Source organism: Symphalangus syndactylus, chromosome 13 (assembly GCF_028878055.3).
Source record: "Symphalangus syndactylus isolate Jambi chromosome 13, NHGRI_mSymSyn1-v2.1_pri, whole genome shotgun sequence".
Classification (NCBI taxonomy): domain Eukaryota; kingdom Metazoa; phylum Chordata; class Mammalia; order Primates; family Hylobatidae; genus Symphalangus; species Symphalangus syndactylus.
In genome coordinates, this window is record NC_072435.2 from 88,871,268 (window position 1) to 88,941,121 (window position 69,854).

General features: G+C 42.3%; 1 protein-coding gene across 6 annotated transcripts; it reads left to right on the forward strand.

The window, feature by feature from the left end:
- The first annotated feature begins 19,779 nt into the window (after nt 1–19,779).
- SOCS2 (suppressor of cytokine signaling 2) lies at nt 19,780–26,130 on the forward strand. Of its 6 annotated transcripts, none has more exons than XM_055237596.2 (3): nt 19,780–20,130; nt 22,634–22,985; nt 24,652–26,130. In XM_055237596.2, exons 2-3 carry the CDS (start codon nt 22,847–22,849, stop codon nt 25,107–25,109), a joined length of 597 nt encoding a protein of 198 aa, XP_055093571.1. In that variant the 5' UTR covers nt 19,780–20,130; nt 22,634–22,846; the 3' UTR covers nt 25,110–26,130. The 6 variants fall into 6 exon arrangements, with proteins under 6 accessions (XP_055093571.1, XP_055093570.1, XP_055093567.1 ...); XM_055237595.2 differs by lacking the exon at nt 19,780–20,130 and adding an exon at nt 20,232–20,597; XM_055237592.2 differs by lacking the exon at nt 19,780–20,130 and adding an exon at nt 20,347–21,149.
- The last annotated feature ends 43,724 nt before the right edge of the window (nt 26,131–69,854 follow it).

The window sequence follows — 69,854 nt, forward strand, 5'->3', positions numbered from 1 at the left end:
ACAAAATACGCACTCGGGAAATGTTAGCAGCAGCACTAATAGTAATAGTTATAATTATTCTTGCTGCCATCACTTCCACTTTTGTTCAGGCTGTTGTGTCTGATGACTTTCTACTGCTCCCTATTTATCCTCTGCTGTCTTCAGAAAAGGAACCAGAGAAGTATAGGGGCAGGGCAGGGCTAGGGAGGGACACCTCAGGTCAGAGCCAGTTATTGCCAAAAGCCAAATCATGAGGAGATATGTAAGGATGCTGAGATTTGCCAGAACAAACTAAAAGCTCAGATCCTCTGAAACTGGCCCTGGAGGAAGAAATCTGAGTGTGAGGAGAATATAGGCAGACCATTGCACCCCATTGTTCCCTGGAAATTGAGTGCCCAGTTTGTAAGACACATAAATATCTCTAAGGGGTAGAAAGCTCCAGGTGTTCTTCAGAGGAGGACAGATCAAGTCCTGGAGATAAAGATCCAACTCCCAAGGCCACCCCCTTCTGTCCTTTCAGGAGTGAGTGGGGAGGTACCACTTTCCCTGCAACGTTTAGACCAGGTTATGACGTTCAGAGCACAAGAACCCTGCACGGCCAGCCACAGAGGCAGGCTTCTCCCCACAGGGCTTTACCACATTCGAGACTACATGGTCTTGCTTGCTCTCCAGGGCTCACTCATCCCCTCACATGGCAGACATCCACTGTTCTCAAACTCCAGGCCAGGGGACCAAGGCCAGAGAAAGAGAACAAGCCTGAGTGCCTCTGCAGTGGGTCTTGACTGTGGAATCTTCCAGGGTGCTTAAAAAATACTGATGCCTGGGTCGCTCCCCCAGGAATTCTGATTTAATTAATTTACAGTACATTCTATGTGTCAGTGTTTTGAAAACTCAGCAGGGGTTACTACTGTGCACTTGAGGCTGGGAGCCACTGCTGTCCCGCCCACTCAGTTCTGGGATATTCTCTGAGGATCCTTCTCTGAATGGCTGACAGGCAGAGTGAACAACCCCCTCAGAGGCACCTCCATTAATCGGATGCATGAACTTGCCTTAGTAGCTATCCAGGAAGGTCTTCAGGAACCGCACTGCATTACCACAAGAGAGAGCCAGCCACTGCAGGCGAGGTGAGGATGGCCTGTGCACACAGAATTATTTTGGGAAGAAGTGGGAGGATCACCAGGTCAGCACAGGGTCGATTGTAGGGCTGTGTCTAGGGCATGTTCCCTGGAAATAAAATAGCTTCTTGGAGCTGTACTGAGAGCAGCTTTCGACCATGCTAAATTCCTATTAGTATTTTTTTAATGAACTAATTTGCTATTAATATGTATTCTTTGGTGAAACTGTCTGTTCAAATATTTTGACCATCTTTTATTTTATTATTATTATTATTTTTGAGATGGAGTCTCACTCCGTTGCCCAGGCTGGAGTGCAGTGGCGTGATCTCAGCTCACTGCAACCTCCACCTCCCAGGTTCAAGTGATTCTCCTGCCTCAGCCTCCTGAGTAGCTGGGATTACAGGCGCCCGCCACCATGCCTGGCTAATTTTGGCATTTTTATTACAGATGGGGGGTTTCGCCATGTTGGCCAGGCTGGTCTTGAACTCCTGACCTCAGGTGATTTGCCCCACCTCGGCCTCCCAGAGTGCTGAAATTAGAGGTGTGAGCCACTGTGCCTGTCTAGTTCAATTTTTAAAAAATATTTTTTATTGGCCTGGCACGGTGGCTCACACCCGTAATCCCAGCACTTTGGGAGGCCAAGGCAGGCGGATCACCTGAGGTCAGGAGTTCGAGACCAGCCTGGCCAACATGGTAAAACCCAATCTCTACTAAAAATGCAAAAATTAGCCAAGCGTGGTGGCAGGCACCTGTAATCCAAGCTACTCGGGAGGCTGAGGCAGAAGAATCACTTGAACCCAGGAGGTGGAGGTTGCAGTGAGCCGAGATTGCGCCACTGCACTCCAGCCTGGGCGACAGAGCAAGACTCCCTGTCAAAAAAAAAAAAAAAATTATTATTGAGCTGTAAAAGTTCTTTTTAAAATTAAAAAAAACTTTTTTTTTTTTTTTGTAGAGTTGGAGTCTCACCATATTGCCCAGGCTGTCCTCGAACTCCTGGGCTCAAGCAATCCTCCCACCTCGGCCTCCCAAAGTGCTAGGATTACAGGTGTGAGCCACCATGTCCAGACCAAAATTTCTTTATATGTTCTGGATACAAACTGTCAGATATAGAAGCCTTCTTCTGGCTCCAAGCAGTTGTGCTAGAGAGTGTTCACCAAAGCCTGGTATAGGCGCCCTGTGTTTATGAGCATTTGGCCCGGTCTGCCCTCTCTTCTCTGCCAGGCAGCACTGCCAGCTCAGGTACAACCTGCTCACATCAGATCAATTCCACAAACATTTACTGAACGTCTATTCCCTGACAGGATCATGCTAGGAACCAGGGGGAATGAAATAAATAGCTCTTGTTTATTAATATTCTTTGTAGAATGTTGACCTCGAGCAAGTTACTTGCTTTTCGATATTTCAGTTTCCTGATCTGTAAAATGTGACTGTGAAAGGGCCCACCCTGTAGGATTGTAGTAAAGTCTAAGTGAGTTAATACATCAAAATACTCAGTAGGATGTCTGGCATATATTAAGTACCTAATAAATGTTAGCCAATGTTGTCATTATTTTAAAAATTCTCATTATTTGTTATGGCCTGAATGTTTGTGTCCCCACCCAAATTTTTATATACATATACATATACACATATATATATATATATTTTTTTTTTTGAGACACAGTTTCACTCTGTTCCCTAGGCTGGAGTTCAGTGGCACGATCTCAGCTCACTCCAACCTCTGCCTCCCAGGTTCAGGCAATTCTCACACCTCAGCCACCTGAGTAGCTGGGATTACAGGCGTGTGCCACCACGCCTGGCTAATTTTTTGTGTGTTATTAGTAAAGATGGGGTTTCAATATGTTGGCTAGGCTGGTCTCGAACTCCTGACCTCAGTTGATCTGCCCGCCTTGGCCTCCTGAAGTGCTGGGATTACAGGTGTAAGCCACTGCACCCAGCCTCCAATGCAATATTATTAAGAGGTGGAGCCTTTTGGAACTTATTAGGCCATGAGGCAGAGCCCTCATCTATGGGATTAGTGCTCTTATGAAAGAGGCCTGAGGTAGCTTGTTCATCCCCACTGTCATATGAGTATGTGGCCAGAAGGCACCGTCTTTGAAGCAGAGTGCAGCCCTCACCAGCAACTGACTCTGCTGGTGCTTTGATCTTGGACTTCCCAGCCTCCAGAACTATGAGGAATACATTTCTGTTGTTTATAAATTGCCCAGTCTAAGGTATTTTGATATAGCAGCCTGAATGGACTAAGACATTATGACAACCGCTACCACAGTGAGACAGAACTTAGAGGGTAATGGGGAAAACAAGCAATTATAATAGAGTGGCAGGTACTAATATACCTGGAAGCAGAGGTGCCATGGGAATATTCTGGAAGGGCCCTTATACAGGATTGGGGGTTATAGAAGGTTTCCTAAAGAAAACAATGGCTTAGCTGAAAACAAGAAACGATCAAGACATTTCCAGGTGTGGGAGAGACTGTGTATTAGTCCATTTTCACGCTGCTGTTAAAGACATACTCGAGACTGGGTAAGTTACAAAGTAGAAGAGGCTTAATGGACTCACAGCTCCACGTGCCTGGGGAGGCCTCACAATCATGATGGAAGGCGAAGGCAAGAGAGAGAATGAGAGTCAAGTGAAAGGGGTTTCCCCTCATAAAACCATCAGATCTCATGAGACTTATTCACTACCATGAGAATAGTATGGGGGAAACTGCCCCCATGATTCAATTATCTCCTACTGGTCCCTCCCACAACACGTGGAAATTCTGGGAGCTACAATTCAAGATGAGATTTGGTTGGGACGCAGCCAAACCATATCAGACTGTGAGGAGGAAGAACATTCCAGGCAGAGAGACTAGCAGTGTACAGTCTTCAGGTGAGAGAGGAATGGCTTGTTGGAGAAGTTGTGGGGTGCTGAGAGGAAGAACAGACACAGCGGTGAGGTCATCCAGGCCTGATAAGCCATGATAAGGAGTTTGGACTTGATCTAAAGATTGAGAAGTCATAGATCCTGCCCTTTGAGTAGCTCCAAGTTAAACAGGAGATGTGGACATAAAACAGATCATTTACTAATTATGTCATAGTTTAATATAATGTGAGATGACAGAGGAGAGACCCCAAACCCTGACTATGGCAGAGAATCACTTCCGGAAAAAGCCAAGATGAAATGCCCAGATCAACATGGACAGGTGTCACAAGGGAACACTTCCTCTTCCCAAGCATGCCGTCTTGTCCTTCTTCCCAGAGTCTTTTGGTGTAACATCATCCTTCACCAAGTCAGAAACCTTAATGTGATCCCCCATGCTACTTTCTCCCTCATCCCTCCCTCACATTCGACCAATGGCGAAGTCCCACTGAGTTGTTGCCTCTAACTCTGTCACTCCCAATTTCCCTAGGCAAGGGCTTCAGCATCTGTTCAAGGGATACTTTCAGCAACTGCTTCTATCTATCTGGATTTGCCCTATTCCCTTTCCACACTCTGACTGCCAGAGTGTCTTCCAGCTCTTCCAACATGTCAATCCAGTCATGTCTCTCTCTTGGGCAAAACTATTTAGTTCCACAACATCTTGCTGTGTCTGAATTTCTACGCATCCATAGATCTATTGAGAGCTAAGAATGAATGTGTGTAAAATATCTTTCCCTCCTTTGGGGAACTGTAAAAGACCTCTTTTTAATCCTATTTTTAGTATTAAAGATATGTCAATATCTTTTCCTGTGTGTAATTTCACTAAACCTGAACTATTCTTTCTTGAAAAACCTGAATTAAGGTTGGAAGGTGTGTCTAGACCTTCTGGTAGTAGGGATTAAAAAATATACATATAAATATGAATTCTTAACTTCCTTATTTGTTTTCCCAGGGTGAGCACCATATAAATGCTAAATTATTGGTTAGTGGGAAGGAAGGTTATTCCGTGATGGAGTCCTCCATATACACTGACCTCTTAGCGTGAATAATGTAAGATTTCAGCATTTTCCCCCTTCTTTGTTCTTCTCTAAGGTGGTTCTTTTCTACTTTTGCTTTTGCTTTTAAGAGGCAGGTTTATTAGAGACTAATTTTAATAAAATTTACCCCTGTACAGTACATAATTCAGTAAGTATTGTTGATTGCCTACAGTCATATATCTTTGTGAAGATATAGAATACTTCCATCAACTCCAGAAATCCTCTCATGCATCTTTGCAGTTGATCTCATCCACCCCCATTTCCTGGCAATAGCTGATCCGTTTTCCAGAATGTAATATTAACGGAATCATATAAAATATAGTCTTTTGTTTCTGGTTGCTAATAGTATATTGGTTTTGAGAATAATTAATATTGTTGCATGAATCAGTAGTTTGTTTTTCTTTCATTGCTGACTATTATTCCATGGTCTGAGTGTGGTGGAATTTGTTTATCCATTTCTTTGTCGATGGACATTTGGGCTGTTTCCAGTCTTTAGCTATTATGAATAAAATTATAATTGTAATGTGAATACAGGACAGGTCTTTGTGTAGACATATGAATTCATTTCTCTTGCATAAATCCCTGAGAGTGGTATTGCTGGATTATATAGTAAATGTGTATTTAATTTTATAAAAACTGCCAAACTGTTTTAAAGTGGTTTTATCATTTTTCATTCCCACCATCAGTGTAAGAGAGTTTCAGTTACTCCACATGCTTGCCAATGTTTGATAATGACACTCCTTGTAATTTTAGACATTCTAGTGGGTGTGTGATGGTACTTTGTCATATCTTAATTTACATTCCCCAAAATTCAAATTAGCATCTTTTAATGAACAGATTTTCCATTTATATATATATTTGTTGGTGAAAGTGTCTGTTCAAATATTTTGATCATTTTTTAGTTCAATTTAAAAAATATTTTTATTTTTCAGCTGTCAAAGTTCTTTATATATTTTGGATGCAAGTTATCAGATATAGAATTTTATAAAATTTTCCTGTCTCTGGCTTTAAATTTTTTTCTTGATATTATCTTTTTGCCCAGGCATGGTAATCCCAGCACTTTGGGAGGCTGAGGTGGGTGGATCACTTGAAGTCAGGAGTTTGAGACCAGCCTGGCCAACACGGCGAAACCCCTTCTCTACTAAAAATACAAAAATTAGCTGGGTATGGTGGCACATGCCTGTAATCCCAGCTACTCTAGAGGCTGAGGCAAGAGAATTGCTTGAACTTTAGAGATGAAGGTTGCAGTGAGTGGATATTGTGACATTGCATTCCAGCTTGGTCAATAGAGTAAGACCCTGTCTTAAAAAAAAAAAAAAAAAAAGAAAGAAAGAAAGAAAAGAAAAGAAAAAAAGTTTATCTTTTTATAGCAGCTTTATTGAGATACATTCATATGACATCTTTTGAAGAGTAGAACATTTTAATTTTGATGAGGTCCAATATATCAGATTTTTCTTATATGGTTTGAGATGTTTGTGTCCTTTCTGAGAAAGCTTTGCCTAACTCAAGATCATATAATTTTATCCTATGTTTTCTCAGAAGTTTTTTTTTTTTTTTTTTTTTTTGAGACAGAGTCTCGCTCTGTTGCCCAGGCTGGAGTGCAGTGGCACAATCTCGGCTCACTGCAAGCTCCACCTCCCAGGTTCACGCCGTTCTCCTGCCTCAGCCTCTCCGAGTAGCTGGGACTACAGGCGCCACACCTGGCTAATTTTTTGTATTTTTAGTAGAGACGGGGTTTCACTGTGGTCTCGATCTCCTGACCTCGTGATCCGCCCTCCTCGGCCTCCCAAAGTGCTGGGATTACAAGCGTGAGCCACCACGCCCGGCCTTCTCAGAAGTTTTATAATTTTGACTTACATGTAGGTCTATAATCCATTTCAAGTTAATTTTTGTATATGGTATGAAGTAATGATCAAAGTTCATTTGTTTTGATGTATGAATGTCCAGTTGTTATAGCACCATTTGTTGAAGAGCTATCCTTTCTCCATTGAATTACCTTGGCACTTTTGTTGAAAATCAATTGACTCTATATTTGTGGTCTATTTCTGGACTTCCTTGTCTGTTCCTTTAGTCTATATGTCTAATTCTTACACCAGTATTGCTCTGTCTTGATTCCTGTAGCTTTAGAATAAATCTTAAAATCAAATAGCATGACTCTTACAACTTTGTTATTCTTTTTCAAAATCATCTTTAGGTCCTTTGCACTTTTATATAATTTGTTAATTTTTACCCCAAAAAATGCTGTTGAGGTTTTGTCTCGGTTATGTTGAATCTACAGACTAATTTGGGGAGAACTGACATTTTAGCAATATTGACTCTTCCAAGCCATGAGCATAGTCTGTCTCTTCATTTGTTCTACCATAATTTCTCTCAGTATTTAAAAACATTATTTCAATGTAGAGGTCTTACATCACTAAGTATTTCATGTTTTAAAAATTATTATAGGCCGGGCGCAGTGGCTCATACCTGTAATCCCAGCACTTTGGGAGGCCGAGACGGGAGGATCACAAGGTCAGGAGATCGCGACCATCTTGGCTAACATGGTGAAACCCTGTCTCTACTAAAAATACAAAAAATTAGCTGGGCGCGGTGGTGGGCGCCTGTAATCCCAGCTACTCAGGAGGCTGAGGCAGGAGAATTGTGTGAACCCAGGAGGCGGAGCTTGCAGTGAGCAGAGAGAGCGCCACTGCACTCCAGCCTGGGCGACAGAGCCAGACTCTGTCTCAAAAAAAAAAAAAAAATAAGTAAATAAATAAAATAAAAATTATTATAAATTGTGTTTTTAACATTTTAAATTTCCAATGGTTTCTCACTAGTAAATAGAAAAACCATTTTTTATATTGACTTCATATCTTGAAGCCTAACTAAATTTACATATTTTATTTTTCTAGCACAGGCTAGAACCTTAGGGGGGAAGCATTTGATCTTTTACCATTAAAAATGATGCTAACTGTAGGTTGTTTATAAATAAGATTTATCAGATTGAGGAAGTTTCTTTCTATTCCTAGTTTGCTGAAATTTTTTTATGATGAATGTATGTTGAATTTTATAGACACTTTTTTGCATGTATTAAGATAATTATATAATTGTACTATTTTAGTCCATTGATATCAAGAGTTTCACTGATTGACTTTTAATGTTGAACTAACCTTGCCTTCCTAGAATATGCCCAAGTATGTCCCTTTTAAATATTTCTGGATTCAGTTTGCTAATATTTTGTGACTATGTTCATGAGAGATTTTGGTCACTAGCATCATGATGACAGGATCAAATTCACACATAATAATATTAACCTTAAATGTAAATTGGGTAAATGTCCCAATTAAAAGACATAGAATGGCAAGCTGGATAAAGAGTCAAGACTCATCAGTATGCTGTATTCAAGAGACCCATCTCATGTGCAAAGACACACTTAGGCTTAAAATAAAGGAATGGAGGAAAATTTACCAAGCAAATGGAAAGCAGAAAAAAGCAGGGGTTGCAATCCTGGCTTCTGACAAAACAGACTTTAAACCAACAAAGATGAAACAGACAAAGAAGGGCATTACATAATGGTAAAGTGCTCAATTCAATAAGAAGAGCTAACTATCCTAAATATATATGTACCCAATACAGGAGCAACCAGATTCATACAACAAGTTCTTAGAGATGTACAAAGAGACTTAGACTCCCACACAATAATAGTGGGAGACTTTAACACCCCACTGTGAATATTAGACAGATTATCAAGATGGAAAATTTAAAATGATATTCAGAACTTGAATTTAGCTCTGTAGCAAGTGGACCTGATAGATATCTACAGAACTCTCCACCCAAAAATAACAAATATATATTCTTCTCAGTGCCACATGGTGCTTACTCAAAAATCGATCACATAATTGGAAGTAAAACACTTCTCAGCAAATGCAAAAGAACTGAAATAATAACAAACAGTCTCTCAGACCACAGTGCAATCAAATTAGCACTCAAGATTAAGAAACCCATTCAAAACCACACAACTATGTGGAAATTGAACAACCTGCTCCTGACTGACTCCTGGATAAATAATGAAATTAAGGCAGAAATCAAGAAGTTCTTTGAAACCAGTGTGAACAAAAAGACAACACACACACCAGAATCTCTGGGATGCAGCTAAAGCAGTGTTAAGAGGGAAATTCATAGCACTAAAATGCTCACAACACAAAGCTAGAAGGATCGGAAATTGAAATCCTAACATCACAACTAAAAGAACTAGAGAACTAAGAGCAAACAAAGTCCAAAGCTAGCAGAAGACAAGAAATAACCAAGATTGGAGCAGAACTGAAGGAGACAGAGACACAAAGAACCCTTCAAAAACTCCACAAATCCAAGAGCTGGGTTTTTGAGAAAATTAATAAAATAGGTAGACTGCCAGCTAGACTAATAAGGAAGAAAAGAGAGAGGAATCAAATAGACACAATAACAAATGATAAAGTGGATGTTACCACTGACCTCACAGAAATACAAACAACCATCAGAGAACACTATAAACACCTCTGTGCAAATAAACTAGAAAATCTAGAAGAAATAGATAAATTCCTGGACACATACACCCTCCCAAGACTAACCAGGAAGAAGTTGAATCCCTGAATAGACTAACAAGTTCTGAAATTGAGGCATTAATAAATAGCCTACCAACCAAAAAAAGCCCAGGACCAGATGGATTTAGAGCTGAATTCTACCAGATGTACAAAGAGGAGCTGGTAGCATTCCTTCTGAAACTATTCCAAACGATTGAAAAGGAGGGACTACTCCCTAACTCATTTCATGAGGCCAGCATCATTCTGATACCAAAACCTGGCAGAGATGCAACAAATAAAGAGAACTTCAGGCCAACATCCTTGATGAACGTTGATGCAAAAATCCTCAATAAAATAATGGCAAACCAAATCCAGCAGCACATAAAAAAACTTATCCACCACAATCAAGTTGGCTTCATCCCAGGATGCAAGGCTGGTTCAACATATGCAAATCAATAAACATAATTCATCACATAAACAGAACTAAAGGCAAAAACCACATGATTATGTCAATAGACACAGAAAAGGCTTTTGATAAAATTCAACATCCTTCATGTTAAAAACTCTCAATAAACTAGGCATTGATGGAACATACCTCAAAATAATAAGGGCCATTTATGACACACTCACAGCCAATATCATACTGAATGTACAAAAGCTGGAAGCATTCCCCTTGAAAACCTGCACAAGACAAAGATGCCCTCTCTTATCATTCCTATTCAACATAGTATTAGAAGTTCTGCCAGGGCAATCAAGCAAGAGAAAGAAATAAAAGGCATTCAAATTGAAAGAGAGGAAGTCAAACTATCTCTTTTGGCAGATCACATGATCCTATATCTAGAAAACCCCGTCATCTCAGCCCAAAAGCTTCTTAAGGTAATAAGCAACTTCAGGAGTCTCAGGATACAAAATCAACGTGCAAAAATCGCTAGCATTCCTAGACACAAACAATAGACAAGCAGAGAGCCAAATCATGAATGAACTCTCATTCACGACTACTGCAAAGAGAATAAAATACCTAGGAATACAGCTAACAAGCAAAGTGAAGGACCTCTTCAAGGAGAACTACAAACCACTGCTCAAGAAATCAGAGAGGACACAAACAAATGCAAAAATGCTCCATACTCATGGATAGGAAGAATCAATATCATGAAAATGGCCATAATGCCCAAAGTAATTTATAGATTCAATGCTATTCCCATTAAACTACCATTGACATTCTTCACAGAGTTAGAAAAAACTACTTTAAAATTCATATGGAACCAAAAAAAGAGCCCCTGTAGCCAAGACAATCCTAAGCAAAAAGAGCAAAGCTGGAAGCATAATGCTACCCAACTTTAAACTATACTACAAGGCTATGATAACCAAAACAGCATGGTACTGGTGCAAAAACAGACACATAGACCAATGGAATGGAATAGAGAACTCAGAAATAAGACTGCACATCTACGAGCACCTGATCTTCTCCAAACCTGACAAAAACAAGCAATGGGGAAAGGACTCCCTACTTAATAAATGATGCTGGGAGAACTGGCTAGCCATATGCAGAAAATGGAAACTGAACTCCTTCCTTACACCTTATACAAAATTAAGTCAAGATGGATTAAAGACTTAAATGTTAAACCCAAAACTATAAGAACTCTAGAAGAAAATCTAGACAATACCATTCAGGACATAGGCATGGGCAAAGATTTTATGACAAAAATATCAAAAGCAATTGCAACAAAAGCAAAAATTGACAAACAGGATCTAATTAAAGAGTTTCTGCACAGCAAAAGAAACTATAATCAGAGTGAAGAGAAAACCTACAGAATGGGAGAAAATTTTTGCAATCTATCCATCTCACAAAGGCCTAATATCCAGAATCTACAAGGAACTTAAACAAATTTACAAGAAAAAAAACCAAACAACTCCATTAAAAAGTGAGGAAAGGACATGAACAGACGCTTCTCAAAAGGAGATTTATGTAGCCAACAAACATATGGAAAAAAGCTCAACATCACTGATCATTAGAGAAATGCAAATCAAAACCACAATGAGACACCATCTCATGCCAGTCAGAATGGTGATTATTACAAAGTCAAGAAACAACAGATGCTGGCGAGGCTGTGGAGAAATAGGAACGCTTTTACACTGTTGGTGGGAATGTAAATTAGTTCAACCATTGTGGAAGACAGTGTGGCAATTCCTCAAAGACCTAGAACCAGAAATACCATTTGACCCAGCAATCCCATTACTGGGTCCCAAAGGAATATAAATCATTCTATTATAAAGATACATGCATGCATATGTTCACTGCAGCATTATTCACAATAGCAAAGACATGGAACCAACCCAAATGCCCATCAATGATAGATTGGATAAAGAAAATGTGGCATATATACACCATGGAATACTGTGCAGCCATAAAAGGAAAGAGATCATGACTTTTGCAGGGACACGGATGGAGCTGGAAGCCATTATCCTCAGCAAACTAACGCAGGAATAGAAAATCAAACACCACATGTTCTCACTTATAAGTGGGAGGTGAACAATGAGAAAACATGAACACAGGGAGGGGAACAACACACACTGGGGCCTGTAGGGGTGATGGGGGCAGTGGGAGCAAGAGCATCAGGAAAAATAGCTAATGCATGTGGGGCTTAATACCTAGGTGATGGGTTGATAGGTGCAGCAAGCCACCATGGCACACATTTACCTATGTAACAAACTTGCATGTCCTGCACATGTACCTCAGAACTTAAAATTTAAAAAAAATTTAAAAATGAGAGATGCTGGCTTGTACTTTTCTCTTCTGTCTTGCCTGTCTTTGGTATGACAGACTACATAATGTTGGCCTCCTGATACAAGTTGTTAAATGTTCTCACATCTCTGATTTATTTTTTTTTAAAGTTCATGTAGGGTGGATATTATTTTTCCATGAAATGTTTGGTATAATTCATCAGTGAAGGCTTCTGAACGTGAAGAGTTTATTTCGTTAATATAAATAGGGCTATAAAGTTTTTTATTGTTTGTTTATTTATTCTGAAGGTACATCAGCAATCTACTTCTTCTTGAATAAGCTTTGGTAGTGTGTGTTTTATTTTGTGGTGCTCTTTGTGTGGGATGTTGGTATATAACTATTTTCTGACTTCCCAGTGCTATAGTGATCATCTATATATTCATATCATCTTATGCTATTGTTATTTTTGTCCATTCAATGGCTGGAATCAATAGATCACAATATAATCTGTTGTCAGTGAAGATGTGGCAGGGGGAAGTTTGTGGTTGTGGCAAAGTAGAAGGCATTGTAGACCTTGGGCTAAAAATATAAGAAAGACAAGGATTTGCCCAATGGCTTTGTCAGACAAATTTGCCTCTTTTAATTAGTATGGGTTTTAAAAATGGGAGAAAAATTTAGAAAAGAGTAACTGGCTCAGAGAAACTTGTAATAAAAAAACACTCCTTCTCTGCAAGCATTGGAAAAGCCAGAGAAAAGCCAGATAAATTGGCAGGACTTATCAGCATGATGCTTTCTCTCTCTCTCTCTTTTTATTTATTTATTTTTGGTATTGTATGAGAAACAAGACTTGACTTTAGTATTTATTTTAGAATTGTTGGCACATACTGAAATGTAACTTTTTTTCGATTGAGAGTTTTTGATAACAACTCAGATAAAAAAACAATTTTCCTCAATTCTTTATCCCTGTCCTATGTTTAAATATTATAAATCACATTTGAGAATATTATAGTTATATTTGTTGGAATAGTACTCAGTGATTTGAATCACCTATTTTAAAAGCAACTTACTTGCCAAGCTACTTTCTCACTTAAAATGTTACTTTCATTTATACTAAACCCTATACTGTTTTCCTAAGGACAATTTGTTTACAAGTACAGAATAACCTACTTAATGTACTTTGGTTTAATTTACTTACATGTGAGGTAAGTATTTTTTTCTACCATCATCAAAGGGTTGCTACAAGAATAAAATCTGGCATATGCTATAATATGTTGGTGAAGAGAGATTAAAACCATAAATAAAGGCAAAGTGATAAAGGCAAACTGATATTATTATATCACATTCCTTTATGGTGGGACATGATCATTATGATTGTAAATTTAACGCGATAGGATAGCAGAAAAGGCCTATATGTGTGATCAGCTGGCCTTTCCATGTGGAATGTATGTAGAAGTTGTCCTGTGGTTTGAGGAAGCAGCTACTATTTGCAGAGTCTCCCTCATGTGGTTCTGCCACAAGCCTTGGCTAAAGGTAGCCTCACCCGTGATTGCCAGCCTGCAGGTTGGTTCACTGGGTGCTGCTGCTTCTCAGAATTCCATGACTAAGCCAGGAGTGGTGTTTGTTCTTTACTGATAGGTATTCTTCTGCCTGCTCTGCTTACCACATCATCACACCAGGCCTTGACCTTTGTGAACCTCTCTGGAAAGTCAAACATACCTAGAGGCTGACCAGGCTTAGGTCTAATAACACCATCAACTGCTCTTTGCAAGGTCATGGAAAAGAGGTTGGAGGTGATTCAAATGAGAAGGAAACTTAATAGCTCATCCAGTTCAAATTTCTCATGACATGGATGGGAAAACAAAAATGCAGAGATGTTAGGGGCCTCCATCCAGGTCCCCTCTACTGTGATGCCGTTCTGGACATCCCAAGGTGATTGCAGTGGTGCTTCTGGCTGTTTGCAAAACATTCTGCGCACTCTCCCATGACTTCTCACCCTTTGTTAGAATTATCTGTTGATGGTTTCTCTCTCACTAGAACTAGACCTCTTTAAGAGGAAGGCTGAGTCCCCCTAATGGGTTCTACCAGGCCTGGAACATTGTAAGTATTCATGCATGTTTGTTGACTTGATGAATCTCTCTCATGCTGTCTACTAGGTACTACTGTTTTGGGGCCAGGCTCATGGAGATTAAGCAGAAACTTCAAGAAAGCCAAGCTCCTCTTGGTAGCAGACAGAGTCTGAAGGGTAAGCCAAAGAGTACGCTGGGAAGCACATCGAAGTAGGGGAAGATAAAAAAAGTGGATCCAGGGCAGAAAGAAGGTGGCAAAAGTGTTTCAGTTCCCTCACTTACAGATGCATTAGATTTATTTATTCATTCATTCATTCAATAACTTTATGTTGGGCCAGAAGCTGTTGCAGGCACTGAGGATATACGGGTGAATATAACAAAATCCCTGCTTGTATCACAGTGGGAAGAAAGACAGTAAGCAAATAAATGAGTAACCATTATATGGTCAGAGAGTAGTAAAGTGTTAGGATAAAAAAATAAAGCAGGAGGAAGAAATGGTCACTGGTGGGGCTTCTATTTTACATAAAGTGGGGAGGGAAAGCCACTCAGAGCAAAGACGTGAATGGAGTGAGGAAGCAGCGACATGGGACTACTAGGGAAAGAGCATTTCAAAGAGAACAACAGGTACAAAGGCCCTGAGGCAGGATTGTTGTGTTTGGGAAATAAGGAAGCCAGAAGGCTAGAGCACCATGGCGGAGGAGAAAAGAGATAAAGAAATTTATTCTGCATGAGTAAAATAGTGTCCTTCCCAGCACCAAAGTCTTATTGATTGATGATCCTCTGACTATACAAACCAATTCCAATAAAGAGAGTCCCAGCCAGGTGCAGTGGCTCACGCTTGTAATCCTAACACTTTGGGAAGCCGAGGTGGGAGGATCACTTGAGCCTGGGAGTTTGAGAACAACCTGAGCAATAAAAGGAGACTCTGTCTCTACAAAAGTACAAAAATTAGCCAGGTGTTGTGGTGCACACCTGTGGTCCCAGCAACTAGGGAGGCTGAAGTGGGAAAACTGCTTGAGCCCAGGAGTTTGAGGTTGCAATGAGCCAAGATTGTGCCACTGCACCCCAGCCTGGGTGACAGAGACAGTGTCTCAAAACAAAAACAAACAAACAAAAATGAGTCCCATACAATGCTGAAGGCAGACTTTTATTTCTCAGGAGTATCTTAATAAAGACCTTCCACTCCCTTAGAACAAGTGTTCTCACCTGAGGTCAATAGACCCATGCGGATTTAGAGTGAGGTGTCAGGTTGTCAATCAAGCCCCCAAATCTGTGCATCTAGAACATTTTTCTGCAGAGAAAGTCTTAGATGTAGCCTGCCAATAAATGCCTGCAGAGCCAGGTGGGAATATAGAAGAATGAAATACATCAGGTGTGAGAACCCAGTCTCTTAAACACAGAGGAATATTATTTTCTTCCACAGAGAAATATGCCTTCTCCCTTTTGTTCTGACATATTCAGTCTTCTGGGTCTGTCTTTTATTTTGTCACTTCTGGTAGAGACTTGGGTCCAGATAAATATCTCTCCACCATAAGAAACACAGTAATGCAAGACTGATGACAAAAGCCAAGCAATACTCAGTGTTGGGGAGACCTTGGGGCTGGTGAGGATTGGGCAAATGGGAGGGCACATGCCTTCTAAGGCAGGCAATCACTCCTCTGCTTCAGTTGATCACTGCCTTGAGGAAATGGGACCCAGTATTGACAGACCTTATGGCTGGTTAAGAGAAAGCAGAAATCTGGTTCTCTTTGGAGATGAAATCTCAATTTTGTTCACATTTTCTTTAGAGAATCCTGGCAGGCCAACCAGAACACTCTGAGTGAGTCAAATATGGTCCCCATAGGCAGGTGGTTTGTGACCTCTGGTATCTAGATTCTACCAGAATTTCGGATTGATTTGTGTCTTAAATAAGATTGTTGACCGCTGTCCTAGAACATGTCTCCCCTCCATTCTGTGGGCAGAAAGACGGAGGGCACGGACATTTACCATGTTCTTGGGTCCCAGAAGTCTAGGAGAAAGCCATCTGCCTCACTGCTCCCTGCCCCATCCTGGGCCCAGAGCACTAATGCCAGTGGCATGTGCTCTGCTCCTCTCCCTCTTCCTTTGTCTACCAGTGAGTGTCCTCCATTATGGGGATGGAGCAAGCAGTATATTGTAAAAGGGACTTAGTGCTGAGAAGCACCAGAGGAAAAGTAGCAGATGCTCATTAAAGTGGAAGGCAGCTCTCTTCTTCCCCTTCTCAATTCTGCATTCTGCTCTCTCCCCTAAATGCCCCCCACCCAACCCCCAAACTCTTGAGAATGCTAAAATCCAACCAGGTCAGGAAAAAATAAACTCAGTGGCTCCTGTATTGAGAAGCCCAAGTGTGGTGCGGCTTCCGGCATGTGGGATTCAAGCACTCAGGAATTTCTCCCTCTCACCCACCCTCAGCTCTGCTCTCTTCTCTGTTGCCTTTGTTCTTTGACAGGCTCCCTCCAAGTGGTGGAAAAGTTGACCTGTATGGTCATTATCACTCATCATTTCAGAAGGGGAGAGCCTGCTTCTCTTGTAGCATTTCCATCAAATCCTGAAAATAAAAATAATCTGGTTGGTTCTACTGGACTTGTGATACTGGACAAACCTCTACGTCCAAGAGCTAGAGTCATTCCCATTGGCTCACCTGGGTCACACATTCTTCGTTGAGTGCATCCCAGGATCACAGGGAGTCTTGAGGGTGCTGTGTGTGGTAGTGGTGGTAGGGAGATGGCAAACTCTAAAAGGAAGAGATGGTAGATACTTAAAGCCTACCTTCTGCCCACAGGTGTGTCAGACACAATCTCCAAAGGCCATCCTATTGTTACCCTATCCCCCAAACACACACTGAAAAACCCTCCTGGCAATTTGGCTCAGTATGGAGCATTTGTCAATTCCAGTACTAGAACGTCTGCATTGCAAAACCAGAAATGTCCAGTTCTGGTTGGCACACAGAAGAGATTTTCAAGCCTTGGCAACTCCTCAGTGCAGGCAGTGGAGGAAATGCTCCAGCTTTGTGAAAATCTTCTCCCTTCCCTCCTCATGGAGAATAACCGTTCATCACTGCAGCCATGAACCTGCCACACTGAATAGATATGGTCTGAAAATCTAGGGACAAATGGAATCACTTTGGAAACCTGTAAATTTTAAAGCCGAAAGGGCGCTCCAGGGAACCAACTACATGACGTTCTCTGGAAGCCACAGGATGGGAGGTTTGGTGGGGGTGGAGGTGACCATTGAATTTTACATAGGCAAATGTAAGACAATCTTATCCATAGAGAGAAAAATCCAAACTCACCGAGAGTAAAAGGATGATAGTTGAAATAACAGCTAATTGTTATTAAGTATTTGCTAAGTTCCAAAGCACCTTTCATAGATTAGCTCGATTAATTCTCACAGAAGCCCTGTAAGGTAGGGGCCATGATCATCTCCAGAAGAGGCTAAATAAATTGCCAAAGATCACACATGTAGCAAGTGGTGGCAGAGTGAGGATTCATACCTGGACAGCTTAACTTTAAAGCCATGGTGATAATGCATTCATTCATTCATTCATCCATCCATTCATTCAATGATTATATAGGATGCCTACTACATGCTAAGAACTATATTCAGGGTGCTGAACTACAGCTGTGAACAATGCAAGTACAAACACATGAAGCAGAGTTGGGGAGAAAGTAAGTTGGAGAAATAAGACATAAACTAGGTTAGATGGTGATCACGATTAAGGAAAAAACTAGAGCAGAGAGGAGACAGAAATGTGCAGGGGGAGGGTCACTTCTGAGTGAGCCAACAGGCAAGGTCTCACTAAGAAGGTGGCATTAAATAAAGATTTGAGGAAGTGAGGGAGTAAACCTTGCAGCTATCTAAAAGAAGAGCATGACAGGTAGAGGAGACAGCAAATACAAAGACCCTGAAGCAGGGGCAAGGCTAATGAGTTCTAGAATTAGCAAGGAGTCCAATGTAACTTGAACAGAGTGATCAAAGAACAGAGCAGGAGGAAACGAGGTAAGAGAGGTAAGCAGGCTGGAGTGCAGTGGCACCATCTCGGCTCACTGCAACCTCCTCCTCCCGGGTTCAAGCGATTCTCCTGCCTCAGTCTCCCTAGTAGCTGGGATTACAGGCATGCCCCACCACACCCGGCTAATTTTTGTATTTTTAGTAGAGACGGGGTTTCACCATGTTGGCCAGGCTGGTCTCGAACTCCTGACCTCAAGTGATCCACCCGCCTCGGCCTCCCAAAGTGCTGGGATTACAGGCGTGAGCCACCGCGCCCGGCCAGGATTCTTTTAATCAAGTGTGATGCAGCCATCGGGGTTAGAGCATTCTAGGAAGAGGGAACAGCATGCACCAAGGCAACAGGAAAGCACATAAAAAAGGAGTTGCCGGAAGATTCATTTCAACCCACTATCAAGTAGATATTAAACTTACTTTATAAAAATGTTAGGGCCAGGAGGGGTGTCTGACGCCTGTAAACCCGGCACTTTGAGAGGCCGAGGCGGGAGGATCGGTTGAACCCAGGAGTTCGAGACCAGCCTGACCAACAGGGTGAACCCCGTCTCTACTAAAAATACAAAAACTAGCCAGGCGTGGTGGTGGGCGCCTGTAATCCCAGCTTCTCGGGAGGCTGAGGCAGGAGAATTGCTTGAACCTGGGAGGCAGAGGTTGCAGTGAGCTGAGATAGCGCCCCTGCACTCCAGCCTGGGCGACAGAGAGAGACTTGGTCACGTCCCCTCCCCCGCCTCCGCCAATTTTAGGAATAAATACCTTTTTATTTAAGCTAAAGTGTGGGTACACCCTTCCTCTAGGATTCTCCATCAAGGAAGAAGAAACCATATTAGGATAATTTAGAGGGCAATTAACCCTAGTAGACATAGTGGTTCTTAAAAGGCTTGGGGCCTCAGACTGTACACAGGCTTCACATGGAATCTGATTTGTTCCTTTATCCCAGTCCCTCACCCAGAACCCGAATCTAGCCCTTCATGTTATAAAAAGGGCCAGAGGTCCAAAGAGGGTAAGTGCCTTGTGCAAAATTATTCAACTACTTTGTAGAGGATTTTAACTAGGGTTCAGTTAGCTCCGCCCACACCATAAAAGGCTCTTTCTAAAAAATGAAACATGATTAAGGGCACACGGCTCCAGCGTTAACAAAGCTCTTTGTTAGCTGGGAAATGCCCCCCTCCCCGACTCATCTGCTTATCATCTGCATAGAATTATGTACTCAAAAGCAGGAAAATTATTGAGAAAACCATTGGTCCCCGGCTGCAGACCCCAAGGTTGGGAGCTGGTTCACGTTTCCTCCAAGAACCGGCAGGGGGGGCACCAGGCAAAGTTTGCAAGATGCGCCTCCCTCCCACCCCTCCCCCTTCCTCGCCCAACTTCCCATAGCCACGGCCTCAACTAAAAGTGGCCATTGACCTTTCAAGCTTTTGAGCAGTGATGCAATAGAATAGTATTTCAAAGAAAAATGCTTATCGAAATTTTGGATCCGGTTTTCCCGTGATTGTTAAGGGCTTCTTTTAAAAAGTAGGTCACATTTCCAGTAGGTCATATTTCGGGGGCGGGTGCGCAGACAAGGACATGAGTTTCCACTAAGGTCAGGGGGCCTCCAACGGGGTTGGAGATGAGAATCCCAGGTAGGGTAGAGGTGCGGGGATCCTTCCGAATCCCGGCCCTGGGGCGTCAGCCCTGCAGGGAATGGTAGAGACACTCTCTGGACTGCGGGAACCGAGGCCAGTCACCCAGCCCCTTCCGGGCGCGCAGGTAAGGGCGCCCCCTTAGCAGCCGGCGCAGGTGAGCGGGGCGGGCCGCCGGGTCTACCGGAGACGTAGGAGCAGAGGGGAGGAGGAAGGGAGGAGCCGGGTAGGTGCGGGTGACAAGGAGCCGGAGCGCCAGGGGGAGGGGACTAAGGACGGCTGGCGCGGCTTAAGGAGGCGATGCTCTCCGGCTCGCTGCCTTCCAGGACCTGATCAAGGGGACCGCCTCCGGTCCCCGGCCGTGGGCACCGGGCCGAGCACGGCGTCCCCACGCCATCAATGTGTCTTAGAGCCGGAGAGGCTGGTTTCCGAGGACCCACAGTCGCTCCTGCACGCCCACCCCCCGCAAATGGGCGGCCAGGAGGGTCGCGTCGAGGGGGCGCCGCCGGGATGTTTAGAGGAACCCACCCCCGTGGCAGGCCAAGGGCCAAGGATCGCTATCCTTCCCTGAACCCGGGCGCTCAGCTGGCCCGGGTACGGGGCGGGCTCCGGCCGCCGAAAAGGGCTTGGCTGTGGCCGGTGGCCGGGGACATCTCTAGCTTGCGCCCGAGCACCCCGGGGTGTGGGGTCAGAGGCAGACCGACCTCGGGCGTGCATACCGCCCGCCCTGCACCCGAGCGCTCTCGCCCGGTCTTCCCTGAAGCCTGTGTATTGCGACCGAGCCTCTTTAAAGCGGTAGCGGGGCCCGCGGTCACGTGAGGCCGATTCCTGGAAAGTTCCTGGAAAGCGGCCTCCGCAGCAGCCGGGCGGGGCGCGAGCGGAGCGCTGACTGGGGAGGGAGGCGGGGAGCAAGGGAGGCGCGTCGGGCTGGGAAGTCGCGCGCACTCGCTGCTCCTGGGACCGACGTTTAACTCTTGCCAAGTCTCGTCGCAGCCGCCGCGGCTGGCGGGCCTTGGGCTTTCCCTGAAGCATGAGCCCTCTCGCCCGCAGCCACCCTCACCGCGTGGCCCGCGGACAGTGCGCGCCGGGATCTCGGGCGCACAGCCTCAGGATCCCCCGTGCCCGCAGCTCGGGCGCCCGCGGCAGGTACCAGTAGCGGGGGAAGCCCGAAGGCTCCGCCCCGAGGAGAGTTGCCGGGGAGGGCGGCGAGGCGCGGCCGCGTGCGGCGAGGCGCGGCCGCGTGCGCCGAGGAGCGGCGGACGGCCTGGGCTTCCGCAGCTCGGAGCGCCGGGGAAGAGAGAGTCCGAGCCGCGGCTCTGCCCCCGCGGCCTGGCGTTGCTGCCTGCTTTCTCCGGCCCCTTCTCGGCGTCTGGAAGTGTCTGGAGTTTCTTTTTTTTATTTCCCCTAAACTGCCATTCAAATTAATAATCCTCCTAATAACCTGATCTCCCGCTCCTCCCCACCGGCCTGCCTCCCGCCCTCGCTCCTTCCTCCCTCCCTCCCTCTCTCCTTCCCACCTCCAGGGTCGCAGCCGGAGGGAAACCTGGCAGCAGTCCGAGGGTGGGGGTGTCCCAGCCCGTAGGGGGCGTCGCCGCGCGGTGGGGGATGGGGTCGAGGCAATGATCCTCGAGGCTTTTGTGTGCTCTCTGCGCACGGAACTCCGGCCGCCGCCTCCGAGCGCGGGGCTGGTTGCATCCCCGGGCATCTCGTTCCCAAATTAAACGTTAACGGGGGAAACAAGGGCAGACGCCCCTCCTCTCCCGGGCCCCTCCCGCCTCCCCTTTCCCCCCACCCCCCCCCGCTCCATGTCCGCTGAGGAGGCTGCCTGGTGCGGAGGCGGCGGCGGCGGCCGCGGCCGAGGTCGAGGTAAGAGCGCGGCGTTGGTGGTTTGCACTTTCGGCAGCGCTCGCGACCGCCCGCTCGGCCCCGGCCTCGGCTCGGAGCCCTGCGAGGGCTGCGCGCTCGGGCCGATTCCTCGACAGCGCCCGCGGCGGCGAGAGCCACCGCAGCCATCCTGGTCCGGGAGCGACCGCCGCGGCGCCCCCAACCCCGCCAGAGCGGGCACCGGGAAGCAGGGGGAGGGGAGCGAGGAGCCTCCCGGGCGGAGATGCGGCAGCTCCCGCACCTCCGCACCCCGGGTTGGTGCCTCCGGGCCCCGCAGCGCTTTAGGGCGGAGAACCAAGTTTGTGTGGGTGCTTCTTCCTGGGGGCCCTCGGGCTGCGCCAGGTGTGAGACCGGAATGCCAATTTGGGGAATCTCTCCTGTTCTTTCCTTTTTAATTTTTTCCACTTGTCCTTGACAAGGGCCTATTCCCACTGGATCTGCAGGTGACTATTTGCTCTTCCTAGGTCGCCAGTCTTTGATTTCAGCTAGTGGCCCTGGGCGGGAAGACACCCTGTTCACCCTCATCCTGACCTCCGCCCCCCACCTCTTCAGCCAACTTTGTGTCTTGGATCTCTGCTCTTTGTCCTTTCTCTAGAGCTGGGCCAGGGCGCTAACTGGAAGCTTGGGGTTAAATGGTGCAGGAACGTAGAGGCGGAGGAGTCCCTGGGATTTTCCACGTCTATTTCCCCACCCCAGCCGCAGGGGTCCAGTTTGGCCTGACCCAACCTCCCGCTTTCTCTTTGTAGGCGATCAGTGGGTGACCGCGGCTGCGAGGGACTTTGTCATCCGTCCTCCAGGATCTGGGGAGAAAGAGCCCCATCCCTTCCCTCTCTGCCACCATTTCGGACACCCCGCAGGGACTCGTTTTGGGATTCGCACTGACTTCAAGGAAGGACGCGAATCCTTCTCTGACCCCAGCTCGGGCGGCCACCTGTCTTTGCCGCGGTGACCCTTCTCTCATGACCCTGCGGTGCCTCAAGCCCTCCGGGAATGGCGGGGAAGGGACGCGGAGCCAGTGGGGGACGGCGGGGTCGGCGGAGGAGCCATCCCCGGAGGCGGCGCGTCTGGCGAAGGCCCTGCGGGAGCTCGGTCAGACAGGTAGGGAGCCGACCGGTCGCGACGCGTGCGGGAAGGGGCGCCTCCCCAAAGACGCAGCTAGGAAGCGGGGTCGAGGTGGGAAGCAAAGAATAAGATGGAAATACGTCCCTTGCTTCCAAGGGACCGCGGAGAGCACGCTCGCAGGGTCCTGGGTCCTTGGGAATGCGTAAGGAAAGTGGTTCTCCAGGGACTCAGGCCTGGCGGAGCGCAGAGCGCAGGAAGGGCTTCTTGGAAATAGCTTCTTAGCACGCTGGAAGCTTTACTGTTTTCCGCAGCTGCTCAGGGTTAGGCGCCCGGGCTCGAACCCCGGCCGGGGAAAGCGTCGGGCGCCTCCCTTTGCGCGGGGTGCAATCAGCAAGTGGGTGCCTCGGGCCCCGCAGGCCCAGCAGCATCTGGCTTCCGGGCGGAGCTGCGGCTGCAGCCCAGGATCTTGGCGGCCAAGTTCAGGGACTGACACTGCCGCGAGGGTGGCTGCCTGGGCGTCGAGAGTAGGCTGCGAAGCCCCCGCCGAGCGCGGCTTCCGTGGTCGGCGCGCCCAGGGGACTGCCGCTTTCAAGTACAGTCAGGCAATTTGCGCGGCACGTTATCTCTAGGCATCTGAAAAAAGAAAAAAAGTAAAGTATCTGACAAATCATTCTGGCTTTCCAAATCCGTATCCTAAAAGCTTACAGTTGTGGCACAGCTGAAATTTTGATGGCAACAGGGGGAGGGAGAGGGAAAAGTTCTCTCGCTTGCGATTCCGGTCTTTAAGTGTGGGCCACGGGCTTTCCCTCCCGGGAAGGCACCGGCAGATTGCAAGTATCCTGGTAATTGTGGGGGTGGGGGGAGCATAAATGTTAAGACTTCTTAAACATGGACGATCTTTGAGCCTCCTTAGAAAGCAGGGTGGGCCGGGGAGATGGTGCAGGCAGATGAAATCGAGAATGCAGGGGAGAGACCGGTGGTTGTGATTGGATTTGGATTAGGGCAAAGTTCAAAAGAGTTTAGGGAAGATTGTAAACTTGAAGCAGTAATTATCACTTGGGACTTCCCATTTCTTAGTGACTGGTAAGGTAGTCATAAAGCAGTGAACAGAAGCTATTGTACTAGAGCTGTGCTTTTACAACAAGTACATAGCAGTGTTTTCTACATAGAAAGCTGTTCATAGCAGGCTTTGCAGATTCTTTTTTTTTTTTTGGTTGGGGGGACACCAACTATCCAAAAAAGTTGCTTCTGTTTTTACTGTAGTTCGATTACAGGAGTCGGGTTTTCCACTTTTTAAAGGGCTTGGCTTTTATTTCTAACTTCTGATTTTTTTCTAATTTACCTAAATCTTTATTTTACTTAATGTTAAAAGTGTCATGCTTCATCAGCCAGTGTGTCATGCTGCAAATGTTCTTTTGGTTCATTAGAAGAAAATCTTAAGAGCTTCAGAAAGTTAATTTTTTAAAAAAGAAAGAAAGAAAACTGGCTCGCCGTTTGTGTTCATAAAATTGACCCAAATTTTTATTAAATTCCTACTGAAAGTATTTGTGGTGGCCCCTGGTAAACTTTCACTCACACACCACCTTTTTTTTTTTCTTTTTTAGAGCTAAAAAAATTATTGCCAATTACTTGCTCTGTTCTAAAAATTCTTATAATAACTGTTTTACCCTCTTTTCTTTTTCTTTTTGAACGAAAACCCCAGGATGGTACTGGGGAAGTATGACTGTTAATGAAGCCAAAGAGAAATTAAAAGAGGCACCAGAAGGAACTTTCTTGATTAGAGATAGCTCGCATTCAGACTACCTACTAACAATATCTGTTAAAACATCAGCTGGACCAACTAATCTTCGAATCGAATACCAAGACGGAAAATTCAGATTGGACTCTATCATATGTGTCAAATCCAAGCTTAAACAATTTGACAGTGTGGTTCATCTGATCGACTACTATGTTCAGATGTGCAAGGATAAGCGGACAGGTCCAGAAGCCCCCCGGAACGGCACCGTTCACCTTTATCTGACCAAACCGCTCTACACGTCAGCACCATCTCTGCAGCATCTCTGTAGGCTCACCATTAACAAATGTACCGGTGCCATCTGGGGACTGCCTTTACCAACAAGACTAAAAGATTACTTGGAAGAATATAAATTCCAGGTATAAATGTTTCTCTTTTTTTAAACATGTCTCACATAGAGTATCTCCGAATGCAGCTATGTAAAAGAGAACCAAAACTTGAGTGCTCTGAATAACTATATGGAATGCTTTCTAAGAACAGCTGAAGCTAATCTAATTTAAATGCTTGAAGAGGTAGTTAGGTGTTTAAAGTTCCTCCAGATACTTTTACCTGAGTGATGCTTCCCTTCCTAAGGCTGACCAAGACCAGTTGATCCTTTTAGATTAAAAATAAAATGTCTCATGTAAAGCCTGAAGGCGCGTTTTATCAGAATGCCTTGCCTTCTTAGGTTCCTTTCCATTATAATTGTCAAAGGTCCAGGCTCCAGCAGGTGAGAAAGAACTCCTCATAGGAATACTGAAGAAGTGGGAGGAGCCAAGCTGACACAGGCCTCACTGCAATTTGATATGCCTGCTGATCAGAGTCTTTTGGGCATTTTATATTTTGCATTCTGATGTACCTAGGAGTTTTGTTAAACAGATTATGTAAGTGAGTATTTATCGCATTTTATGCAATTAACCAAATCAACCAAAAAAAGTGACCATAAAGTCCTGTATTTGTCTTTTTACTACATGTATGAACTCTCATGTGAATGAGTACTGTAGTAATCCATTTTAAGGGAGCCTTATTTCAGAAATATTTCAAACTGGTGCAAATGGAAAAGACTTTCTCTTTTCCTTTAAGGCTAAAGACAAGAATGTCATGCTATACAGGTGCAACTCAATCCCTGTTAATAAAAACCAATGTAGGTATAGGCATTTTACCCTTTGAAATAGCTGTGTCCCAACCTGTTGCCATTGATTTTTTGGAAATGGCTTTAGAAATATCCAAGTTGTCCCTGAATTGTCTAACCATGGACATAAACAGTTGTCTCCCTTCTACTGTGTAGAATACTTTGACTTAATTTTCTTCCAGATGCAGGGGGATACCTGCCTGTTTTTCAAAGTGTTTATTTACTGCTGTTACTATTTGATTAGAATGTATTAAATAAAAAAAACCTGATTTCTACAAGTTGCACTTATTGAGTTCTAGAGAACGTACACTTTCATGGTAATAGAGAATTGCCATAAAAACTTATGTCAAGTGAAATAAGCCAATTATTCAAGAGGTAGAACATTACTTGCCCTTCTGTAAAGTTATGGGCTGTACCTGCCCCCTTTGCAATTTAGAAAGCATGGTTTAGAAACTACAGGAATTGCCAAGTGGCTGGGTCTTTTACAATTTGAATAGGCATAACACTGATGTCCTCTGTGTTTCCAAAAACATGGTTTAGAAACTACAAACTTTATGACATGGCCAGTCTTTTACAAGTTGAGTAGGCATAATACTAAAGAAAAATACAAAGTTTTGTGGCCACTTATTTTTTGCTATGTTAGTTTGCATAACTTTTATAAATGTACCATCTTTTCTAGAGTTCAGACATTATTCATTTTATGACTTTAAGATTTTCCTGCATAGCTACAATACTATGGTGTGTCACCACAAAGGTGGACCCTGTGTGAATGAGAAAATTCAGTTATAAATTATAATAAAACCTGCTTACTGCATATCTTACCTTAATTTCAAGAAGAAGTTGAAAAATGGTTTTGTGCCTGGCAGGAAACATACTATGTATATCCAAACAGCAGAGCCAAACACAAAAGATTGCTAGGTGTGCCTTAGGAAGAGTTTATTTGTGGCCTAAAACTTCAAGAAAAGCTAGACATTTGGGGTCGGATCTATGATGGGGCCATAACCCTTTGATTAGGATGCTCAGAATCTGTGCTTCATTCACCCTTTTTCTCCCACTGACAACATCTGTTTAGTGTTGAGTGTTTGATTTTTCTGGCAAAACTTCTATGTGATCAGTGCCAAGGGGCTTTGTGGAATTTCTTTTGCATTTCTATTGTCACTGTTTTGAACACTGTATTTCTCAGTTACTGGGAGTGGGGAGACAGTTGTGGGGCATGAGTACCTGTGAAATTGGAAAAAGTTCTGAGTTACTGCTCGCAAGTGACTAATTGTGAGAAGGCTGGAGGACAGCACAAACATCTCTGGAGTGTGCCATGAAACCTATTGCCTTATATTTCAGTCTTCCATATTGCAAGTAAGTTGATAAACATCAGCAGGCAATTATTTTTGGTTTGGTTTTGTTTTTTTACGATGACTGACATCATTTATTTATTGAGTTTATTGTGAACCAGGTTCTTACTCAGCACTTGTATTATCTCATTTAATTTTCCCAAGAAAGAAATGAGCAAAGTACAATGATGATAGGAGGTTCCCCTCCTGATTTGTGAGTCAAGAGGCATTCCAGGAATATCCTAGCTCTTTTTTTTTTTTCTGGGAGAGGAATTGGGAAGAGCAAATTGCTGCTGAAAATTTCTACGTTGATCCAGACAAACAAGTTAGAGCAGGCTGAAAAAGAACCTGTGGTGTTTTTACTGCTGCTTCAACCAGATCAACTGGAAAAGTATAGATACCTTAATTAGCACTGTGCTCTGTGGAATTCTAGTCAGCCTGGCCCAGTGGTTTTTTTCCCCTGAACACGCGTGAAAGGGAAGCTCATAATGACTGCTTTGCAGGTGGGCGGGGAGGGGGCTTCCTATTTTATTTAGTGGCTGATCAATGCCAGTTACCAATTATTGGTAGCCCCATTTATACATGGTGGAACAAAAAGTACACTTGTCTAAATTATCCTCACCAAAGCCTGGAAAAATATCCAGTGTTTTCTCCCAATGTAGGGCAATTTAGGGCATTTGTGAGGATATTTATTATTGTTGTTGTTGAAGAATATGGTATACAAGACTTATATATCCCCAAACTCTGAAAATATTTTGACCTCGGTTTCTGTTCTGGGCAGAGATGAGGCAGTGCCGTTTTTCATGACCATTACGGTGAGCAGCGGTGATTGCTTTTTAGGGACTTGGAGATTTTTTGGCACTTTGGATAGTGGAGAAAAAGGCAGTTCAGCTTATGAGATGAGAGGTCTTTTTTGGTGTGTCAGTAAGAAAGTCTTGACTTCATAATAATTACGTAATCCAAATAGGTAACAGAATGGGACAGTTGTTTGGGAGTGTTTATTTTCTTGGGAAGGATTTTCTCTGCTTTTAGAAAATTGCACCCTGTTAGGAGGGTAGGAGACAGAGACGTCATCTTCGTCAAATAATCCAAAGGATGGAATGTCCTGAGACCAGGCTGTGCCCTTCTCAGTTGTGAGTTTAGGCACGGGATAGGTGGGGTTTGAGTGGCTGTGGTTATGTCTAACAGCTGGGCTGAAGTCTCCGTCTTTAAGCGGTCCTTTCTATCCTTCAGAGCAAAACAATGTTGTTGTAGGCCTTTAATTTACTTAAGAGGTCTTCTGTATTCTCCTTTCCCGGTTTTTTTAACTTCTTAGAATTTTAAAGCTTGAAACCACTTTTTAGATCACATATTATGGATTTTATGGAAGACTTTTGGATCCAGAGGGGCTGGGAGATTTGCATGCTCGCGCGCACACACACACACACACACACACACACACACACAACCCAGCCAATCAATGCCAGAGTCAGGATTCAAACGCAGATATTTTAGTCTTAGGATTACTATTTGTAAAAGTTGCATGCTCCTACACTTTGTTAAAATTGCCGAGACTCTTCTTTGCTTTCCTGCAAGCCTTTACAGTTCTCTTAACGTCATGTATTTCTTACGCTGGGATTCAGAAGCCAGGCCTGTGGAATACCCTGTGGGATAATTACAGCTCTTGGCCTCCTCTACCCGAGTCTGAAAAATCTGCCTCTGCTGGATTTTATGATGTCTTGATCCACATTAGTTTTTTGTTAATTTTAACTCCTTAACATTTCTAATCTGTTTGCTGTTTTAAAATCCAAAAGCTCCCATCCGTGCTGTTTGATGATCTCATTTCTACCTCCGCCAGATGTGACACACACCCAGCCACAATGCCCGGGCGACTGCCCACCCTCCCATCCTTACCAGCAGGACCCATTCTTGCTTTTGCCCATTCATGGGCATAAGGGATAGTTAATTCCTGCCTTACTTTCTCCCTTTCCTATCATAAAGTTGCCCTCTTGACTCATCTAACACAGCCCTTCTGGCCGCATGATACTCCAGTGAAAGAGGATAATTATACTCTCCTTGAGTTGGGTAATTGAATGATTTGGACTACCTTAAGATTAAATCTCTTTGTGTCTCTTTTTGGTTCCATTCAGGTTGTGAAGCAAGTAGCCAGCCCCAGATGCCACACTTTTGTTATGGGCATTTTTTTTTTTAAATCTACTTATTTTTTAAGTATGGCAGGCTCCTTTTTCAGTGTTAAGTTAATTAACTTCATTTGCACGGAATAAAAATGCCCTCCATTCCTTTGCTTCTGCTGCTGTACGTCTATAAGTAAGAATGATTCTGTGAGAGTTTTGTTTCATTTCTTCATATGCGTGGTTCTTATATTCTCATCTTCACATATTTTTGATTTTTCTAACTTTTCCTCTGTGTGGCTTGAGTTCAGGTGACTTTATTACTAAGGTAATAAAGGTAACAACTATTGTTAGAGTGGCCCCTAAAAGTCCTGGAGTCCCCAGTGTCTGAAGTCATGGAGCAGAGCTGGCTTTTCCTATCTACCCCTTCCTGAGCTTTGTCAGCAAAGGAGGCTGGATCAGCTAAGTGTGCCACAGAGAATAGGACTTACTTCAATAAACATGTATTTATAAAGATAAAACTAACTGCTTTTACAGACAACTCTCATTTTGACCCACATCCTTAACTTACAGGCATTCTGACTTGCCCTAGATCAGGAGTGCATTTTGTGATGTATTATTCACGTGGCTTTGCCTCTCTTAGAGAAAGGCTTGCCAGAGTCCTAGTGAGAGAAAAGGAAATATCACCAGCTGCCTTCTTCTCCTGTCTCAGCATAAATGCCGCCCAAGGAGCCCCCCTGCCATGGTGAGGTGAGACTTTTTCGCCAGTTAAACCATCACACAACTTCATAAAATTTTCCTACATCTCCCCAGTTTCCAGTTTCCTACAGTGTTAAAGATAAAAATTTGTTTGTTTGTTTTTGCTAAGCGTTTTTTCCCTTCTGTTAGTTTGGTATCCTTTTTCCTGTTTAGTGTTTGGTCCAGAATGCTGCTGTGATCTTTAACATTCAGAAAAAGTCCATGTTAGCTGGGCACGGTGGCTCATGCCTGTAATCCCAGCACTTTGGGAGGCCAAGGTGGATGGATCACTCGAGGTCAGGAGTTCGAGCCAGCCTGGCCAACATGGCGAAACCACGTCTCTACTAAAAATACAAAAATTAGCCAGGTGTGGTGGCACGCACCTATAGTCCCAGCTACTTGGGAGGCTGAGGCAGGAGAATTGCTTGAACCTGGGATGCAGAGGGTGCTGTGAGCGTCAATCTCGCCGCTGTGCTCCAGCCTGGGCAACAGAGTGAGACTGTCTTGAAAAAAAAAAAAAAAAAAAAAAAGAGGCCATGTTATTTCTACCCAGAGAAAGTTGTTTGACTTCCCATTTTAACATTCCCCCCTGCCATCTTGATGAACTTGGCCCATCTTAGGTTTCCAGCATAGTTTGTTTCTCTTCATTTTTATTTCTAGGTTGTGGCCATCAATTCTATATTTGGTCAGAAAGTGTCTTTGTATTTTGCATATTGGATTAGAGCATCTGCTCTTAATTATCTGTAGGAATAAGAGGCAGAGAGAATGGGGAATAATAGGAACCCATAAACACATGTAGCCAATAGTTTCAACTTCTTCCCCATTCTATCTCCTTTGCTAGAACCACTGACTGACAGAAAAATCAGCTGCTTCTCTGTTCTCTCATTTTATTTTCCTCGTCTGTCATGTGATAGGGATGTTAATATGCAACAAACTGGCTAAAAAAATATCAAGAGAGAAAAGTAAGGGAGATGGAGCATCAGTAGTGTGTAGAGGCTCTGAGAGATTTTGTGAGCTCAATCATTATGCATAAATTATTGATAGATTGAAATCAGCCATGGTGGGAGTATTACACCACAGAAATAGGCAGATGCTATAAATTAAGACTCCCTGCCACCAGACAGCTGATTTAACAACATAGCACTGATCTAGGTATTATGTCCTCTTCAATAATTGAGACCTCGTTAGGGTAAGATGAGTTTATTTGTAGCCTCTTTTATACCAAGCCCAGTGCTTAGAGCAGAGTAGGAGTGAACAATTCAAGGAATGATTTTTTTTTTTTTAATGTGTGTCAATCTTATATTGGGCTACATTGTCTTCTACTGTGGATCAGGCCATCTCCTGATTCTGTGTCTTTTTCTAGTTACTCTGGGGTATCTGTAGCTACCTTTTCAATTTCTTAGTAGGAAGGTGTTAGGCAATCTCAAAATCATGTGATCATTGTTTACAACAACTCAGCTGTAATAGATCAGGGCCTCTTTTTTCCTTCTAGCTTCGTTCATTTATCTCATTAGTTTTCTCATTTTTTTCTCCCTCCCTCCCTTCTCACCTGCTTTCTCCCTCCTTCTCTCCTTTCTGCCAACGTTTATTGAATGTCTACACTGTTACTCAACAGTAGGAAGTGTTCTTTCATTGAGGGAGCTCTTACAGACTATGAGAAAGGATGGAGAGGAGGGGGGCTAACATTTATTAAACAGTCTAATATATCCCATACCCTGCTTAGCCATTGCATTTAATCTTCACAGCAACCTGATGAGGTATGTATGACCCTCATTTATTCCAAATGAAACAGAAACTTAGGTAAAATATCCTGCCCAGTTAAGTAGGGAAGTCATGAATCAAACCCAGGTTCTGCATCTCAGGATACCCCACATTGTATAGGAACTGTAATTACATGAATAACTTATTGTAAAATGCATCGTTAAAGGCAGTGTAGTTACTTTGCGGACAGGGTGCCATTGACCTGCTTTGAGGGTTTATAGAAGACAAGCCCCCCCAGAGGAAGGTATCTTGTGTCTGAGTGTTAATAGGCTGGAAGGAGTCCTCAGACCTGCTGAGTGGGGAAGATCTTTTGGCTGAAAGGTTGAAGAAGAGGGTAGAGATGAGGCTTGTGGGAGGTGCTGTCTGAGGGTGACTTGGGGCAGATCTTGCAGGCCTGGCTGAAGACCTTGGAATTTATCCTGAGGGCAGTAGGGAGCAGATGCCTGCTTTTTAAATGGAGGGGAAAACAACAGAACTAAGTTTGTGTTTTATATCATCCCTCTGGGGGTCCTTTGGAAAAATGGCTTGGAACAAAGCAAGGGCGGAGTGAGGGAGACTGGTTAGGTGTTAGGTAGGAGGGAGGTAGTCCTTGTGAGAAGATTGGAGAGAGAGTCAGAGGTTGACTCTTTCCTTCCTTGGCTGCAGGCTCAGATTTGCCCTGGAGTTTGGGGCTTTGAGTCACACAGATTGCACGCTTCCCTTTGAGGACCAACTTCCACTTTGGGCAAGTTGGGGTAACTGGCACAGATTCTATTCTCAGGAAAGCAAGAGGTCGTGGTGCAGTGGGCACAACCCTGAACTAGGATTTGGAAAACCTGGGGTCCACTCTGGTTCTCTGACCTTGGGCCAAACACTGAATCTCTGTTATCTGTAAATTGAAGAGCCTGGAGCCTTCAGGATTTTTGGTCCCTTCCAAGGAGGTCCCCATCTGCCCAGATGTGATAGCACACTGGGATGGGAGTGCTCAGAGGAGAAGCAGGCTCCACCTATCAGTGGAATCTCAGTTTCTACGTAGATTGTAGTATAGATTTTACCTCTATGCCATAATATATTCTCATTTATTTTGAAAATATACTTCCTTCTTAACTCTGGGGTTTTTTTTTCACAGCCAGCTGTTTTTCATCCTGGTTAGAAGAATTTTGTGTTTTCTTTTAGCTATGGATCTTTGAACATTACCCTATCATTGAAGAGTTTTGACTTGGGTTTTTAGATCTTGGTTGTCATGGAGAAACAGGAATCTGGTGTATGCCAGCCATCATCATCATCATCATCGTAACCCTTTGTATGAATTTTCATTATCGAGGGATCTGGAGGGCTGTCTTTGCTCTGCTACCCAGCTAACAAACAGATGTGTTCCCAGAAGATGATGGGCATAGGGTGTGTTTTTGCAAGTCATTTTTCCCATTTACATAGATTATTCTTATTTCCAATTGATCCTCAATAGATAAGAGTGCCATTGAGCTTTATTTTCATCTGTCAAGCAATTAAGAAAAAAGTAAGGGAAACAAGCTATAATATACTAAGGAAATTCTTAGATTCTTTGGTAAAATTAAAAGAATCTTGGTGCATGAATGATCCGGCCCCAATCTATCCATCTTGCACATTTGGGATTTCCTGGATCTCTCTTAAAGTGGGGCACATCTCTGGTCTTGACAGGCAAGGAGGAAGGTTGGGGTAGTCAGATGTCTCAAGCAGAGGTGCATCACTGAGCCTGGGTAATGGCTGAAAGCCCCCCAGAGATCCAGTTTGAAGCTGCATTGGGCAGGCCATGGGATTCATTATGTCCGAGGCATGACAGGCAACCATTCTATAACAAACCAACTCTTGGGCTTCCAGAAGACTGAAAAAAGCTAGAACATTTATTAATGCCAGGAGTTGCATTTGACACTTTACAAGTATGACCTCATTGAAAGTTCCCAACAAATCTCTGAAGGAGATTCTGCTTTTATCACCACTTCAGAGACAAGGAGATTGACACTTACACAGATTAAATGATTTAATAGTGTCGAAAGACAAAATCACAACAATTTCTCTTAAAGATCTTAATTACCTTTATTTGCAATTCTAGAATTGGGTAACACTTCATTCCATAAAATAGAGTAAGTGTTCCAATGAGCTGAGCGGAAGAGATTGGTTTTACAGCCAGAGAGGAGCGGAAGAAAGCAAAAACAGAACCCAGAGCGGATTGGTCCTTTCAAAGTTAAGTTCCTTGTATGGGGACAGGGAGACAGAACAATAGAAAAGTAACTGATTGGTTAACATCAGGTTACTCCAGGTTACTTTTTTGTAAGGATTACAGTAGAGGGAACTTCATTATCATGCTGATTGAAACTAGCCTGCTTGGGAAATTAGGCTGTTATCTCTCTCCGGATTTCTCAGAGGGTCAGATAACAACTTAGTTTCAGTTTGGTAAAAACCTCAGCTTGAGTGATTCCATTTTGATTAGATTAGATTTTGGGGTCTAGTGCAAGACCTTAGTCCAAAACAATGACTTTTTTTTTTTTTTTTTTTTTTTGAGACGGAGTCTCGCTCTGTCACCCAGGCTGGAGTGCAGTGGCGCGATCCCGGCTCACTGCAAGCTCCGCCTCCCGGGTTTGCGCCATTCTCCTGCCTCAGCCTCCCGAGTAGCTGGGACTACAGGCGCCCGCCACCACGCCTGGCTAATTTTTTTCGTATTTTTAGTAGAGACGGGGTTTCACCGTGTTAGCCAGGATGGTCTCCATCTCCTGACCTCGTGATCCGCCCGCTTTGGCCTGCCAAAGTTACAAGCGTGAGCCACCATGCCTGGCCCAAAACAATGACTTTCTATAATTTTTATTTAACAGGAGGGAAACTTGAGATTTGAATTCAAGCCACTCTGACTCAGAAGCCATGGTTTTCTCACTCTTCTGTTCATTTTCTCAATAAGCTTACAAATGCTTTTAACCTCTGATGCCCGCAGCCAGCATGTACCTCAATATTGTCCACTAGTCACATGTAGGTAATATGTCATCATGTGGTTAATACTAAGAGGGCTATGACCTCTTAATAATGATGCATCTTAATAATGATGCTATTATTGGGACTTTGATTTCAGAAGTAATGCAAGATCTGCCCAAACCTTGATTATCCAGTTTGGAAGAGTCCCTGACATCTGAATTTACACCTTTTCTTCCCTTCTTTTTTTTTTTTTTTTTTTTTTTTGAGACAGAGTTTCGCTTTTGTTGCCTAGGCTGGAGTGCAATGGCATGATCTCAGCTCACTGCAACCTCCGCCTTCCAGGTTCAAGTGATTCTCTCGCCTCAGCCTCCCGAGTAGCTGGGATTACAGGTGCCCGCCACCACGCCCAACTAATTTTTGTATTTTTTGTAGAGACAGGGTTTCACCATGTTGGCCAGGCTAGTCTCAAACTCCTGACCTCAGGTGATTCACCTGCCTCGGCCTCCCAAAGTGCTGGGATTACAGGTGTGAGCCACCACGCCTGGCCGTTCCCTTCTTTTAATCTCCTTTAGGTGTCTATCTAGTGCAACCATAACCCACAAGCTCTTCCCTATCACTCCTTTCCTTTCTCTGGAGGTAAATTTTATAAATGATATGTCCATCATAATAGCCATTTTATGTTGCAGAACAAACAACCCCAAACTCTCGGTGGCTTAAAACAATAAAGGTTTCTACATCTATACACATCTGTCATAATCACCAGGGAGGCTCTTTTAGCCACTCAGAACCAGGCTGATGAAGCAGGTGCAGCACCTCCTCAAACAGCTGGTCTGAGGTGCTGAGCCAATGGGCAAGGAGAATCAGAGGATCTCTTACTGGTGTTTAAATGCCCTGTCACTTCTGCTCCTGACAGATTGGCCAGAACTCTGTCAAATAGTGCCACCCAACCATAAGGGGGCCAGGAAGCACAGTTCTCCCCTGTGCCAAGGAGGAGAGAAACAGAAATGTTTGCTGAACGAAATGGTGTAACCACCACATATACCATGCCATATATATCCTGCTTCCTTCTTTTTTTCTGCCTAGCTTGGCAAATATGACTTCATGTAAACTTTCTAGGACACGTATAGCCTCTTTAATTCCATTTCTCTTTCGCCCTTGTCTTCCAAAAGTTTTTCAGGTACTGCAAAATATTATCTGTCCTTTGTGTAAGCCAGAAGGAAAGATCGGAAGCCTTGAAGTGAAATTATACATAATTCATCCCTCAGTATCTTTGGGGATTGATCCCAGGACTCCCGCCCCCGCCCCCCTAAAAGCCCTGCCAAGGATACCAAAATCTGAAGATGCTTAAATCTCTTATATGAAATGGTACAGTATTTGCATATAACCTGCATACACCCTCCCATATACCTTAAATCATCTCTAAATTACTTAATAATACCTAATACATGTAAATACTATGTAAATAGTTATACTATATTTTAAAGGTTTGGATTGTTTATTAGTATTGTATTGTTATTTTTTATTGCTTTTTTTTCCCTCCCCCAAATATTTTTGTTCTGTGGTTGGTTGGATCCGCGGATGGGAAACTCACAGGTACAGAGGACTGACCATATTAAAGAGCTAGGGCTACTAACCTCAAAAGGTTTCTGAATGACTGGAATTTCTTCTGATCTTCACAAACATCTCTTGGGCTTCCTCACTTGCTAAAATTAAACCTGTCTTTTCTCCAGTGTCAATATTCAAGATAAATAAATTATGTTTACATTCACTCCTATTGTTTACTGTTTTGCTTAATTGGCTATATTTCAATAATATTAAATAGTATTATTTTCTACCAGTTTTTAATCAGACTTGAAGCTTTTCAGGCACAATAGAGAGTAAATGGACTTTTGTGTGATAAATTGGGTACCTAATCCCCAATTTTAATTTACTTCTGAGGAAAATTGTATTGTAAATTCTAGACAACTGGTTTGCAAACCCTACTTTAGAATGCAACCTTTTTCTAGGATAAGGCCTTTTTCTGTAGCAAAATTCTGTATAACGAAAATACCAGAATAAATGCTGTGTTTTAATGGACAATTATGCTCTACTACATTCATGGATCACTATCTCTGAAAAAATTAGAATATGAAAAATGTACTTAATTTACAACTCTACTGAACACAATTCAGTTTTTTCCTTCGTTCAATTTTTTTTCATTTCAGTTTTTCTACTCTAACCCAGATTGAAACTTTGCATTATCTTTAACTTCTCTGTCTTTATATTTATTTCCTTCATTTATTTAGTTATTCATTTATTCAATCATTCATTCACTCACTCATTCAATAAATATTTACTGAGCATCTACTTCTAGTCATGAGGCAAGGTTCTGGGGAATGTTAAAAAACACAGTCCCTGGCCGGGCACAGTTGCTCACACCTGTAATCCCAGCACTTTGGGAGGCCGACATGGGTGGATCACTTGAGGCCAGGAGTTCAAGACCAGCCTGGCCAACATGGCAAAACCCTGTTTCTAGTAAAATTACAAAAATTCGCCAGGTATGATGGTGTGCGCCTGTAGTCTCAGCTACTCTGGAGGCTGAGGCATGAGAATAACTTGAACCCGGGAGGCAGGGGTTGCAGTGGGCTGAGATGGCACCACTGCACTCCTGCCTGGGTGATGGAGTGAGACTGTCTCAAAGAAAAAACGAAAACAAAAACACAGTCCCCGACCTCAAGGAGATTCTGTGTAGCAGAGAAACACACAATCCAGCATGCCATGATACATGGTACAATAAGATAATGGCTGCAACGGAGGTTTCTGCAAAGAGCAGCTGAGCAGAGAAGACCTATCTGGATCTGTCTGAAGGAGTCAAGAAAGAAATCAGAAAGGAGGCAGCTTTTCATCAGAGACTTAAAAAATCAGTTGGCGGCTCGGTGCAGTGGCTCACGCCTGTAATCCTAGCACTTTGGGAGGCTGAGGCGGGCAGATCACGAGGTCAGGAGATCGAGACCATCCTGGCTAACACAGTGAAACCCCGTCTCTACTAAAAATACAAAAAAGTAACCAGGCGTGGTGGCACGCGCCTGTAGTCCCAGCTACTTGGGAGGCTGAGGCAGGAGAATCGCTTGAACCCGGGAGGCAGAGGTTGCAGTGAGCTGAGATTGCGCCACTGCACTCCAGCCTGGGTGACAGAGCAAGACTCTGTCTAAAAAAAAAAAAAAAAGAGTTGGCCTGGCCAAAAACCCAGGCAAGGCAGTTCCAAGTAGAGCAGACCACACGAAGGTGTGAGAGAACAGAGTTTGTTCCCACAAGTTCTACCACTGTGGGTGGAGCTTCAAATGCAAAAGAGGAAACCAACCAGGAGATACCCTAAGCCGGTGGGCAGGGAACTGAGCACTCAGGGCTTTGCCTGCCTTTCAAAAGAGTTTGTATTTTGCCTGGGAAGTGAAGGTGCTATCGAAGGCTTTTGAACAACAGAGTGACTGCATCAGATTTGGTGGCAATGTGGAGGCTGCTCTGGAGGGATGTGACTTGAGATCAGGGCTTCTGAACTTTATCCCTAGACTTGCAAGGGACCCATGGATAAGATGTCTGGGATCTGTGAACTTGGATTGGAAAAAAGTTATACTGTTATTGTCACTATCCTCTAAACTGAAATTTAGCATTTCCTTCAAATACGAATCTAGGCAACGGATCACAGTAGAATTAACAGAAGATGTGAGTTTATCACCAGGAGAAATGTTCTGATAGCATATTACAGTTCTTGTAGGTATCTCAAAATATCTTTTACACTTATCACTAAACTGAAATTATTATAGATATTAGACTCACTGCCATAAATTGTTACTTAATGAATAAAGGAGCACATATATAACTGTGTGACAACTATAAAAAATAATTTGATATTTACATTTTAATATAATTTATCTGTGTATTTTATTTTATGATTTAAGCACAGTATTCTGAGAAGGGGTCCATAAAAAAAGTCAAAACTCAACACACCAGAGGATGTGAGTCAAAACTCACATCACCAAAGGAACGTGATCGTTGAGGAGGTCAGTGCATCCTAAGGCAGCAATGGGGAGAAGGAGGAAGAGGAGTTGGAGGAATTTGTGAGAAATTCTGGAGACAGTGAATTTTTTTTTTTTTTTTTGAGCCAGAGTCTCGCTGTGTTGCCCAGAGGCTAGACTGCAATGGCATGTTCTCGGCTCACTGCAATCTCCACCTCCCAGGTTCAAGCGATTCTCCTGTCTCAGCCTTCCAAGTATCTGGGACTACAGGCATGCAACCACCAAGCTTAGCTAATTTTTTTTTATTTTTAGTCGAGAAGGGGTGGCCAGGCTGGTCTTGAACTCCAGACCTCAGGTGATCCACCCGCTTCAGCCTCCCAAAGTTCTGGGATTACAGGCGTGAGCCACCGTGCCTGGCCTGACAGAATGAATTTGTTGATAGATTTGGGACATAAAGCAGGGGTAGGGGTATGCATAGACCCCATTTCCTCCAGCAGGTTTCTGGCTGGAGCAGAATTCTTATGCTTGTCACATGTGTTCCTTTCTTCCCAATGCTATCATTATTTACCGTACAGCATGGTTTAAAACATGGAAAACATCCATCCTTTGCTTCCCTCCTCTGTGCCTGCCAGTCCTAAGCACCTTTCTCAACTCTTTTAGTGTTATCTTCTCCAGCTAGACTGCAGATTCTGGGCAGGCAGTGCCTTGCAGTCTGCAACCCCCGTCATATATTTTTCACAGTAGATGTCGAATACATGACTGATAGATTTCAAAGGCATTTCCTGTTTTGAGGTCACCATGTACACCATATTCTAGTTGCAGAAATTATACCAACCTTGACATTCTGGGAATTTTTTTTTAAATCCCATGGGTTCTATCATTTGTCTTCTCATAAAATAATACAAAATATGCAAATAAAAAAAATCCATATCCTTGGGCTGCCTGATTGTTTTTATTAAAGTGAGTTTAGTGATGGTGGGTTAAATAATGCTGTAATCTTAAGCCAGAAATTGAGAATATAGATTTGAAATGTCCTCATTACCTTTTTTTTGTTTTTGTTTTGTTTTGTTTTTGCTGTTGCATGTTCTTGGCAGCAGTGGTTGATGTCAGTATTGTTGCCCACGTTGTAGACTGCAGATGTTGCAGTGTAGCTGAGTACTTTGGTTCGCTTGCCGAAATTCCTCACTACGCTTCTTGTGAGGTCCAGGAATGTATAGATTTGCAGTCTGATGTATTTTGATGATTGCCAGATAAAACTGATGTCTGGCACTTTTTCTAGGAGAAACACATGTAGACGTTTCGAAGTTGATTTGTAGGCACTTAGTGTTATTAGAACTTTGTGGCAAAACTTTTTCTCAAGTGGCAGAAGAAATAAAGGAACTTCAGTTTTGAGGGCTGTTAACAGCACTCCCACTAGTGCCAAAGCTGAGATGGTTGACAAAGTACTGGATTGTTAAGATGGACCTTCTAGGCTTGGTGTGGTGGCTCACGCCTGTAATCCCAGCACTTTGGGAGGCCAAAGGTGAGCGGATCATGAGGTCAGGAGTTCGAGACCAGCCTGACCAACATGGTGAAACCCCATCTCTACTAAAAATACAAAAATTGGTCGGGTGTGGTGGTGCGTGCCTATAATCTCAGCTACTCAGGAGGCTTGAACCCGGTAGGTGGAGGTTGTAGTAAGCCGAGATCGCACCACTGCACTCCAGACTGGATGACAGAGTGACACGCAGTCTCAAAAAAAAGAATAAGCAAGTACTCTATTTGGACTTTTAAGCATTATGGATACAGTAAAATACAGTTTTAGCTACCGATGCAAGACTAGCATCCAAGATTTTAGAAAAAGGCACTTTTTCCCTTTTATTTTCCAGTAACATTTCTCAATCTGGTAACCAGAGAGACTACTCTGGGGTTGAGTTTGATTGCTGTTTACTGTTCTTGTTTTTTGGAGAGGAGAGCAGAGTTTAGGAGAAACGAACTATTAAAAGTTAGCTTCCCATATGGGCGTGGTGGCTCACGCCTGTAATCCTAGCACTTTGGGAGGCCGAAGTGGGCGGATCATGAGGTCAGGACATCGAGGGCAACCTGGCCAACATGGTGAAACCTGTCTCTACTAAAAATACAAAAATTAGCTGGGCGTGGTGGCACTTGCCTGTAATCCCAGCTACTCGGGAGGCTGAGGCAGAAAGAATCGCTTGAACCCGGCAGGCAGAGCCGAGATCGCGCCACTGCACTCCAGCCTGGGCAACAGAGCAAGACTCCGCCTCAAAAAAAAAAAAAAAAAAGTTAGCTTCCCAATGTACACATGAAAAGTACAATCCTTTTCTTCATTTATATTATAAGTATTTGAAGAGCAAATTAGATATTGTTAGTGAAGAAATGAGAGTGATTACCTGGTAATATGATGAGTTACTTTTTCTTTAACCTACTGGCTTTTCCCTTAACACTAATGGGCTGGATAACAAGTTTTTACTTGTTGGCAGTGCAGTTTAGCCTCCGAATACTCTTGGAACAAAATGACTAATTTTTTTTAACGCTTTATTGAAATATAAATTTTAGGAGAGTAAACATTTTCGATTTGGAAGAAGTAGATAGGTTACAGACCTTCAAATCCAGCTTTTTCGGGAGACTTGACATGTAATCACTAGGCTAATGAAGCGCCAGAAGAGAGAGCTTTTATGGTTAGAAAAGGAGGTTTAAAAAAAAAAAAAACAAAAAAAAAACAAGGCTCAGCCGGAGATACTGGAAGCGACTTGACCTTGATTTACATATACAAGGAACAGAAATGAATTAGCCCGGCTAGATATTTCTAGGAACTAGTTAAGGGAGAATGAACAAGATGGGAGCGAGAAGAAAGCGTGTGTGCGTTCGTGGTGGCTGTCTGGCTGTCTGTCTGCGGCAAGAGGAATCTCAGAGTTTCGGTTATTTCTCCTTGAAGAATTTTCAAACGGAGTTCCTGCAGGGGCTGGCTCTAGCGTCTACGATGTGCACACACTGTCTCTCAAGAGGGAAGTGATCCTGGCGCCACGGGGTGATGCAGCAAAAGTTCTTTCTGTCTGTGGCCAGGGTCGAGTGCGGAGCCCCACGGAGCTGTGGCGTGGCAGCTCCTCCCAGACGCGTCCGGGGCGCCGCTTCGGTCTCCCAGGACCTTATGTAACCCAGCGTCGGCAGCAAAGAGCCGGTCACAGGCTGACCCACGTCAAGGCGTTTCACTTTGGAAGCGCACCAGATGAGTGTGGTATTGAGAGCAGACGGCTGGGTGCAACGTTTTTGCCGCATATCTCATGGGTTATTTTAATCTTTTCACGTAGTCTTAAGGGTCTCACTAGACCGTATATGAGAATGTGGCCAGGGATGTGGCTTCCATAGATTGTCCCGGATAAGAGCATCCCTTTTGTTTTTGTTAATGCAGGGTAAATACAACCTCTCCTTAGGAGCTGGTTTTTCAATTATTCTAAAAGTGACAACATGCTCATGGTTCAAAATCTAGTCAGTTCAGAAGTGCACAAAATGAAAAAATTGTCCAACTCCCGTCCCACTCCCAGAGGTAACTATTATTAAAAGTTTCCTTTTTATTGTTCCAGAATTTTTTTAATGCAATCGAAGCCTCTATTTAAATCATTTTTAAAATCACATACAAATATTATTGTACTATATTTTCTGCTCTGCAATTTGCTTATAAAATTTAATATTTGGACTCTCTATATCTACCTTTATCTATCTATATCTATTTATATCTTTATGGCAACATAAGGCTTTGCCTCATTCTCTTCAACAGCTTCACAATATTCCATGATACGAATGTACCATTGCTGATTGAATCAGTTTCCTGCTAGTGGATATTCAGGTTGTACCCAGTTTCCTGCTATTACAAACAATGGTGCGGTACAAATCTGTGTGCTAATTGTTGCTGTGTGCTTATGGGAACATATATGTTGAGTACATTCTTAGCAGTGGCACTTTGGGGCCCAAGGGTACATGGCACTAAACATTTTACTAGATATTTATTTCCAAATCACATTCCCAAAAGGTTGTACCCATGCATATTTCAGATGGAAATAAATTCTGTCTTTCAAGTTGTACACATAGCTGAGGGTTTTCCTTAAAATACTGTTCATTTTTAAACAGCATATTTTCCATTGAGATCAAATAAACTTGTTATTTGCTAATTAATAGCCCTTGAAGTTAAATCTCTATTCTAGAAAAGATGTCTCAGAAACCTAGTGGAAAGGCCTCAACAACATCGTCCCAACCTTGATCAGAGACATTCACAGCTATGGGACAGGCACATGGCTCTATGCCTTGACTATGGCTTCATAGACAGCTGTCTTTAAAAACCCTAGGGTAGGACTGAGAAAGCTTTTTTTTTTTTTTTTTTTTTTTGGTATGTGGAATAATATCATCTTCAATTAGTTCTGTTCAAAGGACATTGATTAAGCACAACTATAGTAAAAGTTTCTCCAGTTCCCTACTCTCTGTCCCCTTATCCTGGTTTCCCGTCTTCTCTCTCCCCTTTTGTGTTTGTTTTTTTTCATACCAGTTATCCTCTGCACCCACTCCTGATACCAGATTGGGTGGCCAGTTCTAGGAACAATAAAACTGATTTCCTACAACTGGAAGGTGGTTCTGGAGAGGGAATTAGCTTTGCCTAAGATTATTATCACACTGATCCGACCCTATATCTAGATCCTGCCTCCAATGGGATACTTGATCTGCTATGACTCCAAAATGCTTAAAGCACTCCACCTACACAGAAACACAGCATCTTCTTTAAAGCTCCAGAAGAGAGAGCTTTTATGGTTAGAGAAGGAGATTTAAAAAAAAAACAAACAAATAGGACTCAGCCTGAGATACTGGAAGCAACTTGACCTTGATTTACATATACAAGGAACAGAAATAAATTAGCTATTAAAATTAAATTAAAATCAAATTTTAATTTAGATTTGTATAGGTAAGACCTATTACAGATGAAACCAGATACCAAGATATGTTTCAAAAAACATGTGGTTCACATTGCTATTAAATTGCTTTATAAATGATCATAGTAGCATCCCAATTACCTTTTAGATTATAGCCAACTTTTTGGGAATTACAGGACTTTTACAAGTATTTTATTTCCCAAATTACCTGCTTATCTGGAAAATAAACCTAGTAAGACCAAGCCCACTCATCCTGAAAACTCATCTTAAACGAAGCCAAGTCAAGTCAGAATAGGATCTGGGTGTCAGCAAAAAGGAAAACAAACAAAAAAAATCAAATCAAACCACACTAAAATAAAATAAAATAAATTTCCCATTTAAGGTCTGAATCTCTTTGGCTTTGTAAGCTACTGTTACCATACAGAGGCATCTGCCTTAAAATAAAAGAAATAAATCAAGAGCGTAGAAAACCTGTTTAATCAAAACTCTTAATTTCAAATCAGTGTTTCCATAACACATTACAAGCCAGCAGGAAGAGAGGGGAGGCAAAATGTGCGGTTCCATGATGTCCCCAAATAGAATGTTCACAACTGACAGGAAGCACCTGGGGGATTATGATTATTTGCTTTAGAAATTCAAAAATAAATTGTTTTTTGAAATAAGAAGGGAAGAACAAATCTGTTTCTCAGTTCAGGTTGTTTTTAACATTTCACACACATCCCTTTTTATAATCCCAATTCAGAAGACAATGAATTCAAGTTAATAATGTATTTAAATTTAAGGATAATGCAGAGAATGTCAAAATAGGAAATTGCAATAGAACAGTTGAGCTGAACTCTGAGGCTCCTTTTCTTATTTTGACTCAAGTTGACCTTCAATATTATAGTACTTTCATTTTTACAGCTCTTTACATATTCTGCAAAAAAGCTTTTAAAAAGTGAAATGAAGATGTTTCTTAACTATTAAAATTTCTATTGCCTAACTCTTTTAATTTTTTGAGTCCATTAAGACTTTAGAAGATATTCTTTCTCAAATCTGTCATTTAATTAGCAATTTGCTAATGGCCCTGATAGGATTTTTCCATTTTTATTTTCCAAATCAAGAAATCTCCAGGTTCCTTTTATTATTCTCATTTTATTTCTTTAGATATAATTCTTTTTTTTCCTGGATAATTAGTATAGAATTTATTTATTGTAGAGAACTCTGTTCTGACAGCTGCTAATATAAATATATGTTTGACCCACATTACTAGAAAGAATGTTATGTAAGGGAGTTTGTTGGGGAATATCAGCTCTCGAACGCTGGGAGTTCAGGGAAAGAAATGAATTTGTAGGTCATTGATCTTTGTGTTTTAAATAAGAATTAATCAAGAATTTTATGATTACGTAACCAGTACATGAACTAGGTTTTACTACATTTTGTTAATACATCGAATTGAATAATCCAATTCAAAACATAGGGTACCAATTCCTCTTGTCAGCAATACTTTGAAAGTTGGGATTTATTGAGAGTTCTTTTATTGCCTTGACTTCCTTACGTTTGTAAACTATGTGATGGGTATTACACTTAGATTTATTAGGGTACTTAAAATCTTGCCAAAATGAAACAAGCTCTTTTTGTCATAAGTATTGCCGATTTAAAAGCATTTGTGAGGGGACGGGGGGTGATTTTGCTTTTGGAGTCTTACTCGTTACTGAAAATAAAATATGCTCAGCTTTTTCTTTTTCCAGTAGACATTTATTTTACTGAGTTCCACGCTGATAGTTAACTTTAGGAAATGCTTCAAATATTTTAACTAGTTTTATGATTTAATTTTTAAAAAGGAGTTATATTTTAGAATTTTTTCCCCCTTTTAGATACCTGACTTACGTGTTTCTGAAGATAAATTGCAGATCCAGTCACTATAAACTCAGTTGGAAGACCAGTCTTTCTACCCTTCTTTGTTGTTCTGATTTCAGAACTCCAGGCCGGTTTGTTGTCAACTTTAATGTACCTTTTGAGAAATAAATTGAGTCTCACATTTCTTGCATGTGTTTGTGCCCCTAGAGCTGGAATGCTTTTCTTCAGCCAACTGAAAGTAGAGCCTGCTCCTTCTCCTCTCACAGATTAATCTGCTTTCATTCGTGTTAAATTCAGTTAGTTCATGACCAAAAGAAAAGACGTGCTCTCCTTTTTCTTTTTAATTTTAAACAACCACCATCTATAGTCTTCCTGTAGTTTTTGAGGGCTTCAAGTTATATAGCTATTTTTGACTTTGTGTTTGCTTAATCTAATAGATCTACATTTTTGAGGGGCATTTAATTTGTGATTATCCCTTATTGCAGTCTACAGAGTCACATCAACAAAACGAGCAATTTTATTTTATTTTACTTTACTTTCTTTTCTGGTCTTTTTGTTTTTTAATTTATTTTTTAGTAGGGATGTGATTCTTCCAGCTACTTTCCAGTGGTAAATAGAAGGCATAAACGGTCCTAATTTTATTGAATTTGCCTCACCCCTGTGTTTGTCCCTGCTCCTACTTACTCACAATTTAATACTTCTCAGAACTTTCACATTTCACCTAGCACAGAAACCTGATTGTTAAATGGCTGGATAGTACCGTGTGTAGGAGAGTCCTTGGGATCGATAATAGACATATTTGGATTTATTTCACAGGTATTAGGCTGTGTTTCTTGACTTTTAGTTGAGTGCTTACTCTTGCCAGATTTTATGCCATGCACTTTACATGCATTATTTGATTTAATCCCCGTAACACCATGCTTGGCATGAAACCACATAGTCTCTACATTTTGCAGGTGAAGAAACTGAGGCTCAAAGGAGGTTAAAGTAGAAAGGCATCCCTTTACTAAGTGGCAGAGCCGAGATTTGAATCAGCTTATCTGATTTTAATGCCTGATTTAATATTTAATATTTGGAATCTTAAGCTATGCCATGCAGCCTGAGTTACTAACTGGGAAGTCATTGTTATATCAGATTCCTAAGATAAGACTACCAAGAGACCCAGGCCCATGCATTTGATCTCTTGAATGTTCAAAGAAAACTGCAGGGGCTGGGCACAGTGACTCACACCTGTAATCCCAGCACTTTGGGAGGCTGAGGCGGGCAGATCACATGAGGCCAGGAGTTCGAGACCAGCCTGGCTAATATGGCAAAGCTCCGTCTCTACTAAAAATACAAAAATTAGCTGGGCATGTTGGCCTGCGACTGTAATCCCAGCTACTCGAGAGGCTGAGGCATGAGAATTGCTTGAACCTGGGAGCCAGAGGTTGCAGTGAGCCGAGATTACACCATGCACTCTAGACTGGGAGACAGAGCAAGACCCTGTCTCAAACAAACAACAAAGCTGCAGGTTCTGCAGGCCTTTCTGCCCTGCACCCTCCACCACCTACTACAAATTGTCTTTCTTCTTGGGGGCCTCGCTTGTCTCATCTGTAAGATAGAAGTATTATTTCATGTGGACTATATCTCTCCTTTAAAAGAACACATTTTTTAAAATTTCAAAATAATTATAGATCTTAAAGGAAGTTGTGGAGATAGTACAGAGAAGGCCTGTGTACCCATCACCCGGTTTCCCCCCAGTGGTTGGTTACATCTTTGGTAACTATAGCACAAGTAAACCAGAAAACTGATCTTGGTATAAAGTGTTTGTGTAGTTCTGTGCCATTTTATTACCTGTAGATTAGCGTAACCACCAGTGAAATCAGGATACAGAACATTCATTACAAAGATCTCCTTTGTGCTACCCATTTATAGTGACTCCCACGTTCCTAACCCTTTGCAGCTGCTGATTTGTTACCTATCGCTATAAATTTTATCATTTCAAATCCCTCTTTTTTTTTTTGAGACAGAGTCTTGCTCTGTTGTCTAGGTATGATCTCGGCTCACTGAAAAACCTCCCTCTCCCGGGTTCAAGCAATTCTCCTGCCTCAGCCTCCTGAGTAGCTTGGACTACAGTTGTGTGCCACCACACCTGCCTAATTTTTGTATTTTCAGTAAAGATGGGGCTTTGCCATGTTGGCCAGGCTGGTCTTGAACTTGTGACCTCAAGTGATCCACTCACCTCAGAATCCCAAAGTGCTGAGATTACAGGCGTGAGCTGCCATGCCCGAACTCAAATCTCGCTTTTAAAAAATAATTTTTTGTATTATGAAATAGCTCAATCAGAAAAGTACAGGGAATATTGTAACAATACTTATGTAATCACCACTCAGCCACAACAGATAGCCAGATTTAATAAATATTGTTGTACTTCCTTTGCTGATTTATTTTAAGGCATCTTTGTCCTACTTTATGACCCTACTGACCTCCTACCCTCCCTAGAGATAAACTCTACCCAAAAATTATTGTATATCCTTCCTGTCCATGTTTTTTCTCTTTTACTGCATAACTAGGTGTCTACAAACACTATGTAGTTTAGCTTTGTAGGTTTTAAAAATTCACATAAGTCAACAAATATATATTGAGTGCCTACTGTGTGCTAGACCTCAGGAATATGGTAGTGAACAAGGCAAATCTTTTGTTCTAAATATGTAAATATTTGAATACATGAGATAATTGCAGGCATCTGTAACGGTGTGAAAATGATAATATAGGATACTGTGCTTCAGACTGGCAGGGGAGGTGGGGAAGTGAGGGGATTGGCAGGGCACTGAGGAAACGCGTTGCTGACGATGCTGTGTTTTAGATCAAAACCTGAATGATGAGAAGGAAGAGCAAGTGTTGATGCCCTAATGTAAGATCGAGTTTGGTTTGTACAAGGAAGGGCAACAAGCACGATGTGGCTGGAACAGCGTAGACTCCAGGGAGGAAGTAGGAGATGAGCTCAGAGGGGTAGAAGGTGAAGGTGGGAGGAGAGGGGGAGATTAGGAAGGGCCAAAGCGATGGCACTGAGGAGTTTGGGTTTTATTAAGGCTGCAGTGGGAAGCCATTGAAAGGTATAAGCAGGGTCATGACATAGTTACCATGTAGGGGATGGCGTAAAAGGCATTCAAGTGGGAAGAGTTAGGATGATGTTTCCATTTTGCAGGGAAGAACTCAACCAGAGGGATGGTGATAACTTCTATTAAGATAGAAAGACTTGATATTGATTTATCTGTCTGGATTTGCCTGAAGGATTCAACATTGTGTTTCAAAATTTACTTATGTTGATACTTTTAGATAAAGTTAACTCATTTTCATTGCTATGTATATTCCAATCTATGAGTACAGTATAACAAATATTCTTTATCTATTAATTTATTTACTAGTAGATGTTAAAGAAATATCTAACTTTTTTACTCTGTACACAATTCTGCCAAAGCATCCTTATATAGAGAGGTTTGTGGATAGGATACTAGAGTTTCTCTAGAGTGTATATCTAGCAATAGAATTGCTGGGGTCTTTTTGATATGCTCATTGTCAACTTTGTCAGATAGTTCAAAATTGCTCTCCAAAGAGGTTGTACCAATTATTGTCCCTAGTTCCTAGCTGTATATGAGAATTTCCATTTCCTCACATCCTCAACAGTTAGTGTTAAGCTTCTAACCATCGCTAATCTGACGGATTTAAAATCTTATGTCATTGTTATAATTTGCATTTCCTGTTTACTAGTCACTATGTTTTTTGACCCTTTAGATTTAGATTTCTTTTCTAATTCCTATTCGTATCCTATGTCCAGTTTTCTGTTGTGCTGTTTGTCCTTTTTTTTTTTTTTTTTTTTTTTTTTTTTTTTTGAGGCAGGGTCTCACTTTGTGGCCCAGGGTGAAGTGCTTACTGTAACTTCAAACTCAGTCTCAAGCAATCCTCCTGCCTCAGCCTCCAAAGTGGCTGGAACTACAGGCATGCACCACCACTCCTGGCTAGTTTTTAATTTTAATTTTTATTTGTATAGATGGGGTCTTGCTATGTTGCCCAGGCTGGTCTTGAATTCCTGGCCTCAAGTGATCCTCCCACTTTGGCCTCCCAAAGTGCTGAGATTACAGGCATGAGCCACTGTGCCCAGGCTGTTTTTTCTTTTTGAGTTATAGGACTTCTTTGCATATTCCAGGTAAACAATCCTTTGTTGGATTTTAAGCATTGATATATACATTGAAGAAACCTTTGTTGGCTTTTATGCACTGCTATGGTTTGAATGTATCCCCCAGAGTTAATCCCCAGTGCAACAGTGTTGAGGAGAGGTGGGACTTTTAATAGATGATTAGGTCATGAGGGCTTTGCCTTCTTAAATGGATTAATGTAGTTACAATGAGAGGGAGTTTATTATTTCAAGAGTGGGTTTGTTATAAAAGCAAGTTTGGCTTTCTCTTGCTGTCTTGCACATGCATGCTCTCTTGCTCTTTTGCCTTCTACTGTAAGATGATGCAGCAAGAAGGCCCTTGCCAGATGCTGGCACCTAGATATTAGATTTCCCAGCCTATAGAAGTGTGAGAAATAAAATTCTTCACATGTTACCCTGCCGCAGGTATTGTGTTATAGCAACACAAAATGGACTAAGACATGCACTGAAATTTTTTCTTCCAGTTTCAGCTTGTCTTTTCACTGTTTAGAGTAATGCTTTACATTTACAATATTACTGTAGTCAGATTTACCAATCTTATTCTTTACATTTTGTGTTTTCCTACCCTGAGGTCATAAATATATTCAAGTCATGCTTTTCGCTTTAGTTGTTGAATTCACCTGAAAAAAAACTTCATGAATGGAGATAAAGGTATAGATTAAAAAAAATTTTTTTTCTTTAAGGAAAATGAACTAACCCAGTACCATTTATTGAATATTCTTTTCCTTTCCCTACTGATTTTTAATGTTATCTTTGTAATATATCAAGTTTTCCATAAGCATGGATCTGTTTATGAGCTCACTATTCTGTTCTGCTCTTCTATTTGTCTGTCTCCACACCAGTGCCATTCTTTTGCAATTACTATAGCTTTATAGTAACTTTACTATCTAGTGTGGTGAGTGGTTTTTCTTTATTCTTCTGTGTTATCTTGGCCATTTTTGATTCTTTACTCTTTGATATTAGCTTAAGGATCAACTTGTCAAATGCTGTGATGGGAAAATGTATAGATTTTAATTATAATTGCAATGAATTTATAGATTAATCTGAAAACAATTGCCATCTTTGAGCTTTTCTATCCCATACATGAACATGAATATCCTTTCATTTATTGAGATTTTTTATGTACCACAATCAAGCTTCACTTCATAATGATCTTGTATTTCCTTTGTTAAATCTGTTTATAAGTTACGTAAAGTTTTTTTTTTTTTACTATTGTTAATGGAATCTTTTAAAATTTTTATTAAATAAAAAATTTTATTATTTATTATTTGATTTTTTTTTTTAGAGATGAGGTCTTGATCTGTCACCCAGGCTGGAGTGCAGTGACGTGATCATGGCTCACTGAAGACTTAACCTCCTGGGCTCAAGGGGTCCTTTTGCTTCAGTCTCCCAAGTAGCTGGGACTACGATTGTGCATCACCACACGTGACTAATTTTTTAAAATTTTTTTGTAGAGACAGGGTTTTGCTAAATTGCCCAAGCTGGCCTTGAACTCTTGGGCTCAAGTTATTCTCCTGCCTTGACTGCCGAAAGTGTTGGGATTATGGGTGTGAGCCACCTTGCCTGGCTGGAATCTTTCTCTCTCTCTCTTTTTTTTTTTAAATATACCTTCTATTAGTTTTGTGCTGGTATATGGGATCACTATTGATTTTTGGATATTCATTTGTATCCAGCGACCTTTCTGAATTCTTACTAATTCTAATAGTTTGTCTGAGGAGTCTGGATTTTTTTAAAATTTTATATTTATTTATTTATTATTATTACTTTTTTGAGACTGAGTCTTGGTCTATCACCTAAGCTGGAGTGCAGTGGCGTGATCTCAGCTCACTGCAACCTCCACCTCCTGGGTTCAAGGGATTTTCCATCCTTAGCCTCCCGAGTAGCTGGGATTACAGGCGCCTACCACCATGGCTGGCTTTTTAGTAGAGACCAGGTTTCATCATGTTGGCCAGGCTGTTGTATTTTTAGTAGAGACTGGATTTCACCATGTTGGCCAGGCTGGTCTCGAACTCCTGAACTCAAGTGATCCGCCCGCCTCAGCCTCCCAAAGTGCTGGGATTACAGGCGAGAGCCACAGTGCCTGGCCCAAGTCTGGATTTTTAAAATGTAGTTGTTCATATTGCTTATAAGTAGCTATTAGTTTTCTTTAAGAACGAGCATTTAGATAATCTCTTTAAGTCTCTCTTCCAAACTCTATGATATATGATTCTATTCAGTGCTTTTGTATCTATATATGGGTAAAAATTAAGCATGACCACTCATTCTTGGTACATTGTACAATATCTTGATGCATTATACAACTGTCTTTTTTTATTCCTGCCTCCTATTCCCATCTCTATTGAATTTACTAGAAAATTTTCACATAAATTTAGATTAAGATTTTAAAAATATACAGCAAAAGTAAAAATCTTTAAGAGATTCAACAACCTTATATCACTTGCTGATGACCATCAGCATGTACAGTTACTGACAGTGTGTGACTATAGACTCAAACACATACTAGACATATTACAGATTGCAAGATGGGGCCAAGAAAAAACAAGAAAAAGAGAATTATGTCAGTCCTTAGTATTCGTTTGTTTTTTTTAATACAAGGGCTTGCTGTGTCGGCCAGGCTGGAGTGCAGTGGCGCGATCACAGCTCCTTGAAGCCTCCCTCTCCAGGGCTCAAGCAATCCTTCTGCCTCAGCTTATCCTAGACTATAGGCGTGTGCCACTCCACCTGGCTAACTTTTTTTTTTATTTTTATTTTTAGTAGAGACGAGGTCTCACTATGTTGCTCAGGCTGTTCTCGAACTCCTGAGGTCAAAAAATCCTCCTGCCTTGGCCTTTCAAGGTACTGGGATTACAGGCATAAGCCACTATCACTGGCCAATCCTCAGTATTTGTAGCATATACATACACATGCAAACCACACATATGTATGTAGGTGTATGTATAAAGTCATGTGACCTGTACAACATATCAGCATGAGAACACGTGAACATGCTTCCTGTGAATGAATAATCTACTCCAGGAAATGGAACCAGTTTCCAATTAAGATTCAAAGGTATATGACAGGTCTACAAGAGACTTTGGGAGATATTATTTCAGGGTTGAGTCTCTCCACTTCAACAGGCCTTTCAGACCAGGAGTGGCTCAACTTTGGGTAGTACTTACCACTTAGGATTATGGTCAGGGCAGTTCACAGGGTGCTTTGTAACAAAACTCCCCTTCACTTCTCAGCTCCCAGGAAAGAAGGGGGCTCTTTCCTGCCTCAGAGCCCTGCATTCTGTAATCCACTAAGATACTCACCTTGACTCTGCGAGGAGAGGGTGGTGACAGGGAAAACACAGAAGTCAGTGAACTCATACAACTCACAGCCAGGTTGTGATCTGGGTCCTTTCCATCTTTGTAGTTTTCTAGGTGAAGTAGCTGACAAAGGGCCTGGCCTAGAGAGCGCTGCTGGGCCTGCTTTACTGGGTTGTCCAAACTTCCCTGGAGTGAGGTCCATTCAAGATGTGGGCTCAACTAAGAGGAAGTTACCAGACTATTTAGTCCACTGCCAAACCTTGGTCCGAGACCAAGTCATAGCTGTTCCCTGAAGCTATGAGAGTAAACACTGCCTCCTATTTTTAGTGGTTAATTGCTTGCAAAAAATAGCTCGAAATCCAGACCTTTAAGTCTCAGCAGCCTTTAGCTTCACAGATCATCCTGTGGCAACAACAATCTTAACAACAACAATAAAAAAAACCACTAACACTTACCTGGGGCCACTGTGTGCAGGGCATTGTGCTATATGCATTGTTTTGTTTAGTCCTCACACTGGGTGGTCATTGTTATTATCCCTACTTTTTCAGATGGGAAAAAGAAGACTCACAAAGGTTAGGCCCTCTGCCTCAAGTCACATAGCCCTTCAGAAGCAGAGCCAAGCCCGAGTCCAAGTTAGTACAGCCTAAGGCTACAGCCCATGGTTTTGACCACTTCTCTTTCCCACCTTTCCCCATCCTATAATGGCATCCATGGTGGGACGTTTATTACATGGATCTGGTCCAGTTTCCTCAAAGCACTTTTGTTGGTAAACTGGATTCAATCAAGCTAAATAATCAAGAGATTATTACCTTTCTGATTGTTTTATTATTTTTTTAAAAGCCATTGGATTTACAAGTTACCTTGTCTTCCTCATCATGTTCCCTTTTTACAGAGAAACCCGATATTTTTCCAATGCAGCATTATTTGGGGTAATGCTTGACAATTTAAAGGGCACGCAGCAGTTGTGTGGAATGTAGTCTGAAAATGGCCAATAAAACCATCAGAGTATGAGCAAGCTCCAGGGCGGGACCAGAAATGTGGCCGCCCGCTCCTTGGGCTGATTGCTTTAGCAGAAAAATCAAGTTCAGGATCCTGTGTTTACTGAGATGATTGGCATGCATTATCAGAGTAGCTGCACCTGGAAGATTTCTGACTTAAATCTATTGACTTCATATAAATGGCATATGGAAAACAACAAATGATAGTTTCGTTGCCAAATAAAAGTACACGGAACACCCACATGGAGGCAACATGCTTGTTTCTATTTTGACAGCTCTCAGAGGGAAAACGTTGCGGTGTTGGCCTCTTCCTGGTGAGTCCTCATTGGGTATATTGGTATAAAAAAGCTTTGAAACATCCTTTGCTCCTATTCTTCTGCACTCATAGATTCTCAAAAACAAAACAAAAAAAAACAAGAAAAAAAGAGTTTTTCTCACTGTTAATCCTCTGATGTGTGGAAAGAATGTGAAAAGCAGATGACATTCTTACATGAATAAGCCGTATGTAAATGAAATACTGGGCAATGCCTATTTAAAAAAATTAACGCCCAATAATCTGCATTTTTATTCCCCAGACCAAGCAGAAATGATTCATTTTATCCTAATCTAATATTTTTATGCTTGAAAGAGTTTTATTGTTCAAATTAACAACAAAAACTACAATAAAATGTAGTTTTGTCAGACAAATGATTTTATAGGCACAGTTATGCCTATCAAATATACCTAAACTCGATGTTTTAAGAAAAAAAATTGTGGTGGGTATTTTAGAAAGTTAGACTTACATTTGTAAAGTGTTTGGTCACCCATTAACCTATGAGCAAGTTCAGAATTTTTGCATGTTGGGTTTTTTCTTTTTCTTTGCTTTTATTTATCTATGTTTTTTTGAGACAGGGTTTCATTTCGTCGCCCAGGCTGGAGTATAGTGGTGCGATCACAGCTCACTGTAGCCTTGACCTCCTGGGCTCTAGTGATCCTCCCACTTCAGCCCCTATTGTAGCTGGGATACAGGGGCACAGCCCCACACCTGGCTGATTTTTTTTTCTTTTTTTGTAGAGACAGGATCCCACTATGTTGCCCAGGCTGGTGTCAAACTCCTGGTTTCAAGCAATCCTCCCACCTTGGCCCCTCAAAGTGCTGGGATTACAGGTGTCAGCCATTGTGCTGGCCTGGAATTTTTTTTTTTTTAAGTTGATTGCTCACATGTATAGGGAAAAATTTTTAGGAAATAAGCAGCCATGCCCGCTCCCCACTCCAGCCCCAGTAGTCTTGTAATGTTATATGTCAAAGCAGCTCTCAGTGCTTTTACATTTTCTTACTTTTAATTTAAAATTGTATTTATAATGTATTTCAAATATACAAAAAGCACAGAGCACAGTAATTACCAATGCCATCACCACCTACATTTAACAAGGATAATTGTTGCGGCTTGTCTTTATCACTCTCTTAAACGAGCAGGTTGCTGAGTGTTACACACACTATATAACTAACGTATATAAGGTAAGAAATTACCCCAAACTCTAGTATGTATTGCTTATGGGTACTTATACTTCTTAAGACATAAATACACAATGGGGAAAATACTTAACCACTTCTGAAGGGCCATTACCTGTCAGAAATTGGGTGGATGAGGCCAGAGGCTTCAACCATATCTATGAAGCCTCATTTTTTAAAAAAATCATCTGAGGTGAATATGGGAAATGTTAATAGTTGTTGATCCCTGGAGATTTTCAGTGTAAAGCATATGGTGAGACAGTTTGACTCTTCAAGTAGAAACTGGTCCCTTAGAAATTTACCTCCTCCGCCAATCAGGCACATTTGTAATTAACAAAAAGGAATTACGTGAAATGACCACAGGTGGATGCCTCCTGCATTCATTTCTGTGGTATGAATATCACTTGAGTCAGGTAATGGGGAAAAAGCAAATGTAAAAGAATGGGAGCAAGGGGCCGGGCGTGGTGGCTCATGCCTGTAATCCTAGCACTTTGGGAGGCCGAGAAGGGTGGATCACGAGGTCAGAAGATCGAGACCATCCTGGCGAATATGGTGAAACCCCGTCTCTACTAAAAAAAAATACAAAAAATTAGCCAAGCGTGGTGGCGGGTGCCTGTAGTCCCAGCTACTCGGGAGGCTGAGGCAGGAGAATGGCGTGAACCCGGGAGGCAGAGCTTGCAGTGAGCTGCGCGCCAATGCACTCCAGCCTGGGCGACAGAGTGAGACTTGGTCTCAAAAAAAAAAAAAAAAAGAACGGGAGCAGGGAAAGGAAATGTACTTCAAATTGTGTCCTTCCTAATTTTATTCTGTCTGACACTCTTCTGAGGGGCAGTAGAGGCAGAATTCATAACCCCCACCATCATCATCATAGATGATATTTACTGAGTGCTTAATAATGTGTCTGTCACTTGCCAAGTACATTACTTGAGATATTAGATAGGGTATAGTTTCATCTGCCTGAACAGAGACCCAAAGTAACAGCAGCTTAAACAAGATAGAATTTTATTTCTCACTCACATGACAGTCTGGACATATGTATTCCACGACTGATATGATGGTTCCACGTGGGTCAAGGATCCAAGCTCCTCCTATCTTGTTGCTCTGCCCTTCCTAGAGCATCGCCCTTTTACTCATGACCCAAAATGGCTCTTGACTCTCCACTACAACATATAGTTGTTGCTTGTATTTCATTGGCCAGAATTTAATCATGTGAGTGCATCTGGCTGCAAGGAAAGCTGGGAAATTTGGTCTTTGTTCTGCACAGTTATGGATGGCAGCCATAAAAATTGGGGTTCTATTCCTGTAGAAGGAGAAGAGATGGATATTGAGGGCCACTAGAAGTGCCACAAGTGGATAGTTTCTGTTAATCCTTCTGACACTAGGAGTCATGCCCAAGTTACCCCATCCAACACATGAGAAAAAGACTAGGTCGAATGCTGCAGGTCACACAGTTAGTACTTTGTGGAACTGCTGAGGTGTGGCTTTATTTTTGTTCCTTTTTCCTTTTGCATCTAGTTTGCTGAGAAGCTCTAATACTAGGACCAGGGCTGAGAGTTCTTGGCCTCCTTGGGATTACCACACCTCATCAGTGCTTGCTTGATTTCATCACACCTTTTAAAACAATTATCCAGCAAGGAACTTTGTGGTGTGTTCTTTAGAGTTGAAAACAAGCACACATTTAATTGTTTTTGTTTTTGTTTTTGAGACAGGGTCTCGCTCTGTCACCCAGGCTGGAGTGCAATGGTACAATCTTGGCTCACTGCAACCTCTGCCTCCCAGGTTCAAGTGATCCTCCTGCCTCAGCCTCCTGAGCAGCTGGGACGGCTGGAGCCCACCACCATGCCCAGCTAGTTTTTGTATTTTTAGTAAAGATGGGGCTTTGCCATGTTGGCCAGGCTGGTCTTGAACTCCTGGCCTCAAGTGATCCATATGCCTTGGCCTCCCAAAATGCTGACATTACAGGCGTGAGCCACTGCAACCTACCCATTTAATTTTGTTCAAGGAATTCTGTGACACTTATTTAGCAGTGGATAGTACATTTGGGTATTGCCTAATCAGAACTGGGGACCTAGACCAGGGAAATGTCATTCTATAGTTTGATTCAGATTATACCTAGCTTCTGGTTAGGCTAGAATATGTGCTCCCAAAATATTTTTAATAAGGACTTCCTTTAATAAAATATGTGTCCTTTTTCTATAACATCTTTTTCTGAGCCCTATCTTGAGACTGTAGACTATCTCCTACATATTAAATAAAAGATGGCAGATTTTCTAGGAATGGTTTTATTTGAAGGAGAAAAAAGTAGCATTGAAACCAGCTGTTGCTGGCATCTTCCATGAAACACAATTTGATAAGGGAGTGATCCCTTTTTTCCACCCAGAGTACAATTTCCAAGAGATGGCATGTGCTGAAAACAAAACTTAAAAAGGGAACCTGGTTCCCAAGAGTTCACATTTGACATTTTTCAAGGTCATGCCAGATCAAAAGGATACACCCCAGGAAGAAGAACACAAGCATACCTGCTGTAGCCCTCTGCCTTTGGAAACGTTAAAATTGGAGTCTTTGCATGGTACAATACTGGAGTAAGGAATAGGGTGAGGCAAATGAGGCATTCACTCCTGGCAGCAAAATTCACAGGGGTGCCAAACCCTTTGTAATCAAAATCAATACTAATTTAATGCGATAGTTGAAACTTCATGACAAACAAATATCAACATTTTAAATAAAAATATGCTGTCATTTGTTTGTTTTACCATTCTGCATCATTGTGTGATGGGAACAGTCATTTCCAATCAGCCTGAGGTTCCTGGCCCCCTGGAATACCCCTCACTGTGTGGATTTATGAGGATTGACAATTGTGAGAACAGACTGGATGATGTGGGGCTTTATTATGGTTACGGCTTCTAAAAAATTTATTCTCAACTTTATGGAAGAAAATTAGTATAGTCTGTCAACTAAATTTTGTTTTTAGTAGTTATGGCTTTTGACTGTAAATCTTTTTTTTTTTTTTTTTTTTTTTTTGAGACAGGGTATCACTTTATCGCCCAGGCTGGCATGCAGTGGTGCCATCACAACTCGCTGCAGCCTTGAACTGCTGAGCTCAAGTGATCCTCCTGCCTCAAACTCCTCAAACTCCATGTGCCAACATGCCTGGCCCTTTTTTTGTTTTTTGGTTTTTGTTTTGGTAATGACAGGGTCTTGTTATATTGGCCAGGCTGGTCTTGAGCTCCTGTCCTCAAGTGATTCTCCCACCTTGGCCTCCCAAACTGTTGAGATTACAGGCATGAACCACCATGCTTGGCAATGTTAAGCTTTTATTAATTTTTCTCACTTGGCTGAAAATACAGAAGGATATTTTGATGAACATATATAGGAGGGCACATTTTTCTTTTGCTCCTGGCTCTAATGTGACTCTACAGAGCACTGTTCTGGACCTCTGAGAAGGCTGTTCTTCATGCTAGATGAGTCATGGCTCATCTAGGTTCTAATTTCAGGATGACATCACTTACTAACTCTGTGACCTTGGGGCCTCAGTTTCCTCATCTGTAAAACCAAGGATGATATTACATAGTTCATATACATATACTTCATATACATGAAGCACTATAGAACATGACGTAAGCACTGTATAAACATGACATAATCAGTGTTGAACTATATATTAGCAATTTTTGGTATTATTTCTCACAATGCGATGTCTTATTTATTGCTATGCCTTCTACCTTCTAAAAATCACCTCCTATATCACATTAAATCATCTCCCATTCCCTGGTGGGATGCATCCCACTCTGTGCAACATCAGTTTAATGGAACCACCACAGGCTCTGGAAAGTTACATCCCTGAACCCCAAAATACTCAGCTTAATTGGTGTTCCTTTAAGCAGGTCACTAAGTTCTCTAAATTTGAATTTTCTAGATGATGATAAAAATATCTACTTTCCAAGGGTAAGTATTTAATAAACACTGTAAGAGGCCAAGCATGGTGGCTCATGCCTGTGATTCCAGCACTTTGGGAGGCTAAGGCGGGCAGATAACTGGAGTTCAGGAGTTCAAGACCAGCCTGGGCAACATGGTGACACCCTGTCTCTATTTAAAAATAAATAGGCCAGGTATGGTGGCTCATGCCTGTAATCCCAGCACTTTGGGAGGCCAAGGCAGGCGGATCACCTGAGGTCAGGAGTTCAGGACCTGCCTGACCAACATGGCAAAACCCTGTCTCTACTAAAAATTCAAACATTATTTGGGCGTGGTGGTGTGTGCTTGTAATCCCAGCTACTGGGGAGGCTGAGGCAGGAGAATTGCTTGAACCCGGGAGACGGAGGTTGTGGTGAGCCAAGACTGTGCCATTGCACTCCAGCCTGGGTAACAAGGGTGAAACTCCATCTCAAAAATAAATAAGTAAATAAATGAAGACTTTAAGATTTACTTATTTAGATAAAGTATTTTATTTATTAATTTCTTAATTTTTATTACCTTAATAATTAATTACATTGATTTACCTAACTATTACCTTAATAATAATTATTTATCTTAATTTATTACCTTATTATTTACTTTATTACCTTTATTATTTGGTAATAATTTATAACTATGGGAATAAATAAGATCAGAGATAAAATAGAGAGCATCTATTCAAACACTTGAGCTGTAAAGGGTGCTCAATAAATATTGGTTTACTTAAAAGCAGTATGACTGTTCCCTAGGGATTTGTGGAAATCTCCAGTGGAATCTTCAAACATGTTGCCTACTGTCTTAGTTTGTGTTGCTATAACAGAATACCACAAACTAGAGTAATTTATAAAGAAAAAAATGTATTTCTCACAGTTTAGGAGGCTGGAAAGTCCAATGTCAAGGTGCTCGTATCTGGAGAGGGCCTTCTTGCTGTATCATCCCATGGTGGAAGGTGGAAGGGCAAGAGAGAACAAGAGAGCAAAAAGGGGCTGAAGTTGTTTTTAGAAGAAGCCTATTGACATGATAATGACATTGATTCATTCAAGAGAGCAGAGCCTTCATGACCTAATCACCTTTTAAAGGTCCCACCTCCCAACACAATTGCACTGAGGATTAAGTTTTCAACATATGGACTTCAGGGGACACATTCAAACTATAGCACCCACCATATTATATTAATTTTAAACTATCCACACATGCCAGGCGCAGTGGCTCACGCCTGTAATCCCAGCACTTTGGGAGGCCAAGGAGGGTGGATCACGAGGTCAGGAGATTGAGACCACGGTGAAACCCCATCTCTACTAAAAATACAAAAAATTAGCCGGGCGCGGTGGTGGGCGCCTGTAGTCCCAGCTACTTGGGAGGCTGAGGCAGGAGTATGGCATGAACCCGGGAGGCAGAGCTCGCAGTGAGCCAAGATCATGCCACTGCACTCCAGTCTGGGCAACAGAGCAAGACTCCGTCTCAAAAAAATAAATAAAATAAAATAAAATAAAATAAATAAAATAAAATAAAATAAAATAAATACAATATCCACACATATGTTACAACAGTCGTTCTCAGACTTTAGCATACATAAGAATCATGTGGAGCTAGGGCAACCAAGTCATCTCAGATTGCCCTGGACTTTCCAGTTTTAGCACTAAAAGCCCCTCATCCCAGGACACCCCTCAGTCCCGGGCTAACCTGGATGGTTGGTCACTCTGCCTGGAGGATTTGTTCAAACACAACTTCCTGGACCCCCACCTTTAGAGATTCTGATTCATCAGGTCTGATCTGAAGGGGAGCCTGGGAGTTTGTATTTCTGACAAAGCTCCCAAGTGCTGCAGGGGTGTCTGAGACCACAGTTTGAGTAACATTGTGCTATGACTTGAATCCATATGTTCCTCCAAAGTCCATTATGTTGAAACCTAATACCCAATGTGATAATATTAAGAAGTAGGGCCTTTTGGAAAGTGATTGAGTCATGGGCACTCCAGTTCATGAATGGGCTCAGTACTCTTGTAAAAGAGATAGAAGGGAGTGCCCTAGTCCGTTTTTGCTCTGCCATCTCTTTTGCCACGTGAAGACACAGTGTTCATCTCTTTTCTGCCCTTCTACCATGTAAAAACATGGCCATAAGGTGCCATCTTTGTAGCAGAGAATGGACCCTCATCAGACACTGAATCTCCTAGATCCTTAATCTTGAACTTCTCAGCCTCTGAAACTATGAGCAATGAATTTCTGTTATTTCTAAGTTACCCAGTCTAAGGTGTTTTTTTTTAATAGCAATAGGAATGGACTAAGACACACTTTCACAATATCATACTAATGCCCATACTTGGTGTTTTATTTCAAAAGTTGAAAATTGCTCAACTTTTAGAACTCCACAGGGTTCCTTACATCCCTATGAGGCTGGTGTTTTAACTCTCATTTTATAAATCTTCAAGGAGGTGTCCTAGTTCCCCCCAGTCCCCCTAGTTTCCTGGCCTAGACTGGCCGGGAGATGAACTTCTGGCCAGGCATTACCATAGATCTGCAGTGGACACATAGAGACTCAAGTGGGGACCTCTGCTGAGGAAATTTTGCTTACATATCCCTTTTCTAATTAGGAACTGTCAAAAAATGATTTTTTTTTTCTTTTTGAGACGGGAGACGGAGTCTCACTTTGTCACCCAGGCTGGGGTGCAGTGGTGTGATCTCAGCTCACTGCAACCTCTGCTTCCTTGGTTCAAGCGATTCTCCTGCCTTAGCCTCCCGAGTAGCTGGGATTGCAGGTGTGTGCCACCACGCCCGGCTAATTTTTGTATTTTTGTAGAGACGGGGTTTCTCCATGTTGACCAGGCTCGTTTCTAACTCCTGACCTCAAGTGATCTGCCTGCCTTGGCCTCCCAAAGTGCTGGAATTACGTGCACGAGCCACCTCGCCCGGCCAAGAAGCAATGTTTGCTTTGCAGACGGCATTATTTCAACAGATTTCACACCATCAGCTATAGCAACCAAAGCACCTAATTGCTTACCAAAAATGTATTTAAAAAAATTATCTTTCATTACACTGTAATTATTCGTGGCCCCAAGAGTCATATTTTATTCTGATTTTATGTTTCAGCACAATTTATCCAATTTCTGCAGTCCCCAAAATGCGGAATTGCTAAATGAATGTAGAAATAAACAAAATCTAATATTTTACTTTATTCTGTTTCAATAATCAGTACTATTATGTGTAAATTTGGTAAGACTTCCTTTGATATTCAGTTTATATTGATTTTTTTTTCATCTATCACAAAGGAGGCCTCCGTTGGTTTGCTTCTCTGTTTTCTTTACAACTCCTCCCTCTGCTCAGAGAACTGCTTTTTTTGTTTGATCAGCCCCCAGCTACTGGTTATACTTTTGATTCAATGCTCAGTCAGGCCTTGTCATTTCTGGGATTGGAGCTTTTCCACGTAGCTCCAGGGAATGTTGTTCTTTGATTCCAGGAGATGCTAGAACGATCCTGTGAGCAACACCTACTTCACGGGGTTGGAAGCAAAATAAAAGGATGTATCTAAACTGCTAAACATGAGACCTGCCCATTTTGCACTAAAAAAAGTTCTCCGATCTGTCCATTTCCTTTCACACTCCCTCCCAACCCACTGCCTTTCTGTGAATTCTCCCCCTGCCTGAAATTCAACCTCTCCTGCAGTCTAGGTTGATTCCTTGATGGTACTTTTCCATAGTATCATGCACCTGTCTTTGGAGCACCAATCACAGTGCCATTGTACTTTTTTTTTTCTGTGATTACTTCATGGCTGTCTTCCTCCTCTACACTGGGGACAACACTGAAAGCTCATCCCATCTTTACAACTCCTTGTGAGGCTGGCCCAGGCTTCCTTTGAACCAGTTTCATATTTTGACATTGTCCCCTGCTCAATCCTGCTATCTTCACTTCTTTCCATGGTGTTAATCCTAAGTGTACTCCCTACTGCAAGCTATGCATTCTAATCTCTGTCTCAGAATCATCTTCTTAGGGAACCCAACTTGTGCCATGGTACCCCCAACATAGGGAGGAATTGTATCATTTTTTTCCAGTTGTGTATATTCTCAGTCTATCATGGTCCCTGGCACCAGGAGGATGTCAGCAGATAGTTGTGAAATGAATGAACAAATGAATCAATGAATCAGTGGTGGCAGTATCATTGGTAATTTCTGTTTTATGCCCCATCCTTCTCCTTTCTTTAAAGGCAATGTAACCCCTACGCAGGAATTTCTTGGGTTTCTGCCCAGTGATCTATTTTATTGCTCTTCATTTCTTTCCCTTTTCCTTTTCCAGCCGCTTTTTCTCCTACCCCTCCCTTTTCTAAAATCTCTGCCTAGCAATAGCTCTTAGCTGTAGCTAAGGAGTGAGGAGGAAGCCCAAGGAAAGTGGCTGAGAGACAAAGAGGGAAAACAGCTAAATTAGTTTGGAGGCCAGTTCAGGAACTCCGGCACTACTTTCTATCGGAGCCTGTGCGGAGCCCTGCAAGACAGGTCAATGCCAAGGAACAGAGGAAGCCAGTATCTGAGGGCTCTGCTAATTGCATGGCTGTCCGAAGGTATTTTCTCCTTTTGAGTGAGAATAAAGAGCCTTTTAAAACAACAAAGCTTCTGTATAAATAGAAAAAAGGGAGAACTCACATTTTCAGTCCATATGAAAAATGTCCTCTTTGTTAGTGATTTCTCATCCTCATGTACAGCCTACTGCAGTCAATGCTTTATTTCTGCAGCCCTGTTTTTTGTTTTTATGGTCCTTTTTTTCTTTTTCTTCTTGCTCCTTCTGCCCCTCCCAGAGAAAAACAAAAACAAAAACACACAAACAAACAAAAAAACAGATTCAAGCTAGAAGACTTGAGTTTGAGACCTAGTTCTACCACTTTCGTAGCTGCATAGTGTCTCTGAGCCTTAATTCTTTATCTGAAGGTGGACATTTTTTAACCAGCTCACAGAGACGGGCTACTGAGAAGCTCAAATGAAACAATGGATGTGAACAAGCTTTGAGAATTGTGACACTCTAAAGAGAAATTGTCATTGCCACTTAATTTTTAGTGAAACGGAGCAGCATGCTGAAGATAGTTAACAATTGACTACTCTGACTTTCAATATTGGTAAGAAAGTAACTTTCTAATGTTCTCATCACAAAAATGTTAAATATTTCTGGCAATAGATATATTAATTAGTTTAACTTAATCACTCCACACTGTATTCAAAAATCATAACACCACTTTGTACCCCATCAGCATATACTACTATAGTGTGTCAATATGCAATAAAAAAATAAAAAGAAAGTTAAAGCCGGTACCCTCCCAAAAAAGAATAGAACACACTTCAAAGCTAAATGTAAAAGGTTTTTTTTATTATTCCTCATTTTGCATGATGTTTGGAAAAGGTCCTTGTTAGCCCATATGATTAGGAATCCACTATACTTGGAATGGACTGAGAATGTCAAACTTCTAGGTTAACCAGCCATTTTTTTTTCATTTATTCATTGATACATGACAGACTTGGAAGCCACTCGCTCTCTCAACCAGGGTTTTCGGTTAATCAAGTAGATGTTATTGTCACAGCTCAATGAATACTTCTTATTTCTCATCTGCCTAAGGCAGCCCTGGTGTTCAAACGTATCCTTGTTTTTCCTCCAAACACACGATGCTCTGAGGATTTACACCATTAGGAATAATCTCCTACTCCCAACTCTGGGTGTATAGGGATTCAAGATTTCCTTTGTATATAGCAATTTTCTTTTCTTTTTTTTTTTTTTTTTTTTTTTTTTTTTTTTGGTGATGGAGTCTGACTCTGATGCCCCGGCTGGAGTGCAGTGGTGTGATCGCAGCCCCCTGCTACCTCTGCCTCCTGGATTCAAGTGATTCTCCTGCCTCAGCCCCTGAGCAGCTGGCATTACAGGTGCCTGCCACCATGCCTGGCTAATTTTTGTATTTTAGTAGAGATGGGGTTTCACCGTGTTGGCTAGGCTGGTCTTGAACTCCCGACCTCAGGTGATCCACCTGCCTTGGCCTCCCAAAGTGCTGGGATTACAGGCGTGAGCCACCGTGCCTGGCGCCTTGTATATAGCAATTTTCTATTAAAAAAAAAAAAAAGACAGACTGATGAGGGTCGTTGAGCAGCCAGCAAAAGATCCTAGGGAGAAATTGTCATTACCACTTAATTTTCCAGGTCCTGTTTGAAATCTCCTTCTTTGGGATGACTTCTCTGAATCTCTCCTTATCTCCTCATGCCTTAACCCTCTCTCCCACTGGGATAGGTGCCCCTTTTCTGAGCTGCCTTATCATTCTGCCTCTGCCCTTGCTTGACATTCTGAATTGTTCATCAGTGATCTACGTGTCTGCACCCACCTCAAGACTGTTGTCATAGACAGCAAGGACTTTTTTTGGTTCATTGTTCATTCCCAGAGTCTAGTACAGCTCTTGAGATATAGGAAGTATGTCATAATTGTTGGTTGAATTTATACTTGTTTAATACTCACAGATTGTTTAATCTTTATAATATGTCGGGGGCTGCAGAACTCTTGGATTGTTTTATAATCAGATGTGCAAACTTGGGACTCAGATGTGGCCACATTTTCAGCAGAGATTTATAGATTACCTGGAAGCATTTCATGATCAAGGATGGGTTTTTAAAATGCCCTTCTCGCAGGTGCAGGCATTTTCCTGAAGGGTGAGCTTTATATTTCATGTGGGATAAGGTGAAATATGAATAAACAGCTATACACAACACAAACATTACATAAGCAAGCAGATACTGTGCATAAAGTGCTTCTCCTTCTACTATTAAGATAGTAAGATTATAGGCCTCTTGAAGGCAGCCTTCTGGTCTTATGTCTCTCTGACCTTGCATAATACTAGTAGATCCTTTGGAAATATGACATTTTGTTATTCCCCTGCTAAAAATCTTTAAATGCTTCCCCACGGTCTCCATGATGAAATCTAGTTATCTTGGTTTGGCACTGAGGTCTCTTATGATCAGGCCTGACCTCATCTCTTGACATTGCCGCATTTAAAATTCCACACTGCAATCACTTGGCACAAATTATAATGTCCTGATCTTGCCCAGTTAGGTGCATTTGTGGATGTTCTTTCTCTGCTTTTGTCACCAGGCCAAATTTTTCTCTTTCTTCTTCCAGGCCCTGTTTGGGATCTCCTTCTTTGGGACGACTTCTCTGAATCTCTCCTTATCTCCTCATGCCTTAACCCTCTCCCACTGGGATAGGTGCCCCTTTTCTGAGCTGCCTTATCATCCTGCCTCTGCCCTTGCTTGATATTCTGAATTGTTCACCAGTGGTCTACTTGTCTGCACCCACCTCAAGACTGTTGTTTTAGAGAGCAAGGACTTTGTTTGTTTCATTGTTCATTCCCAGAGTCTAGTACAGCTCTTGAGATACAGAAGTACGTCATAATTGTTGGTTGAATTTATCAGTGAATAGATGCTTCAGATTCCGTCCATTTCTCTCCACTGGCACCAATCTCTCTGGCTTGTTTTCCTATGACATCCCTGGGCAGGGATCCTGCAGAGTAGATAGAAAAGGCCTGTGTCTATCATGGAACTTGTCCCTCCCAGTTGGCTTATACAGGCAGTTATGTCACTACAGATCCTCATTTTAATTGGATTAAGGTATTCTCTGAGAAGGGAAAACAGCATATAATTTACAAGGGATATTAGGTGGGGTTATAAAGTGTGAAAGTATTTGTTTTGTTTTGTTTGAGACAGAGTCTCGATCTGTCGCCCAGGCTGGAGTGCAGTGGCATCATGTCAGCTCACTACAACCTCCACCTCCCAGGTTCAAGCGATTCTTATGCCTCAGCCTCTCAAGTAGCTGGAATTACAGGTATGCGCCACCATGTTCAGCAATTTTTGTATTTTTAGTAGAGACAGGGTTTCACCATGTTGGCCAGGCTGGTCTCAAATTCCTGCCCTCAAGTGATCTGCCCGCCTCGACCTCCCAAAGTATTGGGATTACAGGTGTAAGCCACTGAGCCTGGCCTGGAGTGTGAAAGTAGAAAGGACCTTAGAAGTTACAGGGTCCATCCCTCTTATTTTACAGAGAAACCAGGCTTAGAGGTGGAAAGATTTGTCCAAGCTCTCATGATTAATTCATGGCTAAGGAAGATATCCATTGCTTTAGCCTGCCTCAGTCCCTGTGGGGAATCAGCCCTTCCCACTCTTGGTCCTAGCATTTTGGCTGGTGCTGACTTTACTCTGAAATCCAGGATGAGCATGAGAACTAGGCCTCTTCAATCAGAGCACCAGGACTTATGTTCCCAGAAGGCCAATCAAAGCCAGTGAGACATGATTTCAGGACATTGGAAAGAGAAGTTTATATGCTCCATTGGGGTTACTGAGAGGATGAGATTCAAGCTTGAGACTGCCGACAGCCATCTTGTCACCAGAGGCAGACAGTCAAGGGAAGCAGTGCCAAGAGATGGAGAGAATGAAATCCAGTTTTCTTGGTTTGGCACTGAGGTCTCTCATAATGACATCATTGGAGACCCTGATACAGCCATGCCTGACCTCTGATCTCTGTAGGAGCTAATTAATTACTGGAGTTTCTGTTTATTTTTTGCTCAGTCAAGTTTCGGTCACTTTCCACTAGTTAGCCTAAAGAATTCAACATTAGACCTAGAAGCAGGCTTCTTAACTATCAAATGCTGTCCTCTTTCCACCAAACCACATCAGGCATTCCTCTGATTAACCCAGTACCAGCCACTGTCACATAACAGAAAGCAGAATTAGGCGGGAATGGGAGACAATGGACTGCATTTCAATGAGTGGGGGTATGTGTGCATCCAGCGACATGCTCCGGGGACAAGTGGGAGGCGTGAGGTCATGGGGTAATGAAAGGGCTACATCAAAACAAACTTTGGCTGCTTCCCTGTTTTAACCCTGGCAGTCTAATGAATAAGAATTGGTGGGTAGGAGATGGGGAAGTACATGTGACTAGAAGCTGATTCAGCTGGATGTTTCTTCTCAATTAATGAAAAAACCTTTTGGTCTGGACCTGGCAAAACCAAAAGTCAAGGCATCACTGTTTTATTGTTAACCTCTCATGACTCACCTAAGGCTTGGGAAAATACAAGGCTACAGAAGAGCCACAGCCTTAATCAACAAACATTATGCAAACCCAGTACTACTGAGGTGGCTGTGCTGGGCCGTGTCCATTGATGGGGATCAGGCAAACAATGATATCACTGTGATATGCTAAGCACACTGTCTCATGCTTTGGGGATAACCTGGTTGCAAGTCTCTGAGATCAGTTCTTCATTACCAGGCACAAGAAGCAGGAACTGAAATTGTGGGCCTGTTCCTGGTAGGAATCCCATACTAACCACATCCCAGGGTGGGATTTTTAGCAATCTGCTTTCTCCTGATTTCCCCCTCTTCTCTGGTACTGATAAATTTCAACAACCAGCTAAACTAAACTAGGGTGTTGGAGTAGTGACTTGGAGAGGACAGGAGAGGGGTTCCTGGAGTCTTGGTGATGTTGAGTTCCTAAACTGTGCTGCTTCTATGGAGATGTTCAGTTTGTGAAAATTTATTGAACTATGCACCTATGAATGTTGTATTTCCTCTAAGTATATTATGTCTTAATAAAAACACTACAGTATGTTAAATGCTGTCATTGTAGGCAATTATTTGGCACTGTGGAGGTCTTAGAAATAAAATTAAATGGGGCCACTGAAATTATGTGATAATACTATTCCGCTCTAAGGTGGCCATACGGATACTCCACATATTTATATTAACTTCAAAATATGTGGGGCTGGGTGCGGTGGCTCACGCTTGTAATCCCAGCACTTTGGGAGGCTGAGGCGGGCGGATCACGAGGTCAGGAGATCGAGATCACGGTGAAACCCCGTCTCTACTAAAAATACGAAAAAATTAGCCGGGCGTGGTGGCGGGCGCCTGTAGTCCCAGCTACTCGGAGAGGCTGAGGCAGGAGAATGGCGTGAACCCAGGAGGCGGAGCTTGCAATGAGCCGAGATTGCGCCACTGCACTCCAGCCTAGGCGACAGAGCGAGACTCCATCTCAAAAAAAAAAAAAAATGTAATAATCAAAATGAATATATAAATGTAAAAAAAGTAGAGTTTTCACAATCCTCCAGGAGCCTAGGATACTGATTGGGAAAGACTGAAGCATTGTTATAGCTCAGAATCACAGTGTAAGTTGACCTCAAATCTATTACATCTCTCCGCTTCCACTGCCATCACTCTAGTTCATGCCACTAGTAACTCTGGCCTGGACAGGAGCAGTACCCTCCACTCTTGCCTGATATGTAATCCTTTGTCTACTGATATGGTCTGGATCTGCGTCCCTGCCCAAATCTCATGTCAAATTATAATCCCCAATATTGGAAGTGGGATCCACTGGAAGATGATTGGATCATGGGGGCAGTTTCTCATGAATGGTTTAGCACTAGTGCTAAACCCCTAGTGCTGAGGTTGTGATAGAGTTCTCATGAGATCT

What these genes read in the sequence shown, in the direction of transcription:
- SOCS2 (XM_055237596.2), top strand. Translation starts at nt 22,847, where the DNA reads ATGACCCTGCGGTGCCTCAAGCCCTCCGGGAATGGCGGGGAAGGGACG. An exon ending in GCGGGAGCTCGGTCAGACAG is followed by an intron (nt 22,986 to 24,651) that starts GTAGGGAGCCGA and finishes CGAAAACCCCAG; the next exon opens with GATGGTACTGGGGAAGTATG.